At 45.9% G+C, this 71,943-nt stretch overlaps 1 protein-coding gene across 5 annotated transcripts; it reads right to left on the bottom strand.

The window, feature by feature from the left end:
* Positions 1-2,132: 2,132 nt before the first annotated feature.
* On the bottom strand, positions 2,133-33,818 carry CES5A (carboxylesterase 5A). 5 transcript variants are annotated; one of them, XM_032325441.1, is made up of 14 exons: positions 33,577-33,818; positions 32,270-32,474; positions 30,285-30,423; positions 28,551-28,684; positions 26,003-26,156; positions 24,432-24,536; positions 22,603-22,707; positions 21,142-21,282; positions 18,297-18,365; positions 15,655-15,802; positions 7,938-8,087; positions 5,701-5,773; positions 5,494-5,569; positions 2,134-3,749 (listed from the first exon to the last, which is right to left on the bottom strand). In XM_032325441.1, exons 1-14 carry the CDS (start codon positions 33,647-33,649, stop codon positions 3,534-3,536), a joined length of 1,788 nt encoding a protein of 595 aa, XP_032181332.1. In that variant the 5' UTR covers positions 33,650-33,818; the 3' UTR covers positions 2,134-3,533. The 5 variants fall into 5 exon arrangements, with proteins under 5 accessions (XP_032181336.1, XP_032181332.1, XP_032181334.1 ...); XM_032325443.1 differs by lacking the exon at positions 33,577-33,818 and adding an exon at positions 33,464-33,568; XM_032325444.1 differs by lacking the exon at positions 2,134-3,749 and adding an exon at positions 5,123-5,269 and having other exon boundaries at positions 33,577-33,816.
* Positions 33,819-71,943: the final 38,125 nt, after the last annotated feature.

Consider the following 71,943-nt stretch of genomic DNA (forward strand, 5'->3'; position numbering starts at 1 on the left):
CTATGGAAAGCTATGTTGCTGTCAAACATGGAGAAACACATATATTTTTCATTTGTTCACCTAAAAAGCATGTTTGCCACTTCCTATGACAGAGGGACCAGAAACTGCATTTCTTTCCACCCTCTCCCCACAAAAGCCCATAAAATAAGCTCTTGGAAGGCACAAGCATGTGTACATACAGAACGGAAGAGGAGATGATAATGACATCAGTATTTTAGAAGTGAGAAGGTGGACAGAGGAGTGACAACTGCCTTTAGAGCAGAGAAAGGGAAAAATCTATGCATGAGGAGGGACCCCCCCCCCCCCCCACACACACACTCAGACTAACACATTCACAGTGGAGGCAGCAGAAAACCCTCTGGATTTAGAGCTACTGGGTACCTGTGAAATTGGGGTGCATCTACCCCCCCTTATGCACATGAGAGTGCAGCTCTCCCTTCTGAGATCTATCCCCCAAACCAAAGTTCCCACATGTGCTCTGCCTCTGCTAGTCCCAGAACTGGTTGAATCTGGGGAATCCAATCACTTGATTACAATAGAGCCTCCAAAGAGCCTTGCTAATATCAGCATAGTGTGGTTTTTGTCCAGAGATCTGAGTGTCAAAAGGAAAATGTTCCCTGAAGTTCAAGGAAATGGTGCAGTCACGGTGACCCTTGATGAAGCCAATGCCAGTCACCTAACCCTGCCCTTCTATTACTAACTGACCATCAGTGGTCCACAGGAATACAACTTTTGGAAATCAATTGTTACTTTATAGAAAATAAAGCAAGGAATTGCTATAAAGCAATGAAACATAAAGAATAAGGATAAAAGTGAAAAGAATCCTTTAGAAAAATACCAAGTGTCAACAACAACACGGAAGAACTAGAAATTTCTTACTCTGCTGGTACGACAAGTCTGCATGACCACTTCAGAAAACTCGTGGAGTGCCTACCAAAGTTGACATGTGCTGGTGACCCAGCAAAGCCACTCCCAGGTAAATATCCAAGAGCAATGCATGCACATAGTCATTAAAAGACACGATCTAAAGTATTCGAGGCAACTCTTTTCATAATAACCTGAAACAAGAAATTCTCCAAATGCCCAGCACCAGTAGAATGGATAGATTTTTGGCATATTCACACAAATAATGACTACGCAGCAGCGATAGAAACCTGTCACCACCTGCTTTGTGGATACACGATGCAGATACACCCCCTCTCCCACCTCTGCCCACCTGGGACCTGCAGCCAGGGCCAAAGGGCAGGGAGCTGGGCTTTGTGGTTGGCCAGAAAGGTCAGAGTGTCAAGGGCCCTCGAGGGGAGGGGAGCAGTAACAGGGAGTCACCAGGGAAGGGACCCTTTCCTGCCCATCTCAGGCGGGCTCCTCGGGCCCCAGTTGGGAAGTACAAAAATTAGGAAAGAAAAAAGCCTGTGGGTCCCAACCTCTGCTCTGCCTGCGAGTGTAGTCATCGGAGTCAGACTTTGCAGGTAATGGGCCAGAATTGGCCCTTTTCCAAGTGTTACAGAGAAAAGCAACGATGATAAGTAGTATTGGTTTATAATTTAACCATTTTGTTGTTGTTGTTTTTGTTTTTAACCTTCGAAGTTGTACAGTATCACCCGCATCTCAGGAGCCTCAGAGGGGAGGAGAGCGGTTTTTCCCCTTTTATAATGCTGCCCTCTGCTGCACAGTAGGGAATTCACAGACAAAGATTTGGTTTGTCTCCAGAGTTTTGTTGGATTTGATTTGATTTAGGGATTCAGGTCCAAGATTGTAAGGGGGGTGGGGGGTGGGAAGGAAGCATAGAAAAAAGGAAGTTGTTTAATTTACAATAAGAAAGTATATAAGTATTTTCTGTTTTTACAGTGGTGAGATAACATGTGAGTGGGAAATGCATGCATCTGTGTTGTTGATGAGAAGAAAGTGAAGGGACCCTTTGGGGAAGTGAATTTGTAGAACATAAGAAGAGCAATTTAGGGGCCCCTGGGTGGCTCCGTCAGTTAAGCGTCTGCCTTCGGCTCAGGTCATGATTGGGAAGTCCTGGGATCAAGCCCTGTGTTGGGCTTTCTACTCAGTACGGAGCCTGCTTCTCCCTCTCCCTCTGTGTGTGCGTGCATGCGCTCTCTCTCTCTCTCTCTCTCTCTCTCGCACGCGCGCGCATGCAGATAAATAAATAAATAAAGTTTGGGGTTTTTTTTAAGGGCAATTTAAAAAGGGCATGGTCTGTGACTGGGTCCATCTTCTGCAGATCCAGATGGCAGGAATAATTTTACAAAGTAAAAGTACTCATTCCCAAAGCTGCTCATCAAATTCTATCCATAAATGTCCCAGGAGCAGGCTACTGGCTGGAGATGGGGATACATCTACATCAGACAGATATGAAAAGCTGATTCTCTGAAGATCCTCCAGCAACTTGGAATGCATATATCATGCTGTGACTACTCAGCACTTCTTAATCGGGGGGGGGAGCATCTAATGCCTAAAAAGGGAAAACATATGTTTCTAGGTCCCACCCAAAAAGTTTCTGGTTTGGTTGGACTGGGGAGCGGCTTGAGCAGTGGAATTTTGGAAAAGCCCTCTGGGGTGATTCCTCTACTTACACCTCTGATAAGAAACCCTGAATTAAATGGAAAAAAAAAAAAGCAGGATGCCAAATAGCATTTATATTTCAGCTTTAACCCAATACAACATCTGATGGCACGTGGACAGGAATAAGGCAAGAGGGCCCTGTATCTAGATGCGTTGGAAATATGCTCCCTCTTGCAAGACACCTACCAAAATTAGAACTGTATTTGAGGATGCCGGGACTGCGTGCAGTATATAAATAAGTGTAATGTCATTTAATATGATAGTATTTTAAAAAATGAGTTGAGTGGTGTTTTCTAGCTGTTAGTTTAGCCAAATATCAGTGTAGAAATTAGCCTTCTGCAGCTGCAGAGGCAACTGAATTTCCAGCTTGCTTGTGTGTGGCTTGGTTCCTCTTCCTAGAGCCAGAAAATGCCCCAAGTACTATTGATCAGCGCCCTTCCGCAACCACCAAAGCCAGAGACACTCCAACAGATTTGGACCCTACGCTGAGGGAGACAGGGAGCATGGCAGAAAGAGTCCTGATCTGGAAAGACAGAGATTCGAGGTCTGGTTTTGACTTGCTACTAATTCACTGAGTGATTTTCAGTGAATTCTTTCACATCTCCATAGGTTTCCATAAAATGAGAGGCCAGGGGTCCAAACCTTAACATCTTTGGGAGTCAGGTAATATCAATGAGTGAAATGGACCCAGGCACAAGACAAATTAAATAACTTCACTTTTAAAGAAAATCTTCCCCCCGCCCTTACAATCTTAGACCTGAATCACTAAATCAAATCAAATCCAACAAAACTCTGGAGACAAACCAAATCTTTCCCACAAAGGGGAATAGTGAGACTGTGAAAAAAGGTAAAGGGGTGGCCACTACTCAGTTCCTACAGGTTGTTCCATCAGGGTCACTGAGAACAATTGTGCAGGTTGTGTACTGCACAAGAGCACTACTCCAGAGGAGGTACTGTTCACATCACAGATGTAGATCTCTATCAATGATGAGATGACGATTTCCTGGAAGATGCCTGTAGAAGGTTTTGAAGAAAGGATACTTTCTAATTTGTACGAAGGTGATGTATGGGCTATCAGAAGCCCTGGTTACCAGGCCGGAACGCAGCTCCAGTGTTGCCAGAATTCTTCCCCCTTCTCCTCCTCCTCTTCCCCTTTGCGTTCTTTTTCTCTGGAGGGGCTAGAAACATGGCTTCTAAAGTGAAATTCCCCTGATTTCATATTAATTGGAAACTAAATCCAAAACATTTTTGACACCTGTGGGCTAAACAAAACATTTCTGGGGGCCACATTGAGGCTAGGAGTTGGAGATCTCTGACCCAGAAAAACACAACATTACTGACATTTCAGAAACTCTCCTACTCCATGCACTTCACATGTAATCCTGAAGCAATCACAAAGAAAAACTAATTACCCTGGTAAATTACATGGATAGAATAGGGATTATGTAGTTATCATATGAATTAAATTAAATATCAGATTATATTAAATATATTACCATTTTAAATAAATATTATAAGTGAATAGATAATTCTATAAACATTAACTTAAATATTAAATTTTAATATGATATAAAAAGTAAAAGTACGGGATGCCTGGGTGGCTCAGTCCATTAAGTGTCTGCCTTCGACTCTGGGATTAAGCCCAGAATTGGGCTCCTTGTTCAGTGGGGAACCTGCTTGTCCCTCTCCCTCTGCCTGCTTCTCTGCCTACTTGAGCTCTCTCTCTCTCTCTATTAAATAAACAAATATATATATATATAAATATATGTACATAAATCTATCTATCTACCTATCTATCTATATAAATTCTTTTAAAAAAAGTAAAAGTGCCTCCTTCAAATGATGTATTACAATACTCTCCCTACCTATCATCTGGTTAACTTCTCCAGAGAGAATCTCCTAAGATACGCATCTCAGTTAGGTTCCCCTGTTGTACTTACATGAAACACCTGACTCTCCCTAAGTGAGATTTTCAGATTTGTCACCAACTACACACTTGTGTGGATGTTGGCTTATGGTGTGTCTGCTTACCACTGGTGGAGGGCGTGTCTCGCTCAACACTCTAGCCCCAGTGGGGATATGCCTGGCACATATCAGGCACCCAGTGTAGGTTTATGGAGGGTTGGATCAGTCTATGTCCCATCAGGCAAACATCTTTTCTCCTTGGTGTCCTCCCTGACCTGACTTTGTCATCAGGTGTCTGACTCCTTGGCTCCTGACCTTGGAGGACCTCTGGTTTTAATTGCTGAGAAGGAGGCTCTCTGGCCACCCCACCCCTCCTCCGCCTCATATCTCCTGAGCTGGAGAAAAGACCCAGTTTAAGCCATCGAGGTTGAGGACATCCATGCTTGGCTTGTGGCAGAAACCTGCCTGGATAGGAGTTGGAGCACTCAGATTTCAGGTAACATACACCTCTGATAGGAAGTGCACTTCACCTTGGATGCCGGGGGTCGGGGGAGAGTTTTGAGTACAGAATTAAATTCCGCTCCCCATACATACTTCATGTTCTGATTTTGTTTCCTCTTAGTAACAAGATCATTATGATGCCAACTAATAGGCCGGCCCTCCTACAGATTTATTGAAGAGATCTGGTAGTGTTCCAAGACAAGCAGCTTTGTTTGATATCGAAAAGAAGTCCCCTAGGGATCATCCCCACGTCCATAAAACATCAGTAAAAGCAGCTGATTTCACAAAGTAGCTAAACACAAAAATGGAGCTAATGATCGTGGGGGAAACTGCAGAAGGAAAATCAAAATCACACACAATTCCTCAGGGAGCAGAGAAGAAGAAAGGTAGGAGCAGAGAAAGGGAGAGTAATGGGGGAGGAGGACCCGGGAGGGCTGTGGAAGGGGACATGATCAGAGGGAGGGTATCTGACCAAAACTCCACCTCCCGTTCCTTCAGTTTCTGTCCCACGCTCACATTCAAGTCCAGCTTCAGGTACTGCTCGCTCTGACTGTAGGCTGGCCACAGCGGCAGGCCTTCCCCGTTAGGGTCCCTGGAAGTGAAGGCAGAGACGAGGATGAGATTTCCATCCTCCAGCACCTGACTGTGGGGGAGCCTGAGCGGGGGTGTGTGGGGGTGTGGGGAGGGTGTACTAAGGGGAGGGGGGGGACAGGGCTCACTTACCCGGTCCGCGCAAAGTTGGCCCAGTACCTCATCATCTTCCTGCTCAGCAATTTCTCCTTCTCCGTGGCTCCTTCTGGAGGAGACAATCACAAAACCCGGCTCTCACACGGATTCACCAGAAGGCCAAGGTGAGTCAGGTGTGCTGAATGGCATTCCCATCTCCCTTCCCGCGGGATCCGCTCACCAGCCCACCAATCAATGCACTCCTTTTGCTGCCTCATGTACAGAGGCCCAGAGCAGCAGGGGCTCTCCCAAGGAATCATGGCTTCTGAATGCTCAAGGAGACCCAACACCCAGTTTCTCCTTCTGGCCAGTGCTCTTCCATACATTCCTGCAAGGCTGCAAGCTCCCTGGGGACAGAGACCAACCCCCCCCACCCCACCCCTCTGTCTCTTTCCACCACTCCCTGCCTCAGTTAATTATTGCATTTCTTTATTGGAGAAAGTAATATTGCTCAAAGTACAAAATGCAACATGCAGGAAGGGCATCTAATGACAATAAGGTTCCCTCCCGTCCCTTCCCTCCAGACCCCCAGTGCCCAGCCTCAGAGGTAACCATAGCTACCAGCTCCTCAAGCGCCCTCCACGGCAGGCTGGACACGTACAAGGGTTTAAGCGGACACCTTGCTACACATTCAGTATGACAGGAACACATATTCTGCGTCTTTTTCTTTTTACAAAATCGTATCCAGGAGATAGTTCCACACTGTCGCTTAAAAACCTTCCATTTATTGCCGTTTATTATTCTCTAAATGTATAATGCATGAATATGTATATATACAATCCTATGTGAATATATAATTCATGTACCCAGTTCTCTCTTGGTGGATCTTCACAGCGTTTTCAGTCTTTTGCTGGTAAAAGCAATGCAGCAGCACATGCCTATCGTTTTGCCTGTGCGCAAGGATAATTGCACAAAAAAAATTCTAGACATTGGATTGCTTGGGGAAAGACTATCTGCATTTTAAATTTGGAAGTTTTGCATTAATATATGAAATTGTCTGTCTCCCCACACCTGCTCAAATACATTATGTAAAATGCATTGCTCTTCCCAACCTTGATAGATGAAAAAGGCTTCCTTAGTCAAGGTTAGTGTGCAATCTTCTTGTTATGGGTGAGGTCATGCGGATTTTGATGCTTAGAAGTCACTCACGTTTCCTTTTCCATAAACTGTCTCTTTGTATCTGTTAGCCACTTTTCCACTGGGCTGTTCTTTTCCCACTGACTTTATAAGATCTTTAGATATTAAGGAATTGAAACTTTGATACACATGTCGTTCATTTTCTCCCATTTGGAGAGTCCTGTGCCCGTCTCACAGTATGAGCTCAGTGATGGCTGCTCGTAGTACAGTGACATTTATTAAGCACTCACTGTGTGCCTTGTGAAAACTGTCTCACTGGGTCTTTATCACAACCCAAGAGGCAGCTGTGTTATTATCTGTATTATTAGGATGGGCACGAATAAATGATGTAACGAATAAACCGCAGCGCACAAACGTACTTGTGCAGAGCACAAGAGGCCAGCATGACCTGGTCAAGGGCCTGGGTCGTGCAATTTCTTTAACGAAATATTTTAGTGATATCTGTTGTGTGTAGTTGCTATAAATTTTTTCGGTGGATAACCTCATCTGATTGGCTTCTTATTTTAGGCTCTGAATAGGTCATAAGTTCAGGAACGGATGAGTGAACCTTGCTAGTAGCAGTGCACAACATCTACGTTAGATCACCTGGGTCCAGAGGACTTCGGGAGTTATGAAAAACATGGGTTGTTGGGTTTTGTTGTTTTGTGGGTTTTGTTGTTTTGTTTTTGTTTTTGGGTTTTTTGTTTTTTGGGGTTTTGTTTTTTTTTTTGCCTTTTAAAGCCCTGGGTGGTAATTTCATTGATGGTTCTGGAAAGGGCAGGGAGGGTAAGATCGGTGGTCAGAGACAAGAAAGTGGTTCTAATTAAAAATAAAATTAGATCGCATGAGTGCCCCCAATGGTCCAGCCCTTTAGGCTTTAGCACAAAGAGAAACATTTATCAAGCAAATGCTGACAACTCCTTTTCATCTCGGTTTCTAAAAATAAGAGTGGGGGCATTTTCCAGGGAATGGCTGGATCTGTAAACCGTAGATTACATTCCAATGCACCAATACCAGGGGGCTCTTGCATCACGTCAGGCGGGCCAAGGGCTTCTCCCCAGCTTATCCCAAGCTCAAGGCCCCACAAGAGCAGAAGCTCCCCGCCCCCTGCTCCTTACCGAACATGACGACGTCGCCTTTGAGGAAGGCACCTCCAAAGACGAAGCGGATTTCATCAGAGTGATCGGCTTTGACGAAAGCCGGCCTTCTGTCCTTTAAGCACTGGGGCCCGTGTTGAAACTCGTAGAAGTAGACAGGTGCGCCAGCATCTGCACAGAGGAAGGAGGGGGCCTGTGGCCAGCGCCCAACGCGGTGGAGCAGAGGCTGGCCCTGTGTTCCCATTCAGAGCGCCCGCCACACCCGTGGATGGGATGGCTCAGAGACAATGCGGACTTGAACCCTGCTAACTTCCCTCTTCCTTATTAGAGGCTAGTGCTTGCTACCACAGCAGCCCCTTCCCCCATGGTGACATGAGCTCACTAGCCCTCAGGGCAGACCGATTGGGCAAAGAGGTCTTCACTTGGTCTTCACTTGGCTATAAGCCTTTGCTCAGGATGAGCAAAGAACTACCTCCCACCGATCCTGCCTCAACTGTCCCAAGACAAACCAAACAAAGTTATTCCCTGCTTCCAACATTCCTTCTCCTCACTTCTGCTAAAGGTCTTTGCTTTTAACTCCTCCCCACCCCACCTTTCCCTGCATCATCCATGTTTCTCTCCTGGACCACTGCCATCAGCAGAGTCTCTGTTTTTTTTTTTTTTAAAGATTTTATTTATTTATTTGACAGAAAGAGCACAGGTAGCAGAGAGGCAGGCAGAGAGGAAGGAAGCAGGCTCCCCGCTGAGCAGAGAGCCTGATGTGGGGCTCGATCCCAGGACCCCGGGATCATGACCGGAGCTGAAGGTAGACGCTTAACTGACTGAGCCACCCAGGTGCCCCAGCAGAGTCTCTGTTAACGAACACACACGTGCATGCACATGTGCGCACACACACAAAGACACCCACGAACACACATACTCTTGGTCTCAGCTTCCCCTCTAGCTACTGACTTATATTTCTAAATCCCTTCTAGCAAGACCCTCCAATACTCATTATCTCTGCTCCCTCCCCTCACTCTCTCTCTCTTAATTGAAGTGTCACTTACGGACAATAAAAAGTGCAGATTTTAATTACATGGTTTGATGAGTTTTTGCAAATGTATACACATTCCTGTAACCACCACGCAAGGGTATACAGAGCATTTCTATCACCCTGGAAAATTCCCTTGTGTGTTTTTGTAGTCACTCTACCAAGAGACAATCAACGCTTTTATGGCTCGTCACCACAGATTAATTTTGCCTGCCCTTGACCTCCACATAAATGGAGCGACAAAATATATATACTTCTGGGTGTCTGGCTTCTTCTCCTGGGTGTGGCGTTTTTGAGACTCTTCCATGTTATCTCATGTATCAGTCATTGATTCCTTTCAACCACCAAGGATATGCTATTACTTGAATATACCACAGTGCATTTACCCACTCGTCTGATGATAGACTTTTGGGTTCTTTCCAGTTTGGTGCTACTATGATTAAAGCTGCTATGGATGTCCATACACCAGCAAGGACATATGCTTTCATTTCTCTTCAGTGAATGCCTAGGAGTAGAATGGTTGAGTAATAGGGTAGGTATGCACTTAATTTTATAAGAAATGGACAGTTTTCCAGAATGGTTATACCATTTTATGTTCCTTCCAGAAATACATGATACTTCTGAATATTCCACACCCTTGAAAGTACTGGTGGGCGTGGTTTGTGTTTTCAGTACTAGCCATTCTAGTAGGTGTCCATGGTTTCCTCATTTGGGGTTTATTTTGCATTTTCCTGATGACTAATAATGTTGAGAACCTTTTCATGAGCCAAAAAAGGCTTTCCTGTATCTTGTTTTGTGAAGTGTCTTTTCAAGCCTTTTATCCATTTGTAATTGGATTATTTGTCCTTTCATTATTGACTTGTAAGAGTTCTCATATGCTAGATATGAATTTTTTGTCAGATAATTATGTTGTGAATATTTTCTTCCAGTCTGAGTCTTGCCTTCTCATTTTCAGAGCAGCACTGGGTTTTTGGTTGGTTGGTAGTTTTAGGTAAAATACACATAACAGGGGCGCCTGGGTGGCTCAGAGGGTTAAGCCTCTGCCTTCAGCTCAGGTCATGATCTCAGGGTCCTGGGATTGAGCCCCGCATCAGGCTCTCTGCTCAGCAGGGGGCCTGCTTCTCCCCACCCCCCCTCTCTCTGCCTGCCTCTCTGCCTACTTGTGTCTCTCTGTGTCTCATAAATAAATAAAATCTTTTTTAAAAATACACATAACATAAAATTCACCACTTGAACCATTTCTAAGTATGGTAAATCAGTAGTTTTTAGCACATTCAGAATGTTGTACAATCATCACCACTATTAAGGCCTAGATCATTTTCAGCTCCCCAAGCAGAAACCCCAGACCCATTAAGCAGTCACTCCCTATTTGCCCTTCCCTCCTGTCCTTTGGAAACTGCTTTCTGTCTCCATGGATTTGCCTATTCTGGACATTTCATATAAATGGAATCACACACGTGACCTTTTGTATCTGGCTGCTTTCACTGAGCATAATGTTCTCCTGATTCAGCCATATTGTAGCAGGTGGTGTTCTTATAGCCAAATGATAACCCATCATATGTGTATACTATGTATATACTATGTGTATACCATTTTTCAGCTGATGGATCTTTGGGTTGTTACTTTTTGGCCTCTCCAAATAAGGCTGCTATGAACATTCATGTACAATTTTTGCTTGGCCATCTGGTATTCAATTATCTTAGGTCTATGCCTAGGAGTGGAGTTGCTGAGTGATATGGTGATTTTATGTTCAATTTTGTGAGGAACAGTCAAAACACTTTCCACATCACATGGACCATTTACCAGTTCCACCAGCAGCTCATGAGAGTTCCAGTTTCTCCACATTCTCAGTAACACTGTTATTTTCAGGTTTTTGTTTGTTGTTGTTTTTTGTTTTTTGTTTTTTGTTTTAAATTATAGCCACTTTAGTGGGTATGAAGAGGTGTGTCACTGTGGTTTTGACTTGCATTTCCCTGATGGCTAATAATGTTGCTCACTTTTTCATGTGCTTATTAGTCATTCATATATCTATTTTGGAGAGATGTCCACTCACTCCTTTGCCCATTTTTGAATCGACTTGTTTGGTTTTTTGCTGAGTTATAAGGGTCCTTTTATTTTTCAAATAATAAACACTTATCATGTAAATGATTTGCAAATATGTTCTCCCATTCTGTGGGTTGTCTTTTTACTTTCTTTATATTGCCCTTTGATGCAAATTTTTCATTTTAATAAGGTCCAATTTATCTGTTTTTTCTCTTTTTTGATGATACTTTTGTTGTTAGATCTAAGAGTCCACTGTAATTTTCAACCTCTTTGTGTCTTTGGTTCTAAAATGAGTCTCTTGTAGACAGCACACAGTTGGACTGTTTTTATAATCCACTCATTCTGCAATCTCTGCCTTTTGGGAGAATCCATTTACATTTAGTATAATTACCGACTATGAAGGACTTAATTCTGCCATTTGACTATTTGTCCCCCATATGTCTTATATTCTTCTTCAATTCTTTCATCACCATAATATTTTCCAGGGTACCACTTTGATCCCCTTGTTTCTTTTATCATACATACATATTTTTCATTATTTTCTAGGTGGTTGCCCTGGGGATTACAATTAACTTCCTAATTCATAATAATCTATTTCAAACTAATACCAATTTCATTTCAATAGTAAACAAAACTTTCCCCCTTTATAGCTCTGTGTCTTTATATTGTTATTGTCACAAATGGCATCTTGATGCATTGAATGTGAAAACATAGATTTATAATTATTATTTTCTACAGTTGTTTTTAAATGATGTAGGAAAACAAAGAGACATTAGAGAATCAAAAATAAAACAATACTGACTTCTGTAAGTAAACATAAGTAATGTGAGCACCATGAGAAGTGTTTTCTTTCTTCTTATGGATTTGAGATGCTGTCTAGTGTCCTCTTGTTTCAGCCTTAAGGACTCCCTTTAGCATCTGTCAGGCAGGTTTACTAGTGACAAACTCTCAATTTTTGTTTATCTGGAAATGTCTTGATTATCCCTTCATTTCTGAAGATAGCTTTGATAGACATGGAAATCCTGGTTGGCAGGCCTTTTTTTTTCCCCCTGCACTTTGAGTATGTTATTCTGTTGTCCCTGGCTTCTGTGGTTTCTGTGAAGAAATCAGCTGTTAATGTTATTGAAGCTACTTTGTACATGATTAGTCTATTCACTTTAACTGCTTTCAGGAATTTCTCTGTTTTTGGTGTCTGATTGATTATAATATGTCTCTACATGGATCTCTTTGAGTTTTTCCTACTTGCGATTCAATGAAATTCATGGACATGAATATTTACATATTTCATCAAATTTGAGACATTTTGATCATTATTTCTTTAAATATTATTTTTACCTATTTTCTCTTTCTTCTCTTCTGGAAGTCCTATCATGCATATGTTGGGATATTTTATGGTGTCCCACAGGTCTCCTGGGCTCTGTCCATTTTCCTTCATTCTTTTATCTTTCTGATCCTCACACTGAGTAATCTCTATGGATTTATGTTCAAGTTCTCTGTTTCTTTCTTCTCCATGCTCAAATCTGCCACTGAGTCCCTCTAGTGAATTCTCCATTCCAGTTGCTGTATTTTGCAATGCCAGAATGTCTATCTGGTCCTTTTTTATAATTTTATAAATTCTCTCTTTATTGCTCCTCTATGTGGTGAGACATTATTTTCATGGTTCCCTTTAATTTTTTATATGTGGTTTCCTTTATAGCAATTTGAGTATATTTAATAGTTGGTTTAAAGTAGTTAGAAAATCCATTGTCTGGGGTTCTTCGGGGACAGTTTCTATTCATTTCTTTTTTCCCTGTCTGTGGGCCATACTCTCCCATCTCTTTGCATGGCTGTTGAACAGTGGAGATTTTGAATATTATAATGTGGCAACTCTGAACATCAGATTCTACCCCTTTGCCATGGTTTACTGTTTCTGCTTTTTGTGGTTGCTGTTGTTTGTTTGTTGAGAAATGTTTCTGTACTAATTTTGGCTATTCTTCATTCTGTGCGGCCACCAAATTCTTTTTTCTCTTGCTATCTTCATGGTCAACTAATAATTTTATGGGTCAGCTGAGATTTTCATAAGTGCCTAAAACAGACAAAATCTCCCAATCTTTGAAGACGGGCATTATGTGTGAGTCAGAGCACACCCTCAACACTCAGCCAGACAGTCTACAACTCTTATTTAGCTTCCAGTTTCTGTATGAGAAGAGCCTTCAGGTCAGACAGATATAACAGCTTAGGGCCATCTCTGGTCTTTTCTAAGCATGTTCCCCACTCTAGACAAACACGAAGCATTCTAAATCCCCAGGGCTGTGAGGGAGCTTCTCAAGCCTTGATTCCCAGAACATTCTATTGCCCAGCTTTTCCTCCTAAGTATTGTCTATTATTTATTCCAACTGTTATCCCTTGTGTTTGGGGGCAGCAGCAAATACATTTATTTATTTTCTTTTTTCAGAGAGAGCATGCACACATGTGCACATGTGAGTGTGGGTGGGGAGAGACAGAGGGAGAGGGAGAGAGAATCTTAAGCAGGCTTCATGCCTAGTGCAGAACCTGACACAGGGCTTGATCTCACCCCCCAGAGATCATAACCTGAGCTGCAATCAAGAGTTGGACGCTTAACCAACTGAGCCACCCAGGTGCCCCAGCAAATGCATTTACCTTTAAATGTTGGTGGGAAATGCCCTCCAGGTAGGTGCCTAATGCCTGAGAGAGTTCTGGATTAGGTGAAATGAAAGCAAACCCTTTGAGCTTAGTTGTTTAGGGAGCCACCAGATAGATCAAAGAAAAAAAAAAAAAAACCAAAACACAATTCTTTGAGTGTGAGATCCTTTTTTCTCCTTCCAGTACTAGAAACCTATTCTATAAATGTGGGCTGCTGTCTTTAAGGCCACTGCCTAGCTGGTATCAAGAAATGGGGCAGAGTAAGTTGAAATGCCATACTCTCTCACTGAGGCCCTATCTTAATTAAATGTTCACTTGCTTGCGATAAACCCTTGATATGTTTCCAGGTTCTGATCAAATTGATTCTGACAGTACTTACCAGTTTATTCACTGCTTTTGGGGTGGAACAGATTTTTGGAATTCCCTCCTCCACCATTTTTGCTAACATTGTTAACAGTGTTTTTTGATGAGCAAAAAAATATGTATTAATTTTGCTTCAGTGCAATTTTAGATTTTACATTTGGATCTACAACTCAATTCACACTGATTTTTGTATATAGTGTGAGGTAACGGGTTGAGGTTCACTTTTTCTACATAAATATCCAGTTATTCCAGCTCTGTTTGTTGAATGGAATTTTCTTTTTCCACTAAATTATCTCAGCACCTCTGTCAAAAATGGGCTAATTATATTCTGGACTCTCTACTCTATCCTTCAGTCAATACCAGACTTTTTAAATTCCTGCGTCTTGAAAATTATACTTGAAATCAGATGACTTGTAAGCCCTCTAACTTTGTCATTCTTTTTCAACATTGTTTCAGCCATCCTTGCATTTCCATGTAAAGTTTTAAAATCAGTTCATTCCTTTTTTTCAAAACCACTTGCTGAGATTTTGAGATTGTGATTATTTCCTGAAGATCAGCTTGCTTTTTTCTCATGAATCCCATTTTAACCAGACTTTTACATACATCATCTCATCACAATAGTTCCCATCAAGGTCACCAGTGATTCCTGTGTTCCCAAATTCAAGAGTCAATTCTTGGTCCTCATTCTCTTGTCTCCTCCGTAGACTTTATGATACAGAATCCCAGAGCTCTCTGCAACTGCTATCCCCTGCCCGGTTTATCTTACTTATATTACCACCTAACACATATACATTCTATCTTTACTTCTTTGTTATCAGTCTCCCCAGCTAGAATCTGAGTTTCATGTAGGCAGGGTCTTTGTTTGGTTCACTACTGTATCTCTAGGGCCGATGATACTCTTAGGCACATGGTAGGTTCTGGATTAAAAACAAAACAAAGCAAAACAAAAAACTGGATGGGGCACCTGGGTGGCTCAGTGGGTTAAAGCCTCCGCCTTCGGCTCAGGTCATGATCTCACAGTCCTAGGATGGAGCTCCACATAGGGCTCTCTGCTCAGCAGGGAGTCTGCTTCCCCACTCCACCCCCCTCTGCCTGCCTCTCTGTCTACTTGTGATCTCTGTCTGTCAAATAAATAAATTTTTTAAAAAAAGAAAAAAAAACTTGGAAAAAAAACTGTAGAAAGAGGAGGAAAAGGGGAATGAAGAAAAAGAGAGAGAGGGAGAAAGGAGGAGAGAGAGAAGGAATTAGGGCGGGGAGGGAGGGAGACGAGGTTTGTAGCCCCACAAATAATACTCTTTCTGATTGCTCCACTACTCCTTAGAGCTAAAATGCTTGGGAAGACACTTCTAAATAGAAAGGAGTCTGGGAAATGAGTCCTCTCAAGTCATGGGGAGATGGGAATTTTCTGCACAGTCCTGAAGGAGAAGGAGAAGAAACAATAGAACTGGCCAACATCCCTGAACACTGAAAGGCACGGGAATTGCAAAAGTCAGAGTGCAAAGTTATATCCCACGCATTCTTGGGAACTCCCTCTCACTGAGGGAACAAAAGGGTAGAGCAGGTAGCCAGTTATCAGGCCACAAGACTCTTGGCAGTCACTGGCCTTACTGGACTGTGACCCTGCTGTACGGTGGGGGGTGTGGGTACTCAGAGACTCACCTCTGTGATATCGAGCTGTGACCAGCCCAGGGACCACAAAGAACACATCTCCAAGCAAGTCCAGAAAACTATCTCGTATCTCAGCTGGGGAGTGCTTGTTGGAGAAGTATTGATCAGCCACAAGGTATAAATACTGGTTGGGGATGCGCTGTAAAAAAAAAATCATGGTCACAGGAGACTCAGGTCAACAATAGCAAACACGGTGAGCATTTGCTTGGGTGGAGATGATTCTGGGGTCTTTATGTGTAATGCCTCATCTAATCCACACAGTGACCCTATGGTGCAAATATCAAAATTAGCCCCATTCACAGATGAGGGAACTGAGGCTTTGAGAGAGTAAGTGGTTGTCCAAACTGGTGCAACCATTATTCTTCTACAAGTCTATATATGCAGCCGGAATGCATGCTCCTAATTAGAGTACATCCCTGAGATGTTTCAGAAACACCCATCCCTGGCAACCAAGGGTTAGGGTATGCCTTCGTGGCTACTATTGGGACCCTGCTTCTGGAAACAGTGCTGCCTCCAGTCCATTGCTCTTAGATTTGAACTAGTCTTTGGTTGGAGTTCCCTCATCCATAAAAAATGGGTTGTTTGGAGGATTACATGAGATCTGAAGAAAGAAAGGTGCTGGCTGGCACAGAGCCTATCTTCAGTTCCATCAGTGTCCCCTGAGACCCACTGCTAAATCCCTGAACAGGACCTTCTGTGCTTTCCTGACTCAGCACGGGCTGCCTCCCAGGCTTCCATCTCTCAACTCGCCCCGAGCAAAAATGTCAGCTGTTGCAAAGTAAACTTCATAAAGATGCAGGGTCTGCCACACTGGTGAGGTTCTTGGGGACCTGGGGGTCTGAGAAACGCTGGCACAAGTCATGGCACCTCGACCATCACCCTCTCACCCGCCACATGACAACAGGCATAGCCAGGCAGAAGTTTCTTTGGAATTTGGGGACAGTATAGAGCACACCGGGGAGCACTGCTTAGACCACTCAGCGGGTCCTCTGAAGGCTGCGTGTTTTTAATCAGGCCCAAAGCAACTCCAGGCTCTGGTGCAAGTGAGTGCCCCTGATTTGGACCATATGACCAGCAGACCCCTATGAGCTCGAGGTGTCCAAGGTGGGTACAGTGCTCTGTGGAGCCTTCGGCGAGCCCTAGTGGGACAGTCACCATGCAGACCACTGGGATTCTAGAACAAGGCTCTGTCTTCTGCATCCGAGAATAACTTAAACCTTTGAAAAGTATTTCTTGCTCTGCCACCTAGGAGACACTGCATGCCCCTCCCGTCCTTCCTGGGACCTGCCTCAAGATCCCTCCTCCTCTTGAAGTAGCCCCTGCTTGAATTTTCCCCTTTTCTAAGGCCAAGATCAATGAGGCCATCCTCCATGAAGTCATCTCCAATCCAGCCTGAAAGGTCCCGCTGTCTGACTTGGATTTTAAGTATCTCTCAAACCTTAGTCCCGATTCTCATCACTGGACAGCCCAAACTCATCAAACATCCCCTCTGAGCCTTGAGGCCTGAGATATCCCCTGCCTCCAATCTGGCTCACTCTGTGTCCAGAAGGCTCTTTCCAAAATGGGAATCAATCACGTCACTCTTCTGTTCCCAGCCCCCGGGATGAGCTTCACATTCCTTTCAGAGCATATAGAAGCTGGAAGCTTCCTTCTCGAGTGGCAGCCAACCCCAGTAGCTGACCTCACCACACTCCTCTGCTCCTAATTGCACATGCTGGGCCCTCCGGCTCCCCAGCCCATTGCTCCAGGAGCCGGACAAACCTAACTCATTCTTCAAGGACCTTCTCCCCAAGAGAGCTACCTGCTCCCTTCTGCAGGTACCAGAGGGCCTTGGACATTCCTCTGCTCTGGTTTGTTAAGACACTGTACCGAAGTGCCTCCTCCTTCCGGCCACCCGTGGTCTGCAGATCCTGTGAGCAGAAATGGAGAGCCTGCTTCTCACTGCTCTCAGGGCATGGGGAAGCTCTGGGGCATGTGGGCGCTCAACAAACACCCATTCCATGAATAGATGACGGAAAGGAACCTGGCACAGAGTTCACGCTGAAGAAATGTTTAAGGCAAGAAGGAGGGAAGAAGAGAAAGGAATCCATCCCTACCTCTAGCGGTTGGCTAAGACCTAATACTGGTATATCTGTGCAGGGAGTCCATGAGTAGATGATTGAGTAATGGTCCTTGGTCTGGCTGGAACCTAATACGGTGCCCGGCTGGTGTCTAGTGAATACGGGTCCCTAGTCCCGGGTGTGTTTCAGAATTTAGAACTTTTCGGACTGTATCTAGATAATTCAGTACCAAGGCTGCATATGATGTCACATGCTCTGGAGGGGGGCATCCCCGCCCCTACAGTACCATCTCCGCAGAGAAGCACGTGAATAGGGGGACAAATGACGTGAATGGGAACGATAAGGACCAGCGGCCACCTCCCGGCTGAGGCGGCTGTGGCTGCCCTGTGGGCTGGTTTTCAGAGCTCCTTGGATTTGGAGACTGAATAAGGGACTGTGGAACTCTGCTTAGCAAAGATTCACTGAATGAGTGAATGGGGAACGTCTATAGCCCCAACCCTTTGTCCCAAGTGTGGTCCAAGGAGGCTTGTTAAACAGATGACTCTGAAAACTCAGTTGTCCAAGCTCACTTACCAGGACTGTGTGCAGCAAGTGCAGGGCGAGAGACTTGTTGGAGCCCCCGAGGATCTCGGGAAATTCCTTCTGTGGAGAGAAGTAGGGCGTCCTCCATGAGCACCTCAGGTCACCTGAAGGGAAAGCGTTCTCTCTGAGAGCCAAAGTGTCTGCCTTCTAGAAGAGAGGCTGGGGAGAGCAGGAATCTGTTCAGCCCCCAGGGGTCAACATGTAGGAGAACCTCCATAGGCTGGTGAAGCAATGATGTTTCTTCCCACATTTGCTAAAATGCAGCCATTCCCTGCCACACCTGTGGTCTTATGGAGCCTGAGTGGCTGCTCTGTGGAAAGACAAGGTTATGAGCTGACATGTCCCCTACCACCAAACTCCCATGTTGAAGCCCTAACCCCCACTACCTCAGAATGTGACCGTGTGGAGATAGGGTTTGTCGGGAAGTGATTAAATGAGAGGGAGGACATTAGCAGGGCCCTCATCCAATCTGACTGGTGGCCTTACGCGAAGAGCAAATTCTGACACACAAGAGAGACACCGGGGATGTGAGCACATAGAGGGAAGATCATTCTGGGACACAGGCAGAAGGCCGCCATGGACAAGCCAGGGAGGGACTCCCCAGAAGAAACTGGACCTGCCAACACCTTGATCTTGGATTTCCAGCCTCCAGAACTGTGAGAAACTAGGTTTCTGTTGTTTAAACCGTCCGGTCTGTGGTATTTTGTTCTGGCGGCCCTGGCAAACTGGTACAGGCTATAGCTTGGTTCTGGCATCAAGTCTGAAGAGAGGCCAGAAAATCTCGAAGCTAGTGACTTACTGTTCTCTTTCTCGAGACCTTTGCAGTCAGGGCCTCTGAGAAGCCAGCATTTCGCTGACAGCCAGCAAGGCTGCAAGGGTGGGGGTTAAGAACCCAGGCTCTGCATGGGGCCTAGTACAAGCTGTGGGTAATTATTTGCTAACTGACGCCTCCCTGGCCAGTACTACAGCTTAAACACATGAGAGGGTACAAGTACTCTCCACGCGTCAAATGAATTTCCCTTTGACATTTTCTGCTGAAAATCTTAGGATAATAAATCGCCAGGGTAAATATTTAAACGTCTCTGTCTCCTGGCATCTGTGGGAACCCCCAGAGGCATTCAATTTATCCGCAAGTATATTTCAACTACTAAGAACCTCTCTGTATGTTCAGAAGCTGAGATTTGTTTTTGGAGGACTACCCATGGTCACCAACGGCCATATAACTGGAAGGTCACCTGAAAAAACAGCCCTGACCCAGGCTCCTGAGCTACGCAGACCTGAGCACCACATCCCATAGTGCCACTTGAACAATTCCAATATCTAACATTTATTGAGCACTTGCTATATGCCAGGCTATTTGACGGGTGCATGTGAAACAGGTAGTAAGATCAGCCCTATTTCACAGGTTAAAGGAATAAAGGTTCAGAGAGGTTGGGCAGTTCACTTGAGGTCACAGAGCAGGTTAACAGAGAACCCAACATTTAATGGCAGAGCCTAAGTGCATGAAAAAAATTATACACCACTGTCTCCTCCCCAGCTGGGAGACTGGAAAGGAACTTCGCCCTTTCTGAGGCTAAGTTTCTTTAACTGAAAAACAGGACTAATAGAGCTTCACATTGATTCACAAGCTGTTGCGCCAATGGCATAAACCTAGCACATGGAAGGCACTCGAAACTGGTCACAGTGGTTCCAGTGGTGGTGGCTGTCATCAGGAGCACCTGCCTTCTTTCTGGCGCAGACCCAGAAGCACTGAAGAGCCCTCCTTAAGCCACAGTCTGTGACTCAGTTGCCTCATTCACAACATGAGGAGAAAGATCCCCACTGCCACTTATCCGAAATCATTGTTCTATAGGTCAAATTAATCATGGCAGAACATGCCTTTGACAGCCCAGGAAACTCAGGGTTCTGGTTCTAAACAGCACCAACTAGCCTTGAACCTTGGCAAACCTCTATTTCATTATCTCCTCTCCCTCAGCTTAAAAGGAGGGGGTTGGTCTCTATAATTGAGTTATGGTGATATTATGAATTTGAGCATTCCTCCCCTTCTGAGGACAGAGGAAAAGTTTATTTCAAATCAGGAAGGGCTTCTTACATGTCAGGGTCAAGGAAGCACAGCTCCTTCTCAGCATTCAGCCTGAGCACAAACGATCCCTCCCAGAGAAGCCTTTCCTCTCTACCCCTTCTCCTCCCTAAAGATCTTCTCCTACCAGCTTATGTCCTTTGTAGCACCTGTCCCTTCCTGAAACCAGCTATTCAACCTTGCATTCCACCTTCTCTCCCCAGTCAGATGGCAGCTTGCAGAAAGCTGGAGCAGGGGGACTTGTTTACTACCGAATGCTTGGTTTTTGCAAGAGTGCAGAACAGGTAGCAAACGTTCCGTGCATACTTGTTGAATGACTAGAGGGATTCCATAATTTTGCAACGTGGACAAGCCTCGAGAGCCCTCTTGGAAGTTAAAATGCCAGAACCAAGGCTGGACGTGAAAATGGAAAGGCCTGAGATTTTCCAAACCTGCGTGAATTTCATCTTCAAAGCAGTAACCATGCTAATTGGAAACAATCATTTATAATGTTTTGAAGAAAGCCTCCTCCCTTACTTCTTTATAGAGTTGTTTCTTTCTCCCTAAGCCTTCTATGAGGAGCAGAGCAGACACCAGCTATGGCTGCTCCTAGTCCTCAGTTACCCTCTGCCAGCGTGGGGAAGGGGCATCTCTGTGTCCTTGGCCGCTGGGCTCTCCTTCACAGTGCTTGGCATCATGGACAGGAGCACTCAGCGTGGAAGCACGCAGCGGCCTCACTGCTGAGGGAGCAATAGGGAGCACAGTTGGGATTGTTACCTTGGGCAGCAGGAAGCCACACTCGTGGTTATTGACTCCAATGACAGAAGGAATTGGATTAAATGTTTTTTCGGTCAGTAGGTCTAGAGGCTCATCAGGAAAGAAAAAACCATCAACCACTCGAGTGAAAGACTTGGTTTTCTGGAATAAGGAAGAAGAGAAAAATCAGCATCTGTTTCTGTTCATAAAACCCGCTATCCCCAAATCCCTAGTTCAACAGAGCCAACCCACTCCAGAAGTGGTCAAATTGCATTTTGGAAGGAAATGAAAGGAAAACTAAGCCACCTTTGGCCCATCCCAAGGCCCGAGTGCTGCCTGGCCAGCCCTGCCACTTACTTGGGCAAAGGGGCTCAGCTTCCCACCTTGGATTCCTCATCTGCTAAATAAGGATAATAAACAGTATCTACCTAAGGAACACAAGAGCCTACAACAGTTGATCTCAAAGTGTGGGTCCTGCACAGCAGCAGCAGAAGCATATCACCTGGGAACTTATTAGAAACAAATTCTCAGGCCCCAGCCCAGGCCTATTGCATATGAAACTCTGGGGATGTATTCCAGCCAACTTGTTTTGACAAGCCTCCAGGTGATTTTGATGCATGCTCAAGTTTGCAAATCACTGGCCAAATGCCATGGACAGAGTGGTTGACTGGGGGTGGGCAAAGGGTGCGGGTGGAGGTGGCCAGAGTAGTGGTGGGGGTCGGTGTGTCTTTGCCTTTCATCTGGCTGAATATTTCTTGGGTCTCAGGAAGTAACACCTGGCTCTGTCCATGGTGTTTTGGGGTCTCTGTTTGGGAGTAGGGGTGGAAGCGAGTACACAAAAGACTTTTTACACAGTATCAGGTCAAGGTCAAATAGCTCCCACATTCCAGCACAGCTCACAGCAGACCCTTCATCTCTCCTAAATAACTACCCAACAAATGTTGGAATCTGAAAAGTTAATGACCTTGCTCTTCCAAGGGCCATCAGAAGCTCTCAAGTTTGGAAGGGACATAAAAGTTCATTTGGTCTGATGAATCACCCAGTGACTGAAATTTGTCAGCTGTCATCTAGCTTCTGCTTGCATCCCTACAGAGGTAGGTGTCTCACTACCTTTTCTAGGGCCTGGCCTTGCGCAGACCACTGAGTTTTTAGAAAATTCATGGTTCTATCAAGCCAAAATGGCTTCCTAACAGAACTCCTGCTCTTGGCATTGAGTTAACTTCTGGCAGCACGTGGAACAGGTGTGGTCCCTCTTCTCAGAGACTTAGAGACAACCTTCATATTTTCCTGGCTTTTCTCCAGGCTCAACAGCATCCCTGGCCCACAGGTTCCTTCATTACCAATCAGGGTTCTGGATATTCCACCTTGTGTTTCTACACCATGACTACGAATCCCAGCCTCCGTCTTCCCAAAGTCCCAAATCAAAGTAAGTAAGAGAGTGGTGGGATTTGTGTGCCCCTAGAGCCTCCTGTCCCTCCTCACCTTGTTGATGTCCAGCAGCTCCGTGGGGGATTTTGCCCTCAGGCACTGCAGCAAGGCCTCTGAGTCCATCGCGTTGGAGCCACAGATGCGTGCGACCACCTGCAACTATTTCCAGAGAAGGACTGGGTCAGAGCACAGCCCTGGAAGCCACCAAGAAAATGACAATTGAAAAGAGTCCTTGATCCAACCCCCGGCAGGTCCTTCATATATGAAGCCTGCCCACCCCTCACTCCACCCCCATGAACATGTAACAGAATGGGCACACTAAGGTCAGGCTGGCCCTGGACCTCTTTATGCTCCTGTCTGACCCTCTTGGCCATCTTTAGTGACTGCTGGAGCTGGGGAGGGGGTGTGGCACTCCGTAGCTATGAGGGACAGAGTCAAGCTTCCTGGTCACAGGGACACCAGTGCTATGATGTCGGCTCCACTGGCACGAGGCACCCCCCCGAGCCCAGAAGCCCAACTCAGGAGCCCCAAGAGTGAGGAGCAGCTTTGCAAGCATGACTTATCTGCCCTGAGACATGACTCCCGCTCAGTCTCAGCCCATCAGCTCTGCTCAGCCTCACCCCTAGCGCAGCCTGGAAAACCCCCCAACATCTTTTTCTGTCTCTCACCAATTCCACTCATCCCCACTTCCTCTGGGATGTCCTTTCATGAACTCCTTCCTCTGCTAATTTCCCATCACTTCCAGGATTCCCACCTTTTCTTCCTAGCCTTTTCCTAAACACTGTCTTGCCCGGTCATTGGGCGCTTATCCCTTGAAAGTGGTGGTCCCTCAGTGTCTGGGAGTCACAAAGGCTTTGAGAAGCCAAAGAAAGCTACAAACCCTCTCCCTAGGAAAATGCACAAACCTACAAAACCTGTCTACAACTGTAGGAGCTCAAGGACCACCATCCAGACTTTTCCTTGTCATAAAAAGATGATGGTCTTCTCAAGTCAGTGTGGCGTGTCTCCATTTATAAACCCACAGGTCCTACCATAGAGCTGGGGAGACAAGGGACACTCAGTAGACGCGCACCGAATGAAAAAGGATGTGTACAAACCGAAAGCGGATGTATCGTGTTCCCCAAATCAGTATGTCCTGTGTTTGGGGAGCACATTCACAATACTCTATCTCTAGGCCTCTGCTCCTGGCGTATACTGTTCTTTTCTCTAAGGTGTTTAAGCAGATGTACCACTAAAACGCACAGTCCCCAGGAGATGGCTCCACAACCCCGTGCTAATGTTCATCGACGGAATCAGCTCAGTAGTTAACTCATTCATTCGGCAAACACCGATAGTCACCTACCAGACTGGGACATGAAAGATACAACCCTAGCCTCCAGGTCCTCACTGCCTGGTAGAGCACTAAAGCAAGAGGACAGATGACAGAAGCCTTGGGCATATGACTCACTGTCCCCTCACAATGCCAGGCAACAAGCTTCATTCACAGTGTTCTTTTCCACTGAACTGGAAACAGCCTCAGGCTCTTTCTTAACATGGTCCTCTAGGTGGAATGGAGCAGTTATGGGAGATGAGGTGCATACAACACAGGGGACTGAGTAATATATCCCAGACAAAGAACAACGAATAAGATGTAAGAACTCTTACCTACACACTCACGTACACGCACGCATGCACACACACCCATTTGTGCACACCAGCCGTGTTGTACTGGAGATCTACTTCCTGAACCAGGTCTTCCACGGAGCAGTAACATTCACTTTGACCAGCCCTGGAGTCTTTGACCATGGTCAGTAAGACGGCCAAGCACACGGTCTATCAACACCTGCCCAAGTTCTCCCGTGACCAAGCAGAGGAAGCTAAAGAGGTGTTAACAAGGTACCTACATCTTCATTCCTCTCATCGTCAGGGGCCCTCAGGAAAGGGATGATGGCCACCCCACTCTCCATGATGGCTCTGTGGAATAAGCCATTGGCCATGGGGGACAGAATCTGGAAAGAGAGCACAGGAGATCAGGACAAGTTATGCAGGGGACCCCCCATCCATCATATATACCACCCATCCTTCTTTAAACAAACCTTCCCAGGAAGTCCTTTAAAAGCTCTACATATACAGGGTGGGGGGTGGGGGGGTGGAGCCCTGGTTTGGGAATTCAAGGATGAGTCACAAAGGTTCCGGCAAGTCATTTAACGTCTCTGAGCCCCAGACTCCTCAGGAGCTTTGAGGTCAAACATTCAGGTGTGAGTCCTAACTCCCTCACTTCCCGGCTGGAGAACCTCAGGCAAGTTGCTTTCTGTATTTCTGAGTATCAGTATACTCCCTATAAAACTGGGAGGAAAAATGGAGCCCATCTCACAGAATTGTGCAGAGCAGAAGTACCGAATATAGAAGGCTTTGCACAATCCCTGGTCAAATACTACACACTCAGGAAATGGAGGCTATTAGCATATATGTAAAAGTTGGTTTACTCTAATTCACCTTATCGAGTTATCTTGAAGATAGAAAAATAACTTGTATATTGTCAAGTTCTATACAGCAGAAGCTCTCTTAACCCACTCCCATGTTAACTGCCTTCTGTGATTAACCTGTTAGCTGAGGCCCAGGAGATGCCGACCACTCGGAGCCAGTGGGCTGTTTTCTAGCACCACACACGTTTCTATTCCCACCAGTTTCTGGCCAAGGGTCAAGTGTGTTTGCTCCCAGATTTGCTTTTGTAAGTTACACTTGCTACTGTAATGAACTAATCGATGAGATATCGTGGGAACCAATGAAGTACACATATAGAAAGAAAACAAAATTACGTTTGGGGAAAGAAACTTTGATGAAAGCAAGTAGCTGAAAAATAGTGCCGTCAGATTAATTTGTTATGAACAAAGTAAGAGTGAAAGCTATGTGGGGAGTCAGTGGGAGATTCCATGAGCACGCCACACTCAGACTACAATGCAGGCATCTCAAGTTCATGATCGCTGTAAAGAAACTAAAGCAGCTGTAGAGGACATGAATCTGGGGGCAGGGGGTTATGCCCAGAGACCAACCCTGAAAAGATACAACACTGTATCAAATCATTGGCAGAGAAATGCACACTTTATGTTGGAAGTTGAAATAAAACGTTATATGCATCCTTTGTTGCTTTAGTTTTAGCTACATTTTTCTATTAAATGAGTAATTATCTGTCCTGGTAATTAGATACCAGGGCTTCGACCCTATACATATAAGTACGGAATTTTTCTTCAGATTGTGACTCACTAGGTGATCTTGGGAGCTCCTTTAAACTCTTCCTGATGACAGCTCTCGTCCACAAAAGCAGACTGAGCTCCTAACTCACGATGGGCGGCTTGAGGGAGACAAGTGTCTATTCAGCACGAAAGCACCAATCAGCTACGAGTGATTCATGGTCCTAATTTCTGTGACCTCCCGCACCGAGGTTTGTTCAAGCCCCGCAGAGAGAAGAACTCACAAGGCTGGAAACACTTATGGCTCCTGCTGACTCGCCAAAGAGGGTCACAGAGCGTGGGTCCCCACCGAAGAACTCGATGTTCTCCTGGACCCAGGTTAAGGCGGCCATCTGGTCCAGGAAGGCCCAGTTCCCTGGAGCATGCTGGTCCCCTGTGCTGGGGCAAGAGGCAAGGTGAGAAAACTGAGTGGACCTCGGTCTGTTTCCCGAAGCCCAGGGAATTCAAGGTGGAGCTCTGGGAGGATGTCAGGGCATTGCCACTCTGGCTGGTGCAGAAGGGTAGGAGGCTGCAGGCGCAGGGCAGCAAGAAAAGCCATGCTTGGCTCTCATTCTGCTGGGATTTGTTTTCATTTTTGGCTTATTTGACAATCCGATGAAAGTTATATACCCCAGAAAAATGCACAATCTCGTAAGTGCAATATGAGGGTATTCATAGGCTCCCCTGAATTCATGGATTCCAGAAAGTTCCCATTCCCAAGAGCTGGTCAGCACCAGGGACCTAGATGTCCTGGGCACAGAGGTTCCAGGGAATGACTACATGAATAATAATGGCAATAAGAGCAAAACACCTATCAGAAAATATCCATGTGGTCCACACCATATATGAGTAGCCCTGGGATCACATTCTACTCCCCTCCATTCTCCAGCCCCCTCATGGCTCCTCCTGCTGGTTCCCTGCGCCGGTCCATGAGCCCTGCCTTCTCTCTCCTGCAGCCCCCCATCTGCTCAGGAGCCAAGCCCTGCCGATTTCACCTCCAACCCACTGTGGTTTTCGCGTGGGTTCCCATTCTTCCATTTCCATTTATCCAGATTCACAATCTGATCACTTAAGATCTGGGTGCCCTTGGGCAAGTCACTTAACCTGCTTCCTGTCAATGTTCTCAGGCCTAAAACAGGGCTAGTTGTGATGCCTGTGTCACATGTGGTTATGAAGACTGGCCGTGCAGGCCCACGGTAAGCGCTGTGTATGTGCCTATAATCACTTTGTCCCGACAGCCGGCCCCAACGCTGTGCAGTAGCCTCCCAACCAGACTCCTGCCCAGCCCCCTTTTGCTCTGGAGTGACCGTCCTGATAGGCTGCTTTGAGAATGGCATGACTGGATCGCTCAGCCCCCATGCTGGCCTGGCCTTCGAGGCCTTTCCACACCCATCTCCTGCCACATCCTTATCTACCTGCCTACCAGGACCCAGATCTTAGGAACAACTTTCGGAACACATTCTGCCAGAGGAATCCCCATGTACAGAGTAGGTGACAGTGTAATCGCTCTGGGTCCTCTTAGCCCTTCCTGTCCCCACGGCAGCCCCAGAGCCCCAGCCCAGGGCCACGGGCCCCTAGCACAGCTTGCAAATATCATTCCCGGCCACTGTGCAAGTCCACTTCCTTCCAACTTCCCAGCTTTTGCTCGGGCGGCTCCTTTGCCAAGGACACTCTTCCCCAGCCTCTCCTCTCAAATCCAACCTCGTCTTGGAGGTGCGGTTCCAATGCCGCCTCTCTCGTGAATGCCACCCTGATTACTCACAGCTCCCTCCCGTGTGAACCGCCCTCCCACCTGGCATTCTCGGGGCCTTAATCACATCCTGCCTGGTGGCATGGATATTTGTGTGCCTGTGGTATCTCCCCCACAACACTGAGAGTCCCCAAAGGGTAGAATCACACTCGGCTCCCTGCCACCTTCCCTGAAGTGCTGGCTGGTGTTCTCTCACCGCCCCCTGGCCAGGGCTTAGGGTCTGCTGTGTTCTAAGCAGGATAGCAGAAGTGGTCATGCTCTGCTCTGTGAGCCCTGGGAAGTTGCTTCCCCTCTCTGTGCCTCCACTTTTCAACTGCCCGATGGGAATGACGACAATACTTCTCCCATAGGATTACTCTGGGGGCAAGCTGAAGCAATGTATGGCTGGTACACAGCACTGTGCCTGGCTCACAGTGAGTGTCTGATGCAGGGTGGCCATTACTGTGGAGAGGGAAGGAGTGCTCCTCCCAGGGGAGTATCTGAGGAGGCCGACGTGAGGCCCTATAACCGCTCACCCACCATGCCTCCTCAAATTCCAGGGCACGCGTTAGGTCCACACTCCTCCACCTCCCAGGGCGGTTGGGTGAGGCCATGCGCTGAGCTCTGCCAATGATATATGAACAAGAGTGACAAGCGCCAACTCCAGGCTGACCCAGAAAGAACTCCCTTGCACGATAGCTGTTTGTCTATCTGCCGGTCAAATGCAGAGGGTCTGCGCCATAAAGGAGAGCAGAGCCATGAGACGGAAGGACCCCAGTCCCTGATGGACCACATATAAAGACCATTTTCAGTCAGGATCACTCAGCTGGACCTTACTTGAATGAGAAAGAGATTTTGGTTTGGTTTGGTTTGGTTTTAAGTCACCAAGACTTGGGGGTTTATCTGTTACAGCAGTTTATCTGTTACCTAACTCCTTTGGCTCGCATTTGTTCAACATTACTGAAAGCTCATTCCTCCTTAGGTGGCTGGGCACTGAATTCCCTGTGGCTGTCAAACAGCTGTGCCTTGGGGACCCAGGGTGTTGGTCACATGGGGACACTCACTTGAAGAAACCCAATATTCCTAGCCGGTACTGGGTCGTTACAATTAGCACGTCCTCGTAGGCAGCCAGGGCAGACCCGTCAAAGATGGAGGCTGAGCCAGTCTCGAAGGCGCCCCCAGGGAGCCACACCATGACCTGCGGAAGGGACAAGACCTCTGCAGTCAACCTGCCAGGCATTCACATCCCCTCCCCATGCATTTTGGGACTTTCTTTATTTAGGGAAATATAATAGAAAGCTTTCCTTTCTAAGTAGCATCAGAGGCTTTGTCTTTTGAAGAAGGCCCAGGGGCAAGCTTGTGGGTTCTGGCACCAAAGTACCTGGGCTGGATTCCCAGCTCTGCCACCGACGAGCTATGTAATGTTGGGAAGATTACTTAACCTCCCTGAGGCTCATTTTTGCCACAGGTAAGCTCTGAAGAATGAAAGTATCTCACTGATGGGTTATCACGATATTTAAACAAGATCCTGCATCTAAAGTTCTTAGAACAATTTCAAGTGCCCAGAAAGCATTAACTAAATATCACTGAACTTGTGACCCACAGGAAGATGGAAATCATTGTAAGTCATGAAGGAGAGCCAAACCACTTAAGCTATTTTAACTTAACTCCTTCCCCTACCTACAGAAAGGAGAGAAGCAAGGAGAGATGACAGGGAGGAGAAGTATGAAAACTTTCCTCTATTGATTAGAAAAATTCGGACCAAGGAACATAAAACATTCACATGGTACTATTGGGATTGATATACTTCTTTTAAAAAAAAAAAAGATTTTATTTATTTATTTGACAGACAGAGATCACAAGTAGGCAGAGAGGTAGGCAGAGAGCGAGGGGGAAGCAGGCTCCCTGCGGAGCAGAGAGCCCGATGTGGGGCTTGATCCCAGCACCCTGGGATCATGACCTGAGCCGAAGGCAGAGGCTTTAACCCACTGAGCCACCCCGGGGCCCCGGGATTGATATACTTCTTAATAAATCCTTTCCATTCTCTCTTTTTTAAAAAGATTTATTTATTTATTTATTTATTTATTTATTTATTTGAGAGAGAGAGAGAGTGTGTGTGTGCAGGTTGGCGGGGAGGGGAGCAGATGGAGAGAGTCTTAAGCAGACTCCACACTGAGCACAGGGCCCGATCTCATGACCCTGTGATCACGACCTGAGCAGAAACCAAAAGTCCAACGCTTCACCGACTATGCCACCCAGGTGCCCTGCCCTTTATTTCCCAGGAATGCCTGAGTGGCTCAGTCATTAAGCGTCTGCCTTCGGCTCCTGTCATGATCCCAGGGTCCTGGGATGGAGCCCCGTGTAGGGATCCCTGCACAGCAAGAAGCCTGCTTCTCCCTCTCCCTCTCCCCCTGTTTGTGTTCCCTTTTCTTGCTGTCTCTCTGTCAAATAAAGAAATAAAATCTTAAAAAAATAAAAAAGGATTTCCCAAACAAGCAAACAGAAAATCAGGGTCCTTTTAAGCAGTTGTCTTTCTAAAAGTTTACAGACCATTAAATACTCAACAGAGGGGAAAAAACAAAACAAACTAAAAATCAAAGTTCAAGTCAAGCCACTGCCAACAAAGAAGCAATCAGAAAGGAAGATAAAGTGAATCTGTCATTAAATGACTTTTTAAGAGTTACTGATGCATTAAGTGATTACATTTCCCTTTTACCCAACAGGGGGTAGGTTTGATTCTAGACGCCCAGCCCCTCTGCATGGGACCCTGGAGCCCTGGGCATGGTGGGCAGCCTTACAGGGAGCTTGGAGCCCTTGTTCGCATGGGCTGGCGCATAGATGTTAAGGTACAAGCAGTCTTCAGACACTTCCAATTTGGGGTAATGCACCTTGAGAAAGTGTTGATCTGAGAGCAGCCACTCTGAGTTCTGGAGGCACCTTGGAGGAAGGAAGGAGACATCTCAGAGTTGCTATCAGGGAACATGCCTGGGAGGGGCCAGGTCTTGTGACAGCAGAGAGGCCTGATGGCCTCCCAAGTCTGAGCGGAAGAAGCCTATGGGAGCTATTGGTACAAAATCTAATCATCTCCCCTGCCCCCACCATGGTGGCACAAACAGAGAAACATGCTATAATTCTTTTAGATCTGGTTTTTGGGTAGGAAAGCAGTTTGTGCAGAATAATTGTATCATTAACTTCCAGCACCCACGCATGCATATAGCCACTACCACAATTCAGACACATACACATCAAGATTCAGCATGGCTCAACAATTCCCCAAACTGGAGGGCAAGACACTGGGTTACATATCAAGGGCTTTGCTCTAGCAGCTCCCTTTTCTGCCCCCAGAGGGACAAAAGGACATCTCTAGGCCTTTTCTCCAGGACACAATGGAGGTAGATGAGTAGGGAGATTCCTATATCCAAGCCTTTGCTCAGGCTGGTCCCTATGCCCAGAGTGCTCTCTACTCATATCTGTTTGCTCATGTTCTTCCCTTTCTTTCAGATTCAGTAAAAGTGCCACCTCCTCCAAGAAGCCTTCTGAGATCCTCCTAGTTAGACCACAGCTCTTTAGAAACACCTATATACATTATGTTCTTTCCTTAAAGTTCTCTTAGGTTTGCACATGAGTGTTGCCATCTTCCCCCACTCAAATGTGACCAGCCAAAAGCTGTTTTGGTCACCTTGGTACCTCATAGTCCCTAGCACTGAGGCTATAACAGAGTAAGATTGAATTAGACCAATATATGACTTCTAGGCTGGATGGGTGGTTCCTTCTCAGCATCCTTCTCTGATCCCCTAAAAGTCTGCCTTCGTCACTTTATATTTTAATCATTGTTATGATTAGCACCCCCTAGCACCCCTAGCACTGTAGCACCCCCATCAGCCCACAAGGTCATTCAGGGCAACTGTGACCAGCCCACCATATGTCCCCTAGGACATTATAGAGAGGCAATGACTGAGTTGGTTCTCAATGAATCTTAGCTGAATGAATACATGAAGGAAGGAACAGATGAGTTTCAGCTTCGTGTCTTGAGTCCCTGGGCCCCATGGGGTCTTCTTCTGCGACTTATGGAGCTTCCTGGCACCAGGGTACTCCTTATTCCTGGGACCCCAAGGCCAAGAACCAAGAACCAACTTGAGGACTGGACAGAATCTGAGCATCAGAAGATTCTCGGGGATCGCTTCTCGGCCTTTGGCTAAGATCAAGTGCAGAAGATTCTTGGGGATTTTCAAGTCTCACCTTCCAACCTATGCTCATCATGATTCACCCACCCCAGCTTGAACATCAGCAATGACGGGGGCTCCTGACCCAGAATACATGCATCTACTCCACAGGTGTTTGTGGATTTCCCTGCATCAGGCAGAGAGCACTAGAGCTGAGATCCCTCTGTCGTGGTTCTTCACCTCAAAGCCCTCGGCCAGTTTGGACCTTGGGTGGGGATTGACATGGAAACACCTGGACCAAGACTCAGTAAGTCTGCCACAGCCGTTCCCAAATCTGATCGGGCCTCAGATCCCTAGACACCTTTCAGTGCAACCAGCTTCCTGGGCCCGGCTCTGGAGATTCTGATTCAGGAAGTCCAAGAGGGGAGCCCAAGGAACCCGCGTGCTCTGAACACCACTGCCAGTGGTCCCGCTGATCAGCCAGCTGGGGGGCCATGGTCAACCCTCCTCCTCCTTGGTGCCACCACCTTTCCCAGGGAGCTGCACAACCTTTACTCCCCTGCAGTGCTCCGCCCCCACGCCCAGGCCACTTTCCACCACGGGACTGAGACTGCTCTTACAATTTAGGGTAGGACGTGGCATCTCGGAAGTCATTCCAGGGCAAGGCAGGCTTTGGTTTCTTAAATCGCAGGGGTCCTACAGGGGGCACAGCATAGGGGATCCCGAGGAACACGTTCACAGGCATGGTGCTTCCCAGCACAGTGGCTTGCTTCCCCCGGACCCACCCCAGCGTGGTGCTCCTCACTGGTGCGTCCGTGGCTGGCCCTGAGGGAACACACAGGGCAGAATCAGGAGTGGCTGGGTGGAGAACTGGAACGAGCCCAGCTAGGACGCCCCTCAATGGGGGCGCTCTCTCTTGGCCCAGAGGCCATGCAGCAGGAAGTACCTAGACTCCCCATCAATAAACCACTGTCCCTGGCTTCTTTTAAGATTGCCTTAGAAGCCACCTGCATCAGAGCACTGACTTCGTTTCTCCTAGGAGCACAGCACCAAGTCACAAAATTTGCCCCAGTCCTCTTGGGGAACAAGGAAACTCTCCCTTCAACAGCGCGGATTTCCCTTACTCTCCAACTGATAGATGCCGGGCTCTGCAGATCCTAGGCTCCCACAAAGTCATCTGGCCCAGGGTCATTTTCATACCTATCAGCACACCTGCTGGCATGTCTGTGCCTTCCCTACCTGACTATGAGCTTTTTAATTTTCTTAAAATTAAATTTAAAAAAACTTTTAAAAATCCTTCCTAGGGCAATCCTAAGCAGTAACAGCTATGGAATTGTGCTCTTTGATGAGTTAAGTCTATGTTTTTGAATATACATGAAAATAAATATACATCAATAAAAACAAAAAGTTCTCATGGGGATGCCATCTGACATCAGCGCCCCCCGCCCCCAGGGACAGGAGGATGATATTTTTGGAAACCCGAGAGTGCAAGCTTCTCGGTTTTCACATAGAATACAGAGTGTTGAGAAGCCCACTGCCCAGCTGTTTACTTATTAGGACTCGGGCGTCTTGGTGGTACCTGTTTTAATGTCATTTTAATAGAGAAAGTCCTGTCCAGGCAGGCACTAGTACAAAGCATGGGCTCCATTCTATGACCCTCCCCAGTGCCTGGGACAGAGAGCTCTCCAAACTCCGACAAGGTGTGAGCAACCCAAGGGCAGGACGGAGCTCTACCCGCTCCCAAAAAGGAGACTCTGTGGAGGATGGTTTTCAGTAACACCAGGACGCTGCTCAGGGGCCCTGAGGTTACTTACATAGCCTTTTACGAGCCTTCAGACCTCCGAGAAATAGGTTTGTTTGCACTAGTGGTAAGGAAATTCCCCTACCCCATCTTCTGAGGCCCCTCCTCTCCCACGGGGTGTCTCACCTTTGGTGGCAGCTGTAAGGACCCAAACAACCCAAATCAGGGTCTGGCCCCGGTGCCCCCACTCCCCACTCATCCGGCTGGCCTGCCTGAATGCCCTGCACCTTCACGGCCACAGCTGGCCTCAGAGAACTTCGGTCGGGGGCAAGAAAGGGCTTCCTGTTGGCAGACAAATGTTGAGCGGGCAAACACAGGACACCGGCTGGTGAAGAGGGGCAGCAGACCAAGATTTTCGGAGGAATTGGCCAAGCAAGACTTTCCTGTTCTGATTTACATAAGGAGAAGCTGATGATTAACTTGTAAGCTGGGGAAGGATAGTGCGGCAGGCTCTGGGCATGCGGGATGGAACAAATACAAGGGACACTGGGCATCAGGGAAGGCAAAGACCTTAACTGAAGTGTCTGCAGGGGCCAGGAAAGCAGCAAACAAACAGTGAATGAAGCTGGCCAAGAGAGCTTGATAGGATGTGGTGGGGACTGTGGGACAGAGCGCATGCCCTCTCTTAAAGAGGCAAGACTTCTCAACTCCAACAAACGTTTGGCTTACGACAATGTAGGTACACCAAACCAGAAGTCAGTGATCTCTCTCTATTTTTGTAAGTGGTTTCAAATTTGAAGAAATCATGTTATGAGCCCAGTGCAGTATTTCTACTGGCTTGAGCTGTGTCTGTAGTTCTGATCTAGACCCAGCTCCCCTGCATAAATATGAGGAGACAAGTCCAAAGAGGTGAAGTTCCTATACGTGGTTCTGTTGGAGCCTGTCCTTACATTCAGGTGGGTCATTGATGATCTGGCTCAGGACCTAGGAACATCACCATCTGGCTCCTGCCACGGTCCACACCGCCCTTGGGGTAAAGGTGTAGCCCCAAGATGGGGCTTCCCAAGTGCTTGGAGTAGGTGGGTGCAATCGGGGTATGTGTCGAAATTCTGTCCTTCTGCTTAGCCCCCCTGGAGATCTAGGGGCAGGACTTGAACAACGTGAATGGTGGGTTTGGAAGCATCAATCTAACGCACAGGTCTCGCAGAGGAGTCACCTTCTGAGAGAGGCAGGGTTGTTACGAGCAGATATTATGTGCCTGCTGGATACAGAACTCTACACAAGCAGGCAGGGAAAGCCTTCCTCAAGGTCAGTGCAAGGGGCTGTCGGGTGTATTTTGCTAAAGGCCTGTGCTCTGTAAATCTCTACAGATTAGTAGAAGTCCTCCAGTAAATATCTTTCTCCCCAGCTTTAAGTCCCTTTCTGACAAGCCACTGACCGCACCAGGAATTATGGAAATAGGACTTGGGTGGAGTCCTTTCTGAAGATTTGATTCTTAATTCAGCAAAAGTCACTTATGGTTCAAATGGAACCTTGACATTGTCCCCTGAAATCTAGCGAACAGCGGTAGACAGCAGTCCCTAGGTATGATGACGAGGAGTGAGGAAGACAGGGGCTGCCCGTATCAGACGTCTAGATGTTCAGACTGCCCACCTTTGAGGTGACCACAAATCCCAGCAGATGAATGGGAGATGGGGTGGGAATTTCTAAAATGTTCCCGGCATGCCCTGCAGACTTTGTTGGTGTGGGTTAAACATTGAGCATACCCAAATCCCAGCGCGTGTGTATACACAGGTTAGTTGCTGCTAGATTCAAGTACTTAGGGCTTTTCAGACATCAAAGACCTTAGCTTGGGTCTGGGCCATAGAGTGGGTGGTCAGTGGTGTTTGCTAGATTGCAACCTGACCCTAGCTTGTTGAGACGCACCCACACATGATTCTTTAAAATGCCTTCAGAACAAAGGCAAGTTGTTTTCTTGCCTTTCCCAGCAGGCCCTTCCTGGCATGGCTGACCTAAGCAGCTGCAAGCTCTTGCCCATGGCCTTGAGACCATTTACAGAGACCTGGGTTCTCTCTTGATTCTTCCTCAGAATCAAGGGTGTCCTTGAACAAATCCTCTCTTTCTTCTGGGCCTCAGTGTTTCCATCTTCTGTTGACATCTGTGCACGCATTTTAGGATTATAAATTCCGGAGACCCAAGCATGAATGAGTTTCCAGAAATGCCTAGGGGGGCAGAAGAACCCAGAGAAGGGTGGAGAAGTAGACAAGTTTCTGAGCAGAGGAAGAAGGCTGCTGCAGAGCCAGGCCAAGTGACTCTGAAAGCACTAATTTGCCAGCTCAAAATGGCATCTTCATGGGCCCTGTCAAATGAAGGTCTACAATACCCATTCTGTCTACAGCCTTGAGACTCAGACTGTCTCCCTGCTCTGGCCCTCCTTAGTTGCCGCCAGAAAGGTCCTCCCTGCCCTATAACTCTATCAGAAATACCTGGTGTTTCCCCAAACTCAGCCATGGACCTAGAGCTTCACAGTTTGTACCATTCCCACTCCTAACCTGATTATCAGTTTACTGGAAATTGTTCTTTAAATCAATCTTTTTAAAAAAAAAAAAACTGTTGATTATCAAGAAATTTTTATATACCTAATGCAGTAGAGATAGTGTTTTGAAAAGAGTAAACCGGTGTGTTTTGCATTTCTATATGGTGAAATCATCCCCCACCTCTAGCAACTAATAAAGCTGTAGGGTATGGTGCAGAAGACCCCAAAACAGGAAGTGTGGAGGATCTGGCCCTCCTGCTCCACAGATTGTGGGAAGAAGAAGGGAACAGTGGTGGGGAAAACAGGGAGTGATACCAGGTCACCTGAATCTCCCTCTTAGACTGAAACCCCAAGTGGGAGATGTGTTAGGGAAGCTGACGGCAGCTTTGGTTCTCCATAAGAAGACTTCCATGGGGTGCTCCAAATCCCTAAATCAGCCTGTGGCAGCCACAACCAAGTAGAAGAGGTTGGGCAAAGACAGATCTCAAGTGATGCTCTTGCTTATCACGGATCAGCTGTTCTTGGAAGGGCCTGAAATATGGCCTTGAAGGGAACTCAGAAGTAATTGAGACTATGGTTGGGAGCTAGATAGAGAGAGGTCAGGGGACCCACAGAGGTGCTTCCTGGGCTTGAGGATAAAGTGGAGGCCTGACCTGGGTAGAGCACAGTGATGAGAGCTGGTAGAGCTGGTCAGAGCCAAGGTGAGGGCACTGAGTCTCTAAGGAGGGATCCATGGGCTTTGACCAAGACAAAAGGACAGACCGTGAGCTCACCATGTTAGAATTCACCATCCTCCCAGGAACTCGGTGCACAGGGAAGTTCCTGTAGACAGCCCAACAACACCAGGACCTCTGTAAGTGGGTTTAAGCTACCTCTACCCTTCTAAGGGTGTGGTCGTATTAGCTTCTCCCAGTTCATGCATCCAGATGCCATCTTGGAGAGGATGGGAAGTAAATCTGAGCAGAGGCTATGCATTTATTTGAAAAAGCTATAAAGAGATTATTCAAGTTATTAAATAGGACTGAGTTTACCTGATGGTGTTCCATGTAAGTATCTACTATGAACTACAGGGTTGGGGTGGGGTGAAGGAATTGTTCTCTTCTGGTTAAAAAGAAAAGTTAATAAGTATTATAGATAGATAGATAGATAGATATAAGAAACACGCTATGGCCAAACTGGGTCTCTTACCTACAACAAACCCAGCCTGAAAGAGAACCGTGGAGAGTGTGACTTCCTAACTGCTTATCTCGCATTTTCTTTTCTGTCAAGGTGCCACCTCTGCTTATCTCACTGTTCCCTAATGGACAGAGCGGACCCTCAGGGAAACTGACATGGCAGGAAATAATGATACTAGCTTTCATTTACCGAATGCCTTGTAGGTATCACAGCCTGGGCTAAATGTTTTACAGCCATGACCCTGTGTAATGCCATTATTCCCATTTTGCAGAGCAGCAAACCCTGCAAGGTAGGATGAATCGTCAGATATCACAGGACTGAATCGTCAGATATCACAGGACTGAGGAGCCAGCACAGCTGGGACTTGAGCCCAGACTTCTGCCTCCAAGCTGCATGCAGCCTTTGCCATTTAGGGAAAAGGAGCGGGAATGAGGAGCAATAGGAAGGTCGGGGAGCATGGGCTGACTTCTGCAGTTCTTGGGCCATTAAAGATCATTTAATCTTGTAGGAAGCAGAGGATCCACCTGACATCACCTCCTTGGACCTTGCTGTTCCCAGCAAGCCAGTGGCCTCGAGGGCCCCCAAGACAAGAGCTCTTCTGATGAGCTCTCTCTGTTCTCCCAGGCTGCTCAGCTGAAACCCTGAGGGAGAAACCAGAATGGGAGAGGACCTCAGTCCCAGGCCTGGCTTCAGCTTAGAACATATGCTAATCTGCCCTGCTGCCAGTGGCCTCAGGGTGGAGGCCAGCCTGCAGGGGGACAGAACACAGGGAGGATGCTCTGGGGCTGGACTCGTGTTACCGGGCACTGCACCTCTCACTCTAGGGGCCTGGGGCTGGGCACCCTAGAGCTTCCTTCTTTCTTCAGACCCACCTCACACTGCTATTTAATTCAAACACTTCAGCAGGTTGTTCAGATCTTTTCCCATTTGGCTCTGTCCTGTCCAGATGGATGCTTCACTGTACCCCATCAGTGCGCCTGCATCACTGCACCTCCTCACTATGCTCCCATCACCAAGCCCCTATCCGTCTAGCCCCATCGCTGTACCCCATCGCTCTAAGCACATCACTGCATGCACGTAACTGTTCTCCCATCACTGCACCCCCCTCATTATATTCCCACCACTGTACCCCATCCCTATAGCCCCATCACTGTACTCCCATCCCTGCACCCCATTCCTACAACCTCATCATCACACCACCATCATTTATACCCATCAGTATGGGTCCCATCCCTGCACCCCTATAACTAGACCTATCACTGCACCCCACCTGCATCGGATCTTTTAGTTAATCACATTTTCCTTTCCTGGAATGTTTTGCCTTGACTTCTTCACCTGGTAAAATCCTTCTGGTTTTTCAAGATCCCACAGAAATACCATCTCCTCCAGGCAGACCTCCTTATTCTCAAGTGCTAAAATCATTTTCTCGTTTCATCCTGAGCGCTTTGTTGATGTTTCTATTATACCATTTCCAATGTTCCATCCCAGTTCAATGGCTGGTTTCGCCACAGATGATGATGATGGCGATGACCATGTTGACATCGCTATCTCCTGGTCACATAACGTGAGCCCACTTCTGCTTTAAGTCATACCTGTAGTGGACAGTCCTGTGAAGACCAGCCTCACCTGTCAGGTGACAGCACGCCCCCTGAAGCATGGGTGGGCCATGTGACTCTCTATTTTCTGCCCCAGGGCCTTCACCCCATCACAAATATCCTCTCTCACTTTGCTTAAGCAAGATTGGAATTAGAGTAACCCAGGAGTAATCCTCAAGAAAGGGAGCATGAGGCCTGGGAGTAACACTCCAGTCTCTGGAGGCATTCTGTGTGCTGCTCAAGAGGCAGAGGGTTCTAGAAAAACCGGGCTCTCTTTCCTCACAGAAGCAGTCTCAGTAATACACTTTATCTTGTCTTTTCTCTCTGTCCTCCCCGCCCCAAGCTCCACTCTTATGGAACCAAAGTAAGTCAGTGGACACCAGGAGGAGACCTCGAAAGTGGACCATCAGTGGGATCCTATGACTGGATCACTCACCATTCAGACAGCATCACGTGGCAAAGACTCTCAGGGGTGGGCTGGGATGTGGTCCAGCTGGAGGGGCACCAGTCAGGAATGTCTTCACCCCAGCCTCTTGAAGGTATAAAGGTAATGGTAATTACAAGGATTGTGGTGTTGGCTGGATTTCATGAACTGCCTTGAAGCCTTGAAAAAAAAAAAAAATGACAGGTTCTGGTCAATGAGCTATTAACACAGCATGAAAATTAGAGGCCTTCTTGGCAGCTTTTAAAGATCTCCTTGAACCACAGTGAGACCATGCTAAAGATGAGACCCAGGATTTGACCATACGAGTGAAGGAGCTGCAAAGGAGGTTGTTTGTGTAGCCGTGGAAGAGCTCCTATGCTTAAGTCAACCCCTAGGTAAGAGGGTTGGGACCCAGAGTCGTGTGGATGGAGACATTTGAGAACAATGAACACTCGATTCTCCTAAACTTTCCAAACTAACAGGAGGTGCCTTCTCCCTCTTACTAGAAGGGAGCAGACCTGGTTTGTGTTGTGTGCTCCCTATGAAAATGTTTTTCCTCATCAAGATCACCCTATTTCATGCATTCCCCCTGGTCAATCATGGGAGCCAGGCTTCAGCCTAGCCAGAGCAAGGGAAGATACTTCCCTCTCCAGGAAGAAATGGCTTTCTCACTGAATTAACTGCATATCATGCCAATATGTCCTGGTAGCAACTGAGAAAAACATGTGTGGGAGTGAATCCTGAGGGCGGTGGACCTGAGGGGTGGGGCAGAAGATAAGATTGGGTAGGAGAGAATTTATAAACACAAGAGCACATTCCCACGACTCGGGATTTATTGTCCTGAAAGAATGCCTCGAGCTGGTCTAAGAGGCCACAGGAATGGCTCTTTGAAGCATGCACATGAAGACGGCCTGCCATGGATGAGATGGAGCTGCTAGAATTGCCATGGCCAAGTACTAAGAAAGAAATCAGAAAGTGCAGGACATGGGTCTATTAGAATGAATTTATTTCCTAGAAGGAGGGAATTCATGACCTGGCGATGTTTACTAGGAGTGCCCACGAGCTCTCTTCTCTAGGGTGGTGAGGAACATACCAGTGTAGAGAGCACCTGCCTCTTTGAGAAGCCCAGTGCTGACAATTCTCGGTAAGTCAGTGTTGATAGGCGATGCCACCGTGAAAATGTGCTTTGTTCAGATTCAGTCAATGTGAATGAATCTGGAATAGCAGAAGCCAGGCAGTGCTATTTAACCACCAGAGTAATGTAGAAATAACTGCCCCAATGGGTGGCAAAGACAGAGTGGCAACAAGGGTGCCTTGTCCACTGAGATCTATGACAGTGACTAACAAACCACGGTATTCCTAGAAGTAAGGTAAGTAAGCAGCCACCTTGAACATTGCTTCACTTGTAAAACCAGAAAAAGTCAAGAACTGGTGAGCAGAAGTTTCATGTCAGCCATAACAATGAAAAATCACAAGGCCTTACCAGATGTTTCCAGATGTAAACCATTTCTCAAGCATACTATTAGGAGATGCTGGGTCCTCTTAAAGAAGAATTATGCAATGCCACTATAAATAAATAAACTATATACATTTTCTCAATCCTTCCCTAAAGGAATTTATAGACAGAACCCATCTCATCATGGGAAATTCCATATGCATGCTCATCTGGTGCCCATGATCCAGCATTTCTTCTCAACCAGAACCCAATAACACTTCAGGAGATCTTCTCAAAGGGCTTGTAATTCTCTGCTGTAGTTAGCAAGGTCTTACTCCAGAATTCCAGAGACCTAGATCATGATTCTCCCACTGGAGTTTGCCATACACTCCACACTGCATCTTTTCCCATCCCTGACACCTCCAGTATCATAGGGCCTGCCAGATCCTATCACTCAGATAGCAGGGATGATAGATCCACGGGTGCCATCTCATCTCCAGACCCTACTCAAAGCTGGAATCCTTCCATGTCCCCCGGCATTTAGGCCAGCTGAATACCATGTACAAATACCCTTATCAATTATACAGTGATTGAGGGGGGCCAAATTTCAAAGGTCACGATGTATAAGACTGGGCAAAAATGTAAGACATTGAATGGAAATTTCATCGCCCCTATAACCTGCAGACAGCAGGGTTGATAGAAAGAATGGAATATTAAATCAGTAAATTATATTACTAACAGGTTAATCACATTGGTCAGGTGGACTAATGTGGCTTTAATACACTTAAATGATCAACCAGTAGGGCCTGTTGCCCCAGATGCCAGATTGCAGACTCTCATCCAGACACCCAACACTGTAAAGGTATGGGAATGATGGGGGACAGCCATTGCCCTGACTCTCACCAAGACTCAGTGTGCTATGCTGCTAAGAACACCAAGTCCCATCATGCCTGAGAAGTGTCATCTATTAGAACTTTCAATGGGACATCCCACTGGGATGGGCAAGTTACTTCACACCCATGGGGTGAGGGGGAACTACTCAATCTCCCCTGGGATCCTATTGTCCTGATGTAAGCCAGACCTGCTGAAAAGCACTAGACTGCAGTAGGACACACACTATTGAAAAGAGAAAGGGTGGCAGTTGTGATCTGGCATATCCTGCCCCCAGTCCATTCCCTCATGCCTGACATGCCCTCTCCCCCAGCCAATAGGTATGGTACATACAGCCTGGTGAAGTGAGCAAGTTGTTTTCCACTGGTATGATCACTTGGCCACCATCTTTGTTTTCTCCCATTGGGCTGGAAGAACGCACATTAAAAGTCCCCTACTAAATTCACCCAACAAGCCTTAAACAATAGACAACAAAGCATTTCCTTATCCTGAACCCTGAAATGTCTCTCATAAGAAAAGGTGTCTTGGGGTGCCTGGGTGACTGAGTCAGTTGAGTGTCTGACCCTTGATTTCAGCTCAGGTTGTGATCTCAGGGTCCTGAGATTAAGCTCTGTCTCAGGCTCTGTGTTCAGTGGGGAGTCTGCTTGAGTTTCTCTCTCCCTCTCACTGTACCCTCCCCCAATTCGCATGTGTGCACACTCTCTTTTTTAAATAAATAAATAAATCTTTAAAAAAAAAAAAAAAAAAAAAAAAGAAAAGCTGTCTTCTAAGATAGGATGACCTTGGACATTACTGCCTCCCAAGGAGGGACCTGTGCTATCATCCAAATAGAATGTTGTGTGTTCACACCTGATGAGTCTGTTAATGTGTCGTCTTCATGAAATCACATGAGGACACGTGTGAATGCTCTGTGTGATCAACCCTCTAGTCTAGGGAACTTAATAAATCAGGGGTTTGGATGGATCATGGGCTCTTGGAGAAAAAAAAAATGGTACTTATTATTTTGGGAATTATCTTGATCTGTGTTTTTCTGGCATGTGCTTCTGTTGTTGTGATGGTATCTGCCTCCAGTGCAGCCAGACAGTCACCAAATCAACAGCCTCCATGCTGGTGAAACTCCTTGGTGACTGCTCACAGCACGTTCAAGGAAGAGGGGTGTGCATAAGAGTGTAAGAGCCTGTCACGAGGGCTGGAATGTTGGCGGGGGGTGGGGGGCTTCATTGAGACAATGTGACCACCAGTTGACCCAGAAACTGGATCTGGACAACTGGGAGACTCCTCCCTCCCTTGTCCTTCAAATGCATATTCATCCCACCGTTCCCACAGTGAAAGCCATTTAAAGGACAGAGCCTTGAGAGAGTCAGGTGTTGTGGAGACCATCAGGATGGTATACATGGCTGAATCCAGTTAAGGCCTAGGTGTAAACCTGTAAGATTCTGGTGAGGGGTTGTTGAGACCTTCTCATTTTGCTGATGCCTAACAAAAGCCTTCTAAGTAAGCTCCCTTGTTTATCAAACCTGCCACCCACCAATCTGGAGTGGTTTACCTCTTTCTTTGGTCTTCCCTCGCCTTCTGTGTACAAGAGCCAGCTTGCAAACCAACACCAACTAGACCTAACAGACATGCACAGCATGCTATACCCAACAACAACAGAATACATATTCTTCTCCAGGGCACATGGAACATTCTCCAAGGCATACCATATGTTAGACCGCAAAACAAGTCACAATAGATTTTTAAAAGTTTGAAATCATATGTGGTCTCTTCTCCTACCACAATGGAATGAAAGCAGAAATCAATGACAACAGGAAATGCAGAAAATTCACAAATATATGAAATTTAAATAAGACGTTCAGACAACCAACAGGTCAAAGAAGAAATCACAAGGGAATTCAAAATATTTTGAGATGTTCTTTGGAAGTACATACTCGTGGCTTAAAAAAAATACTTTGAGGGGAATGAAATCAAGGTACAACATAGCAGAACTAATGAGATGCTGGGAGAGCGGTGCTGTAAATGCCTACATTAAAAAAAAAGAGAGAGATCTTAAATAAATAATCGAAACTTCCCCTTTAAGGACTTGATAAAGAAGGGCAGAATCATTCCAAGGCAAGTGGAAGTGAGGAAGCAACAAATTTGGGAGTATAAGTAAAACAGAGAATAAAAAAACAAAAGAATCAATGAACCCCAAAGCTGGTTCTTTGAAAAGATTAACAAAATTGAAAACAAAACTTTTTTCTAGATTGACTAAAACAAAAAGAGAAAAGATTCAAATACTAAGGTCAGTAATGAAAGTGGGAATGTTACTGCCAGCTTTAAGGAATGTTTTTCAGGCTGAAAAAAAAAATGATAAATCAAATATAATGCAAATGCATCATGGGGCTCTAAGACACACAGAAGTAAAATCTATGACATGGGAGGAGGGGGTAAAGGGGATTGTATCATATTAAGTTCCTTATATTATGTAGCCAAAATATTCAATAGCAGAGATAAAAAACAGAGAAACATGGAAGGGCTCAATTAATCTAAAAGAAAATAGAAAAGAAGGGACAAGAAAGTGTACAAAAGAGGGGCACCTATGTGGCTCAGTGGGTTAAGTGTCCGACTCCTGATTTCAGCTCATGACCTGACATGAGATCTCATGATCTCATGTCATGAGATCGAGATTCACGTCCAGCCCCACACTGGACTCTGTGCTGGCATGAAGCCTGCTTCAGATTATTTCTTTGCCTCTTGCTCTCTCCCTCTCTAAAAGCAAAACAAAACAATACACTAAAAACTACAAAAGAACTGATGGAAAGAAATAGAAAAGTCACAGCCAGATGATAAACTTTATCCTACCCATATTAGTAAACACATTTAATAAAAAATGGATTAAATGCTACAAGTTAATACAGATTTTCAGTGAGTTCAGTATAGTAGATATCAAGGTAAAAAATATTACTAGAGACAAACAAGAGCATTTTTAAGGGACAAAAAGAAAATACAGTGTTCAGAAAGATAAAACAATCCTAATTGTGTTGCACCTAACAACGAGCCTCAGGATACATCAAGAAAAAAATCAAACTATAAGAAGAAATGGAAAATGGTTACAATCATGGTTAGAAATTTTAATATAGTTCTCTCCATATAACTAATAGAATAAGGAGAAAAAAATGAGTAAAGATAGAGACTTGAACAACATATTAATAATCAATTTGACCTGACTTATGCTAGACTAACAACTATAGATTACACATTCTTTTCAGATCCACATTGACATTTACTAACAGAGACCATATGCTGGGCCCTAAAGCAAGTTTTAATAGATTGCAAAGTATTAAAATAATGAAAATAAGTATTTTCTCTGTATAGGCACAATGCAGAAGTTGATATGTAGAAAAATTCCAGACACTTGGAAATCAAGTGACATGCTTCCATGTAACAAGGTAAATTTGACACTGGAGTTCACAAATTGGTGAATTTTTAGATATCATAAGTAAATTGACATCATCTGTGGAAGCAGTCTCATTCAGGTAAGACTGCTATTGACCAGTTGCCCCTCAGAAGTGTGTTTATTGAAGTGAGTTTGTCCCTGATGGCTAATTTTCAAAAGTGAGCAGATAATGATGATTTGTGATTTGCTTTTTAAAAGCATGTTCACTGAAGCAAGTTGTCATTGATCAATTGACCAAGTTTAAAATCAGTTCTGGTGGCTACTTGTTACCATGGCTACAGAAGAATCAGTCTGTAAGTAAGTTTTTGAGAAGACGTTTATTTTCAAAATGAAAAATCAATCTTTTCTACTATCAGAAAGTTAGAAAATGAAATTATAATAGTATAAAATAGCACATACTAAGTGATTTATTTAATAAAAGATTTGAAAGACCTCTAACTTAAAACTACAGAGCAATGATAAGAGGAATACATAAAAAAAATGGGGAGATAAACCATGTTCATGGATTCGAGGACTCAGTATTATTAAGATGTCATTTCAACACAAATTGATCTACAGAGTGAATCCAACCTAAACAAAAACTCCAGTAGGCCTTTTTTGGGGAGGAGGGGGTAGGGGGTAGAATAAATTGAAAAGCTGATTCTGAACTGTAAAACCTTGACAAATTTTGGAGGACTTACACTACCAGACGTTGAGACTTACTATAAAAGTAACTTGACTCCTACCTCACCATACACAGAAATTAATTTAGGACACATCAAAACCTAAATGTGAAAACACTGGAGAACATTTTTATAATATTAGAATAGGCAAAGTTTTCTGAGAGAGGTACTAATTGGGAGAAGAAAAAAAAAACTGATAAATTGGACTTCATTAAAATCTAAAACTCCTGCTTGTCAAGAGATACCCTTAAGAGCACAAAAAGACGAGACACAGACTGAATGAAAACATTCATTACACATTACCTGACAAAGGAGTCATACCCAGAAAAAATAAGAATTCCCATACCTCTACAATAAAAGACAAAGAAGCTAATTAAAAATGGGCAAAAAATGAGTTGGGGGTGGACAAAATGGATGAAGAAGGTCAAAAGGTACAAACTTTCAGTTATAAAATAAGTAAGTCCTAGGGATGTAATGTACAGCATGGTGACTGTAGTTAACCATATGTATTATATATCTGCAAGATGCTAACAGGGCAAATCTTAAAAGCTCTCATCACAAGAAAAAAAATGTTGTAACCATGGATAGTGATGGATGATTTCTCAGCTTAACATTACTGTCATTTCACAGTGTACAGAAATTGAATCATTATGTTGTACACCTGAAGCTAGGATAATGTTCTATGATAATCATACTTTAGTTTTTAAAAAACAGGCAAAAAGCTTGAGCAGCCATTTTACAAAAGAAACTATCCAAGTAGTTAATAAGCACATGGAAAGTGTGTTATGTATCATTAGCCATCAGGGTAATGTGATTAAAACATAGTGAGTATGATGATACACCCACCAAAAGAGCTAAAGATAAAAAATTTAAAAATAACTAACTATATCACGTATTAGCAAGGATACAGAGTGTCCATTGCTGGGAGAAGTTACAATGATAAAACCACTTTGATTGCATAGCAGTTTCTAACATGTTAATTATTCACCAACCCTGTGACTGGGCAGTTCTATTCCTAAGAGAAACAAATGTATATGTCCATGAAAAGACTTGTGCAAGAATGCTTACAGTGGCTTTATTCATAGCAGCCCCAAACTAGAGACCAATGTTCATCGATAAGAGAATGAATAAATTGTGATATGTTCATACAGTTGAATACCACTAAGCCATAACATAAACAAAGCTACTAAAATGCACAACAATGTGAATAAATCTCAGAAACATTCTCTTGATTGCAAGAAGCCAGGCACCAACAGGCAAAACTAATCTTTGGTGACAGAAGTCAGAAGAGTGGTTACATGAGAGAGGAGAATGAAGCAGAAAGGGGCCCAGGAATTTGGGGGGGGGGTTATGCCAATATCTGTGTCTTAGTCTGAGATCACATGGATGTCAACGTATATAAAAATGTATGAAGCTGGACAGTTATGCATTGTGTCACTCTAGGTAAATGATCTTTCAACAGCTTGCTGGGAGATAAAACAATGAAGTCCCAATTTCTAAGGGTTTTTCTGGGTGTTGGAAGTAAAGGCCATTATTGGATTCCCTCACTGCCGAGCCTGGGTCACTGTTTCTTTTGTTTTTGTTTGTTTGTTTGTTTGTTCTTGTTTTTAAAGATTTATTTATTTATTTTAGAGATAAAGAGTATGTGTGGGCACAAGCAGGAGGGGCAGAGGGGGAGGGAGAGAATCTCAAGCAGACTCCCCACTGAGCACGGAGCCAGACACAGGGCTCGATCTCATGACCCTGAGATCATGATCTGAGCTGAAACTAAAAGTCAGATGCTCAACCAACTGAGCTACCCAAGCAGCCCTGGGTCACTAAATTATAGCTCATACACAGGTACCTGGGCTGGACAGGATACAGTGCTGACTTCCACAACTGCCCCCTACCCCAGATGTGCTCTAAAAGCCAACCACTGGATTTCGTCTGCTTTTTGTCCTTATATCCTGTAGCCAAACTCTCAGCTCAGGCCACAGCTCTGGAAACACGCTGGGCATTTCCTGCAATGGTGCAGTTCTCTGCCAACAGTATAAGCCCATTCACCAGTCCAGGTGAGGTCTCTCTGGTTCCACCAGAAGGACTCAGTAAGCATCCAGGTGTTCTTTACTGTCTGCTCGCAGGGATTGTGTGTGAGTCCCGGTGCACAAACTTAGGAGCGTAATACGCGGACTCTGATCTTCTCTAACTCAACTGAATTTTTACTTTGAGTGCCCATCATCACCCTGAAGAGTGGAATATCCTGCCACTACTGCCGTGTTCAGATCCAAGACCACAGCTCCATCCCTGCTCACTGTTCTGTGTCTCTGCTCCTTTTCTGGTCTGGAGTTTGAGCAGAGCTTCACCGAGGTCCCCTTTGTGTGTTGTCTATCACTGCAGCGGCTTTGGACCAAAGAAGGGTGTTAAGGCACAAATAAGCTCCTACCATATGCTGACCGAGAAATTGCAAACTTAATGATGTTCATGAGCATGCATCTTGTCCATTCTCCTGAATGGACTTTTGAACCTCAGAAGTCCAGAGCTGATTCCCATTTGGGCTGCTTTATGCTATGTTATCCTTTCTTGAGGCCATGAATGGCCTTACTACTGATTGGAGAAAGGGCCAAATAGGTACAAGGAATGAGAGGGTAATACTCAAAATATTTTCCCTCCACACATCCTTGGAGAGTGTTGGGACCTCCTGTGAAGTTTGCTGGGAAACTAATTTGTGCAAGACTCTGTGGACGGGAGGGTAGGTGAAAAATAAGGCCTACATTTCACCTTTGCAAGCCCAGATCCAGGTGAGGGAATTACTGTGTAAATGCAGGTAACTCCAATAGCAGATAGAACATGGTCACTGCCCCAACTGAGATTTGGACCAGGATAGTGTACAGAGAAGGAAGCTGATTCATGGAAAACAACCCGGCAGATAGCCACTTAGCTTTTACCCTTGCACTCATGGCTGTTGAGCAATGGCTTCAGGTCTCTTCATCAGGGAGCTCCCTGCTGCTAGCCTGGTCCTTCCACAGCCTTGAGGGTAGCTCTCACCCTACCATCCCTCTTTGAGCTTATAACTGGGACATCTAATCCCAGATTTCAGGACTGTGTCAAGAAAGAAAGAGTGTTTCAACCCCTTTCAGAAGGAGGAGGTAAGGAGCCAAAAGGAATTCTGGAAGATTGTTGCAGGAAAGGCTCAAATTTGTCCGCACCTACCTGTATGTACATCCTTGGCATTAACCCTTCTTCTACATTGATGCTGAGCTTGGTCATTGGACTTGCTTTAGGCCATGAAACAACACAAATACACACAAACCAAGAATTGAAAAGTGCTTGGATAATGGGTTTGGCTTGTCTTGCTGCCCTTTGGAACCCTGCAATCATCATGTGTGAACCAGTCTGGGTAGCCTGCTGGCTGATGGGAGTCAGCGAGTCAAGCCCAGTGCTCCGTTCCTCCCATTTGGGCTGCTTTATGCTATGTTATCCTTTCTTGAGGCCATGAATGGCCTGAGCTACCACACAGGCAGGGTCTCCCAGCTGACTGGCAGCAGACCACAGATGCATGAGTCTAGTGAAAACCAACAGAACTGCCCAAGTAAGCCCAACCCAAAATGCTGACCCATAGAAACTTGACCTGAATAAATGGCTATTTTTTAAGCCACTATGTTCTGGGATGGTTTGTTGCACAGCAATATATAACCGAGACAGAAGTTGGTATGTAGATGTTAGATGCTGCCTAAAAAAAACCCCTCAAACTCTTAAGACAGAATGTTTTATCTTTAGTGTGCTCTTAGCTGCTTATGATGAGATAGAAAGCATGTAACAAGGCAGAAAAAGAATTGAAGCCTGGCAAACATTTCGGTCCCACACTGCTCTTCCCAGAAGGCCATGCTCCACAGGGGGCAGAGGCGCGTGGAGGAGCGCGGAGAGAAGAAACTCGTGAGTTCTTATCAGAGGAAATCTGCATCATGCTTTCTGGCTGGAAAGGGGGTGACTCCTGCACCCCAAGTTGGAATGGTAATGTGTACCTAGGCACAAGACCCTATAAGCCATCACACAAATGGCCAAGTTGCATTAACCAGATGTAACCCACAAAAGGCATGGAACTTCTGGGCCTGAAGGACCACTGGATGATAGATGTTGGACCCCATGTGGACTAATGATTGAGAAGGAGATGGCCCTGCAAGCCTCTTGCCCCTCACCCATGCCATGGCACTGAAATCTGGGAATTAGGGACCCAATCTCCAGAACTGGAGAGGGGGTTAGGGAACCCAGAAAAAGGTCAGGCTAAGCTTTCCCACCATTTATGTGGAGCAAGAGCTCTGCATCCTAACTTAGCATTATAAATGATCAAGAATATTATACTTTCCGGGGTGCCTGCGTGGCTCAGTGGGTTAAAGCCTCTGTCTTCGGCTCAGATCATGATCCCAGGGTCCTGGGATAGAGCCCCGCATCGGGCTCTCTGCTCAGCAGGGAGCCTGCTTCCCCCTCTCTCTCTGCCTGCCTCTCTGCCTACTTGTGATATCTGTCTGTCAAATAAATAAATAAATAAAATCTTTAATTAAAAACAAAAGAATATTATACTTTCGTACTAAGTTTGGGGTAGCAACATTGCAATACACTCCTTTGCTCTCTATGATTGCGATCAGAGTCAAGGTTTAAAAATTCAACTCCTTGTAACTGGAGGAAATACTTAAATTATTTATGAGTAATATTGATATGACACAATTATTATGTAATATTTACTGTTCCGTTATTATTACCATGACTTCTGCTGTGCTAAGTGCTTTATGTATGTTACTTTATTTATTCTTCCTATGACTGTATGAATCAGGTGTTATTACTACTCCATTTTATAGGTAAAAGAATTAAGGCTTACGGGAACTAAGTAGTTAGTTCCTCAACTTCTAAATCTGTTTCACGCACTCCCCAACACTGCAAATTTGTCTTTGGAGGCAGCAAACATGTCTCCTGACAGAATCACAAGTAGGAGGGGTCCAGAGATGACCAAAGCCAGCCTGTTCATCAGAGTGATGGGGACACTGAGGGTTAGAGGGGGTAGAGCTCACACCAGGACCATGGTTCCTGACTCCTGACCACTCTTCTGTACACAGATAATAAACGATTCTCACTTTCCCCCTGCATGGTGTTGATCTGACAAGGTGTAAGCAGTGTGGACCAAAAGGGTGACATGGATTGTCTCATTTCATCCTCATGACAACCCTGGGGGATAGGGTTTATCCTCATAATATGACAAAACTGTGGTTTTAAGAAGTTATTATCTGAATAGCAGAGTCAGCATTTGAAAGTGAAATTATTAAGGAAGTCTGTTTTTTTAACTCCTCATCTGCCTGCCTGGGGACCAGCGATCACCCCAGGGAATGAATTCACAAGGAGAGGTTTTCTGTTAGTTCAGGGCCTCGGGACCATTCCCACCTGCCTCCACTAGCCTCCACCTCTCCAGGCCCCACTTGCTCACTTGTGCACAAAGAGCTCTCATTCTGCTTTCCTCTAGCTTATGTCTCCAGGGGACTGCTGAGTGTTCTGCTTGCCTAGGCCCGTGCCAAGAGCATCTAACTGCCAGGGACCACTTTCTGCTGTCCTCAGTGGGAAACAAAGCACTTTGTCTGGGGGTGGGGGAAGGGAGAGCCAAGAAGAAGTGGAAAGGATGGGGGCAGGGGTTATTATCTACTCATTAGTCTGACCAAAAGCCCAAGACACCTTCAGGGCTGGGAGTGGGGGTAGGGGTTTTCAGGAAGGGGAAGAAATTGTCCTGGGACTCTTGTGAACCAGGGTGAGAAAGGGGCCAAGATGACGGTTTGCTTTGTTTTACTTAGGAGATGTGGGTCAATACCATATTGTCCACTCGGAAAAGGTCCTAAGTGAGCTGGCTGGGATGGTTAATTTTATGTGTCAACTTGAAGGGATGAAAAGATGCCCAGATAGCTAGTAAGACATTATTTCTGAGTGTGTCTGTGAGGGTGTTTCTGAAAGAGATTAGCATTTTAATTAGTAGACTGTGTAAAAAGATTGCCCTCACCAGTGTGGGTGGCCATCATCCAATCTGTTGAGGGCCTGAATAGAACAAAAAAGTGGAGGATGGGCAAATTCGCTTTTCGCTTTTAGCTAAGACATATACCTTCTCCTGTTCTCCTAGCCTTCAGACTCAGACTGGGACAAGCCACCGGCTGTCCCAGTTCTGAGGCCTGCGGACCTAGACTGAGTCATGCCATGGATTTTCCTAGTTCTCCAGCTTACAGACAGCAGATCATGGGTCTTTGAGGCCTCCATAACCAGGTGAGCCCCTTCCCAAAATCATCTTCCATATATATGGAAGATGATTATATATATATATATATATATATTATGTTATATATATATATATATATATATATCCTATTGGTTCTGTTCTTCTGGAGAACCCTCACTAAGTAGAGAAGAACCAAGCCTGTGTCTAGATTCATCAAATCCCCTCAAGTTCCTGGTGGAGGAACCTTGACAGAGCATCTCCTCAAAGCCTCTAAATATACAAGAGTGAAACCAAAATCCTGCACAGGGCAGATATTCCCAGGTTTCCTTTTTGCTTAAGGGGCACTTACAGATGACAAATTGTCTTCACCATCAGTGTTTAGAAAACTGATTTACCATGCAAAGCAGCATTGGTTGATAATAGTCAAAACCTGGGATCAACTCAAATGTCCAGCATTAATAGAGTAAATAAATGTATTAGCAGGATAAATAAATGTGATATATCCACATGTATTCCATAATAAATGTGGAATCCTACTGAAAAAGAATGATGCGCTACTATAGGCCATGAAATGAATGAACCTCCCAATGTCAAACTTAAAAAACCAAGACACAGGGCACCCTCGGTAGCTGAGTCAGTGAAGCATCTGACTCTTGATTTTTGGCTCAAGGTCATGATCTCAGGGTCATGGGATGGAGCCCCATGTTGGGCTCCATGCTCAAAGCAGAGTCTGCTTAAGGTTCTCTCTTTCTCCCTTCGCCCCTCTCCCCACTGTGCACACGTGCTCTCTAAATAAATAAACAGAATCTTTTTTCTTTTTAAAGCCAGACACAAAATGGGTATGTACTGCATAAGCCCCATAATGGAGAGTTCAAAAACAGGCTAATGTATGCTGACAGAAGTCAAAATAGTGGGGGGATAGGTAATGACCACAAGACCTCTGGGGTTCTGGGAAATGCTCTGTATTTTGATCTGTGTTGTGCATCTGCATGAGCAAAAATTTGTAAAGATTTGATTTGTACATTAAGGATTTGTGCACTTTTTCTATGTGCATGTTACTCATTGTACTTAAATAAGAAAAGCAAAGCCAGTAGCGAATATTCCTTGAGGGCAAGCATGTGAAATCATGTGTAGGGGCGTCCAAAGACTCTGAAAGGCAGGCCCCAAGATGTCAAGAGTGGGAAGATGTTTGAGGCAAAAATTAGTCATTTTTACTTTTCTCTTACTTTTCTGTATTGTTTGAAACCATATATTTTTTTAAAGATTTTATTTATTTACTTGACAGAAATCACAAGTAGGCAGAGAGGCAGGCAGAGTAAGAGGGAAGCAGGCTCCCTGCTGAGCAGAGAGCCCAATGCAGGTTCAATCCCAGGACCCTGAGATCATGAACTGAGTGGAAGGCAGAGGCTTTAACCCACTGAGCCAACCAGGTGCCCCTGAAGCCATACTTACTATGAGCATGTACTATTTTTGTAATTAGAAAAAAAAGATTATTTTTATTTGGGGAAAGACATAATTAAAGAAAAATAAAAGCAAATAACCATGAAGAATAAAGGAGGAAGCCCTAGATCAAGTATAATGCCACCTCATTAGCGCTCGGTAAACACCTACAGAAGGGATGTATGACTCCCTAAGGTTATTTCACTAAACCAGGACACTGAGATCCAGTGGGCAGAAGTCCTTTGAACACTCATCTCCAATTATGGAAGGAAGGGTTTGTCCTCACGAAGGGATGTGTCCTGGGGGGCCACCTAGAGCCCAGGAATCACTGCCCCAGTCTGGCCAGCTCTCTGTCACCATGACAGAAGCTGGGGGCTTCCTGGGATGACAGCCTGACCGGGGAGACTGGGCTGTGGTGCCAACACCAAGATCTTCACAGGAATCACACACTCATGATTGTTTTCCAGGAGACTGCTGTGTGCCCGGCACTGGGTAGGTATTTAAATAGGTGATCTAAATTTACTCTTCTCAGTCATCATGTAAAAGGACTCTTGATGGCTGCATTTTGCTGATGAGGAAGCAGGGGTTCATCCAAGGTCCCCCAGCTGGTGTGGCAGAATGAAGTGGAGGTTGAGACGAAGGTCCTGTTGTAAGGGCTTGAGAGGCAAGGCTTATGACTCAGCGTGGATCCAAATACACCATGGATTTTTTTTCCTGCCAAGCCCCAAGCCCAGGCAAGCACGTCAATGGCCTGGCCTGCCTTTCTGGACATTCTAAGGCTCAAGTGCCTGTCCTAGGTCCCAAGGCCAACATCTCAAAGAGCCTCTCTCCCTGAGCCTATAGAAGGGCAGCTCAGTTTGGTGGAACAGAATGGACAGGTAGCAGGAGTCAAGAGCATGTTCCTTCATTGTTGTTATGCTGGAAGGCTTTCTGGAGAAGGTGTCCAAATAAGGATGCCTAGGAAAAGCAGTTTGTAGCACTGAGGATGTTGCTGGCTATCCCTGAAGAGCTCCCTCCTCTGCCTTTCCAGTTAAAACTCTGACTTGGAAAGAGGATCCTAGATTCATCTGGGAGTCTGGAGCTGAGAGACAGGGCTTTAGCAGTTTTTTTAAAGTTTGTCTCCTAAAACACTGGTGTGTCAGTGACTCTAGAGCCACAGAGAATGCATCTGGGTAACACTCCTTCCCACCCCACCTTCAAAGGAGACTCTCACCTCTTAAATGTTCTATTAGATTAAAATAATGGGTCTCAAGCAGGAGCAATTCCCTGCCCCCAACCCCAGGAAACATTCGGAGATGTCTACTAAACTTGGGGAGTGCTACTGGTATCCAGTGAGTAGGGGGCAAAGAATGCTACTGACCACTCCACTAAGGACAGCCTTTCCTAATTATCCATACCCAAGGTCAATAGTGTCAAGGTTAAGAAACACTGGGATGGGGTGCCTGGGTGATTCAGTCAGTTAAGCATCCAATTCTTGCTTTTGGCTCAGACCATGATTTCAGGGTTATGAGATCAAGCCCTGTATCAGGCTCTATGCTGTGTGTGGAGCCTGCTTAAGATTCTTTCTTTCTCTCTCTCTCCCCTTCTGCCCTCCGCTCCCAAAAAGAAAGAAACCATGGGATATGATACACTTGACATTTTTGCCATAGAAAAGCAGTGATTTCACATGATTCCTATTGGACTTCTATAGCTTTCAATTCAAAAGATGTTTTCAGTGTAGTCTTAAACATTGTAAACCAATCAAATCCAAATTTCTCATTGCAAGAGAGTCAGAATGTGGCCCACAGAGGAAAAGAGGATTTCCCAAGGTCAAGCACAATAAATGAGCGTGGATCCAGACCTGAACATGGGTCCCCTTCACTCTCCTCTTGTTAACACAGGAATCTGACCACCATTGCAGGCCAGCCACAAGAAATGGCTTCTTCCCTGTTTGCTGCCCTAATGCTCTGCCCCGGAGAAGTTGTTTCTGAGAGGCCCACTTGCCACCAAAAACTTGGGATGACATTCATCCAGAACTCAAAAGAAAATCTGTTTGTCTAAGAAAAAAGAAATGGGGAACAAAAGAACCTTATCCCCAAACAGCCATGCAAAGTGAGGCCAGCTGCAGGGAATTAAATGAGATTAATACCCGCTCACGTTGGTGAAGAGAGAAAAGGCTTACGAGGAGCACATCGAGAATGACAAGGCTTTCCTCTCAAGGAATAATAAGCTTTGCTTCAGATGGACAGGGAGACTTTCACTGGGGAAGAATGAGCCTGGTGCCATCCCATTATAAAGCCTATGCTAGGGCCGGTAGGAGAGGGAGAGAACTCTTCGTCCAGGAAAAATGCGATTGTTTGTGCTGCCACAGCCACTTCCAGAGACTGAGGACACAGAATCTCAGATCTCTGCTCTTCGGAGCTGGGAAGAATCCTGGAGATGGTCTGAGGGAAGCAGATTTGGGGTGAGGAACAAGAGTCAAGCGGCCAAAAGCCGGGGAGCTGTATGGCAGCTTCTGTCAACTTGACTTTAACCTGCACGTGCTTGTTGTCATCCTAGGACACTTAAACCCCATCCACTCAGTGCCTTGCCCAAGTTGTTCACTTTTCTAAAAAGTGCAACCAGGAAGCACTCATCGCCTCTCGGGGCTTCGCGGTATGATGGGGAAACTGAGGCACAAAGAGGGGAGGGGTTTGTCCGAGTCAGGGGGAAGAGCAGCTCACTTCAGCCATACCCAAGCTGGGGTTCTTTCTCAGACAATAAGGGAAAATAAAACTAGCAAGCAAATGCCTGTGGGCATCGTATTCAAAGTTTTGGTTTACTGTAAGAAAAAAAAAAGGTAAAAAAAAAAAGTACAATATAAAGTTAAAATAAACTCCTACAAACATAAAATATCCTAAGTTACCCATCGGCAGTTTGGGAAGCAGATTCCCCACCCTCAGTGAGGAAGACGTCCCCTTACAAATGCACTGAGGCTCAGGTACAGCCTTTCTCGATTTCTTTTTTTTTTTTTAATTTTTTACTTTTATAAACTTATTTATCAAGGTCTCAAGCATCTCCCTGATGGGGCAACGAGGACTGAAAACACCTTCCAAGACCCGAATTCCCTCATCCTCCCTCTGAAGGTTTCCATGGTAAACGCTTCCACTTTCCATTTTATACACAGGATTTAGGCCAGCCCAGGGGCTCTTGAAAATGGTTTTTCTGACCTTACTAGTGTTGACCCTCTTTCCCTCTTATAAATCAGTGGATTTTATTTTAATTTTAAGGCTTACAATTAAACTGCAGCTGTTCCAGGACTGTCTGTCAGCACGTGGCTTCAGCAGCCAGCCGCAGCCCAAACTCCTCATCCTTGTTCCTTTCAACAGAGAATGATAGAAGCCTTGGCAAGGACTGTAATGAGGAACAGAAGAGTTCACTCTCAAATGAAGCCTTTTCCCTTTGATCTTGGCCTTTTTGATTGTGCCTTTGGTTGCTAAACACTGCTTTGATCCTTCGCCTGCCAGAAGCCACCAAAGATTTTCCACATCCTCTGCTCCCTTTAGAATGAAACAGAAACTATGCCACCTGGCAGGTCAGGGGAGCCAGTGGTAGGGAGTGAGAACATGAACATTCACCCTCTAACAGTGGCTAGACCTCTGAAGGGCTATCATCAATGAGGTATGGAATGGACAGCAGAAATTTTCTTACATGCTGCCTTCTGTCCAGTTTGGCCAAGCCCCCAAGGAAGGCTGTCTTCCACACTCAGGCAGAAAGAATTGGTACAACTTCTTCACTGACCATTAGGACAGACCTCCTAAGGATCTGACCACGGAAAACACAAAGCAAATGAAAGAAGAGATCACTATGGTCTCTTCTCTCAGTCCTGACCAACATCCTGTGAAATCACCATCTATTCAAACCTTCCCAAGAAGATATTCACAATGATACAGGGTTATCAAAGACACAATCCACAGCTATCAGAGTCCTTGGATCAGCTCAGTTTGAAGGGGACCCAGAGGATACAAAAGTGGGGTCCCTGCTGATACAACCTTATGCCCCTGCATTTATATAAAAACATGAAGAGTATGATCCAAATTTCCATCGCTACCTGTTACCTGAAGTGTCACTACTGGTGATTTTTTCTTTACAACACAAATACCTTGGAGGGGAGTGAGGGGTGGTGAAGTTCAAGGCCCTCTGATAAAGGAGATGAGTTCTCCATTATTGGACCAGAAGAGTCCAGGTCAATAAAGAAGTAGTGGAAGGGGACAGGAAATGAGAGGGGAAAGATGAAAGAAAGATGTAAGAAGGAGGATGCAACAAAGACTAACGCTGCTTCTTTCACAATTCTGACCAAAGGTCAGTCTGGGGGAGACCATTTTACTCCTTCTAGTCATCAGTCTTAATCAAGACCCCTTTAAATATAGATCCCTAAGAAAAACTTATTTTAAAGGTATGCAGAAAAAGAGAGAGAGAGAAAATAAAGTTATGCAGAGAAGTTGCAAGCCTGTTGTACTCCCAGACCTGAAATAGGCAGCAAGTTCAACTCCTGAAGACTAAGAGGGGCAAGGATCTCCTCATGCAAGATAGGAGGCCACATCCAGGCTCCAAGTCCTGTATCTGAGCTAGAGAAAGCTATTCTTTCTGCCTGGGGAACCCGTTGTAAGCTATTTGTCTGAAATGGGTCGGGACAGGCACAGAAACCCTAGCAACATGGATTTGTCTAAGTGATTTGCTGGCTCAGTCACTTAGTTTGTAATATTCATGTAGAATAAGACCACACACACACACACACACACACACACACACACACACACCCCAACGTAAGGCCTGAAGCTGAAGGCCAAGAAAGCTGAACGGTAGCAACACACACCTGCACACACACACCAGATTAGGGGTTAATAAGCACAGAGAGAAGAAGAAATCAAAAGCTCTCACCAAAAAATGTGAAATCACAAAACAATATCAATGTAGCTACGAACAATGTAGCTAAGAAACTAGAGAAGTTATACTAGCGGGGGAAGGAAAAAGGAGAAAACTACAACAAAAAATCATTAACAAACAAAAGGCAGTAAAAAAAAGGAAAAAGAAGAGCAGTTAAAGTAGGAAATAACAAGATTATAAAAATAAAACCAAATATAATGGTAATTACAATAGACATGAATGGTTTAAACCCACTTATTAAAAGTTGGAGGTCATTCAATCATATAAAAAAAAATGGGCAGAAGATATGAGCAGACACCTCTCCAATGAAGACATACAAATGGCTATCAGACACATGAAAAAATGTTCATCATCGCTAGCCATCAGGGAGATTCAAATTAAAAAACCACATTGAGATACCACCTTACACAAGTTAGAAGGGCCAAAATTAGCAAGACAGGAAACAACATGTGTTGGAGGGGATGTGGAGAAAGGGGAACCCTCTTACACTATTGGTGGGAATGCAAGTTGGTGCAGCCACTTTGAAGAACAGTGTGAGGATTCCTCAAGAAATTAAAAATAGAGCTTCCCTATGACCCTGCCATTGCACCATTGGGTATTTACCCCAAAGATACAGATGGAGTGAAAAGAAGGGCCATCTGTACCCCAATGTTTATAGCAGCAATGGCCACGATCGCCAAACTGTGGAAAGAACCAAGATGCCCTTCAATGGAGGAGTGGATAAGGAAGGTGTGGTTCATATACACTATGGAGTATTATGCCTCCATCAGAAAGGATGAATACCCAACTTTTGTAGCAACATGGACGGGACTGGAAGAGATGATGCTGAGTGAAATAAGTCAAGCAGAGACAGTCAATTATCATATGGTTTCACTTATTTGTGGAGCATAACAAATAGCATGGAGGACAAGGGGAGATGGAGAGGAGAAGGAAGTTGAGGGAAATTGGAAGGGGAGGTGAACCATGAGAGACTATGGACTCTGAAAAACAATCTGAGGGTTTTGAAGGGGCAGGGGGTGGGAGGTTGGGGGAACCAGGTGGTGGGCATTGGAGAGGGCACGTATTGCATGGAGCACTTGGTGTGGTGCAAAAACAATGAATACTGTTATGCTGAAAATAAATTTAAATTTTTTTTTTAAAAGTTGGAGGTCATTAAAAAATGTTAGTGACCTATATATTTGCATATACATTACAATGGGCTATTATTCAACCATAAGAGAGGAGGATATTTTGCCATTTGCAACAACATGGATGGACTTTGAGACATTATGCTAAGTGACTTAAGTCAGACAGAGAAAGACAAATGTTGTATAATACACTTATTTGTGGAATCTAAAAAAGTCAGACTTGTAAAAAACATTGAGCAAGGGATGCCTGGGTGGCTCAGTTGGTTAAGCATCTGCCTTCAGCTCAGGTCATGATCCCATGGTCCTGGAATCAAACCCCATGTTGGGCTCCCTGCTAAGTGGGGAATCTGTTTTTCCCTGTCCCTCTGCTCTTCCCCCAGCTCATTCTTTCTCTCTTTATCTCTCTCTCACTTGCTCTCTCTCAAATAAATAAATAAAAACTTAAAAAAAAAATAAAACAGAGAGCAAAATGGTGGTTGCCAGGGAATGGGGGTTGGAGGATACGACTGCTGTTGTTTAAGGGTACAATCTTGCAGTGAATAATAAATAAGCTTATAGAGATCTAATTTGTTGTATAAGGAATGGAGACAACGATATTGTACTACCATTAACAAACTTGCTAAGAGACTAAAACTTAATTATCCCAACCACTAAAAAGAAAAGATAATTATGTAACATGATAGAGGTGCAACATATTGCTACAATGACAATCATGTTACAATATATAAATGTATCAAATTGTAACACATTGTACACCTTAAATTTACCTATTACATGTCAAATATATGCAATTTAAAGAAGTTGGAGGTCACCAGATTGAACTTAAATCTACTATATGTAGTTTACAAAAAACACACCTGAAATAAAATATGAGGGTTGAAAATGAAAAGATAGAAGAATATATTTCACAATACTGAATCAGACAAAATGGAATTTAAGTTGAAAAACATGAATAAAGATAAGGATGGACACTCTATGACCAAAAAAAAAAAAAAAATCCACTAAGAATTTAATGCAATCAAGAACTTGTAGGCACCCACTAACAAGCTTCAAAATATATAAAGCATAAAGCATAACCTGACAGAAAAACAAGGGGGAAAAACAATGAGTGAACTGACAGAAAAATATAAGGAAGTTGAAAAAGTCCATACTCATAGTAAAATGATTTGAACAACATAGCACCTGCTACAGAAGGAACCCAGACTACACTTGGTCACCCCAGAGAGAAAACTATCATGGCAGGAACTGAGAGAAATAAAAAACTGAGAAATAGGAGGCGTCTGGACTTTAGTTTCTCTGTGAAGAAGGAAAACTTGATCCTGAGAGTCCAGTCCAACTCACTGTGGCTTCATTGGAATTTGGGGCCAAAGTCCAAGTGAACAATCAAATCTGTCTGCATTTGTGTTTGTTCTCAATGACTCTTCTTCTTACTATACCTGCCAGGTATGAGCACTAGGATGATGGAAAATCTGAACTGAATTGTGGTAGAGCCAGCCAGTTCTTGATGGCAGAGGGGGAAGAGAATTTATGAGCCTCATAGAAAATAACAGAAACCCAAGGGAAAACAGATCATAAACACCCTATACATTCATTTTGAGATTCTGGTCCTCCCCAGCTTCTCCGGATAAAATCATCACCACCATCACCACCAGCAGCTGTTAGGTGATTACACAGGCACTGTGTAAGTGTGTCATATGCATTGCCTCTATTAATCTTCACAAAAACCATTTCAAGTAGGAGTTTTTATCAATATTCTCATTATACAGAAAAGAAGAGGCTCAGAAAAATTCAGTGACTTGCCTATAGTAACAGAGCTAATAAATGACAGACTTGGGATTGAACCCAGGTTTGTGTGACTGCTCTTAAGCACTATATGACCTGGTTTTTTGGCTGATGAACTGAAAACACGTGGCACATAATAATGGCAACAGGTCACACATCCTTCAAATCTGAGGTCAGGTGTCACTTGCCCCCAGGCAGAAATCAGTACTCAAGCTTCTAGTTCATATCTTCCCACAGACCACTCTAGAAGGCAAGCTGTCTTTCCTGGATCTCCAAATCTTACCACTAAATCTGACCCAAAGAGAGTATCAGAATATTTTATTAAATTGAATTGAATAGATTAGCAAAAAGAAGCTAAATTCTGACACCCAAGCACCACCATTTAAACAGTTACTTGGCCAATTGAATGTTAAATTTTAGAAACTCTTTTTTTTTTTTTTCCAAAACAGGTCACTAGGTGAGCCAGTGACCCAGGACAAGTTCCTCCTGCAGCATGGCGCCCCCAGGCCCACCTTCCAGGCCTCTATCACATAGGTGACTTCCTCTGCAGACAAATCATGAATGGTTCTGAAGGTGGTATTGTCACGTGAGGAGAGTTTTGTGGTTGGGTCTTCTAATGCCCTGGGTTTTCTTTCCTCCAGAATACCCTGGTACCCCACAGAAGATCTATACATTTTATTTTAAACAGGATTCTTCCTCCCATTTCCCGGTCAAGTCCCTATTTCTCGAGGAAAGTTTCTCTACACTGGTTACTCTGCGTTCTGTGAGGTTGGGAACGCAGATAAGGTTGGTACTTAATATTTAGTTGGTGATGCAAAGTCCTTGTGCTTACAGAACCATACTGCCAATAAAGAATGAAGAATGCAATGATTAATTAAGAAGTGGGAGGAAAGGAAAGTTTTTATTTATTAATCGCCTGGGAAATCTTCTGATGCTTTAACAGCCCTATCTCACTTGATAATTGTAACACATTCCCAGGATGTACTATTGACTCCATGTTACCTGTAAGAACACTGAAACATACAGTGACTGGCAGGATTTGAAATCAGATCCCTCTGCCTCCAGGGGCCTGGAATCTCAAAGAATACAGACAATATATTCTACAGACTCTGTTACAGGTGATCAGCATTGGTGACCCTCCGAGTATCATATACTCCCTGGGCACGAGAAAGATCCTTAAGCTTAAACAAGAAATCATCTTACTGAGATCCCCTGTTTCCTGGTGAGAGCATTTGAGGAGAGGGATGCTGATTGATGCGGGTTGTAATAATACTTATTTGTCTGCAATTACTCCTTGAATCCCAGCCAACATGGGCCACACTGAGCTGCAGCTGTACAAGATGTCTGGATTCTCCCACACAGCTTAGAGTTGGGAACAGGGTGGTCAGGAAAGGAGCTGAGTGGGGGCAGAAAGACATCTCCATTCAATGAATATTTATTGCAGCCCGGCTCGACACCAGACCTTGGCAGGGAAGGGAGAGGGAAGGCATGAACTTAAGCAAAATTGCAGTTCCTTTATATGTCAATGAAATGTTTACTTACAAAATGCAAAAATACAAAGTGTGGTTTCTTCCTCTGAGGGAAATAACAAGCCCAGGAACAAAACCCAGCAGCATGATGTGATCGACACTATAATCAGGGTGCGCTGGGAGAGCTTAGAGAAAGTTGTGCCCCAGAGGGCTGGGGAAGACTGCAGAAGAGCCGACTTTTCAACTAGGTCTTGCAGGCTAGGTTTTGTGTGGCTGTCCATCAGGTGGATGAGACGTGGGACGGCAGTCCAGGAGTCGGGGAGGGTGGGGACAACCAGAAAGGCTGGGGGCATGAGTGTGCATGACACACAAGAAGCTCTGGGGTCTGATATAGCCAATGCCCTGCCACAGGCTGGCTTAGAGACCTTGGGCCAGTTCCTTTCTCTGTGACTTTGCTGTCTCTTTTGCCATTTGTGAGATGGAGACACTAGTTCCTACCCACTGGGTTGTCATAAAGATGAAATGTAACACTATGTTTAATGCTTTAAAAAGTTCCCAGCATATGTAGATACCCAATAAAAGCTAGTTAGTTTTAATTTTGTTATTAACATGATGATGTTTATATTAATGTGATGATGGTGATGGTGATGGTGATGATGGTGGTCGTGGTGATGAGGATGAGGATGAGGATGATGATGTTGGGACAGTAAAATGAGGCCAGAGCCAAGGTATTGAGAGCTTCAAATGCTATGGGAAGGAATGGAGAATTTCATTCTCCTGTTCCAGAATGAAAGTGCAGCAGACAGAAGAGTTTTCGACTCAGCATAAAGTGATTCCACACCTGTTACTCTCAGGGCTCCCCTGAAGATACTCCTCCTGGATATGGCAAGGCCAACTCCCTCATCTCACGGGTTCTTGGGGCAGGGTGGAGAGAAATGAGCTCATCTTGGCAGGACAAGGCCCCCTTGCCACCCTATGCCCTGTCACTGCCCCTCATGTACATGCTGCGCGGGACTTGTGAGGACATCTCCAGGCCTGCTAGGATTTGAGACACATCATAATCCAAAAGGAACTGTCCATCTTCCTTCCTGCTGCCCTACCCACTGGGTTCCTCCATCCCACTCACCCCAGAAAGCTCCTGGGGCATGGACATGGATATTCCCAGCCCATGAAGATGTTCCAGGCCATCGAACAGATCTGGTCCTGACCAAACGGTCTCCTGTCTGGGCTTGGAATTGGATAACTGGCCTCTCCCTCCCTTGCCCTGCCTGGTTCTTTGCTAATTTGCTCCTTCCCTCAGCAGGCTCCCATGCACCCCTGCGATTAGCTTAACTCTCCTGTTCTGTTTCTACTTCTTCATAGCACAGGGCCTCTGCTTTCTTCCCTGTTCCCCCGAACACTCGAGCTTCTCATTCCTGTTTTTTTGGTTCATCCTACCTGAATCCTACAGATCAGCATCCTACGAACACTACTTGTTCATGGTGCCCTCTCTAGCTCCTATAGTCCCCACTAAGCTTTATTTTCTTGCTTCTAGGATATTCAGATGGGCCTCTACCCCTCCCCAGCCCCCTAGTTTAGTCCATCTTACGTCTTGTATTGGCATAAATACCTTGACCCATAGGTCTGATTCTCCAGAGATGGGGTGCCTCATGGAGGCCTCTCTACTTCTTCACTTGCACTGGGCACAGGGAATTAGCCCTAGCTACACATGGACCCCCCCTTCTCCCCTCTATGCTTAAGGCTGCAGCCACTCTTCTTTTCTCTCCATTCCATACGTATTTCCCAAAGAGAACAAAGAAAGCTGCTCATATATTCCCAAAGAGAACAAGACACAAAGAAAATGTAGAACAGAGGAGAAATGCTCCATATTTGTAGACACAATTTGTGGAGAGAGGTGGTGGGATTTGCAACAAGGTTGGCAAGGGTGATTTTTAGTTACCTGGGTTGGAGTCAAGGCTGTACAACCCACTGGCCTCTGAGAGACACTGCCCTCCACCCTTCTTCCCAGTTGGGGGTGACTGAGTCCCAGAGAACTTGGGTGGACAGCCACATTCTTCCCTATTTGTCCTCAGTCCATGAGGGTAGGTGTGGAGGGTTGGAGCTTTCCCTTGCCCTTTCCCTTAACAGCTGGAGCTTTTAAGCCCCCTTTCCCATAGAGAATGAGGGCGATGTTAATTTAATTATTTTAGCCAACTCCTCACAATCATCACCAAAACCAACCTATGCCTAGAAGTTAAAATAAAACCAAAAGTAAAGCAAGAATGACTGCAGTTGGACACCAGGAAGAACTGGCCAACCAGTGTGGTAGAGGTGGCAGAGAAGAACTTTGGGTATCTGAAGGACAGGGAAAGGCCACCTTAAGCCAGCAGGCATGGGCTGAGGATGCCCACATGCCTGGAGCCAGAGGAACCGATCTGATTATCTCTTGAGTTCTGTTCTAGTTCTGAGCTTCCATGAATCAATAAAAGGGGCCTAGAGGTGGAGCAAATGGCCTGAGGTGGCTGGTAGCAGATGTGAGGGTGGCAGCTCAGCTACTTTCCAAGTCAGCTGCACCAGCCTCCCAGGAAGTGAAGAAATCTCGATTCAGGTTCCTCTGCTGACCTTGGGGGTTCATTCCCTTCTCTGGGTTTAGTACGATTATCCTTAAAATGTGGAGGCTCATCCAGATGTGGGACCAGCTCTGCCTTCCTGAAACTGTTGGAGGCATTGCCAACCTGAGCACCAGCCCCGGCCGGTCATCCAGCCCCAGGGCACTCGAGGACACTCACCACTGCTTCCAGGTTGCTGAGCCTTGGGAAACCCTGACATATTACTTAGACATCAGTGGCTTCAAGGGTGCAATGAGGGGCCCCAGTGTCCCCACCTCAGAACACAGGGAACAAGGGCGATGTGCCCTGTGGCTGGACTCAGTCCACCGAGTCTCCCCCAGCTGAGAAGCATCCCGAAGCCCACTCCTTACATGCACAATGCAGCAAAACCCAGCATCCACGGACCTGAGACTACTAGGAGCCAGGTACCTGTCTGCCCCAAACCTTGCAGGGGAGCTGCCCGTGGCTCAGCAGGGACGTCCTCCACCCCATCCCTCCCAGTCCTGTCCGGCAGATAAAGCTCAGCTCTGGTCCATACTCACCTGCCCTTCTCTGAGGGCCTACGTCATTTATTCTCCAAGCCCCAGCAGGGCCATGTGACGCCTGCTCTCTTTGAGACGCTTCTGCTCCTTAGCATTAACCTTGCTTTCCCAACCATGACGTCACCTCCACGAATGTCATCTGGAGTCTAGGAGCTTGGAGGGATTACATAAAACTGAGACTTCCTAATATGCATAGCATTTGGAAATTGAATTGGTTAAGGTAAAAGTTGAGCTGCAAAAAAAAAAAGCCTCAGTGTAGGGCCTGACGAACACAGGAGTTCATTTCTTTGTGCAGAACCGTGGCTGCTGTGATCACCGTGCGCACATCCGCTCGGACGCCCTCACCATGTGCGTGCACACGGCCTGGCTTCCCATGGCCAGCACCTGCGCCTCTGGCGGAGGGCCACCCTCGGGCTGCTGGTGGCCACTCTGCCCACGAGCACAAGGAAGACTGGAATGTCTGGGAACTGGCGGTCCGCAGGGACCCATGGGTATGGTCCCTCAACCTAGGCTAGCTCTGAAGCTCATGCTCTGCTCTGTTCTTCTCCATGGAATTAAGCTCTTACCAGCTGCTGTGGTGGCTGGGCTTTACTGGCTGCCTTTCCTTCCTTTGGTCATCGCCCCACTACACTCACCTGCCAGCGCTCTTGCCCACCCACCCCCCCAGCAAGCCACACGTATGCAGTCCTCTTCTTAGAACAGGGACCCAGTGTCCCTTCATTTTATCGCCCTGCCTGGCTCCCCTACCCCAAGCAGCTCATCCTGCTCCTGTTCATGCCCTGGCCTCCAGAAAGGAAAGGAAGAAGGACATCTTCAAAGGGAGTGAGGCAGGAAGTGCAGCCATCCCTTGCTTTCATGTGTCCTTGTGGAGAACTTAGCTGCAAGGGAGGCTGGAAACATGCCCAGCGGGAAGTAGTAATACAGATGAAGGGACATTATGGTGATGGATGCTGCGGAAATGGAATCGCTCTCCCCATTTACCGGGCCCCAGAGTGAGGTGCCCTGCGACACACCTTCCAGGTCCTGCCTTGCTGGATGCCCACAACACAGGATGAGACCATTACTGCTGCGGTTTGCCGACTGAGACAGGACTGAGATGTTCAGCATCTTCCCTAAGTCATACATGAACCATAAGGGGCAGAGTCAGATTCCAAATGCATGTCTGGCCCATGGGTCTCCTCTGTGGTGGTTCTGCTATTTATCCCTAGATGTGACTTATAATCTGGTTCAATACCTGTGCTTTGAGAGTAACAAAACTGGGAGCCACAGAAGGGCAGGGACTCAACCCAACTCACCCAGAGAGCAAAAACCTGGGGCTACTTGTCCACTGGTTGGCGACTTGGTCCATGGCTCCTTCTCTAGGCTGACAGCCTCCAAACAGCTTTTGCTCTGACTCAGACTGGTGCCTATGGGGCTGCTGGGAAGAGAGATATACATCCTCTGGACTCACAGCCCGAAATCACAATAGCACCTAAATTTCTAAACAGCAAATCTACTAGTCAAGGTGCCAGGGATGGCCCAGGGTCTATGTTACCTGTGTAGCGGCCCCTGTGTTCAGCCCACAGACCTTGAACCAGCTCCCTGGCTTCTCCCAGAAGGCAAGGAGAGCTTATTCCCTTGGGCCTGGCTGTTTGCAGGCAGGAATTAGTGGAGAGGGATGGTGCCACCAAGGCCCCCAGATCCTCCATGAAGTCATCCCCTTGCTGTCGTCAGTGTCAGTTGCCTAGCAACTGCCTTTGGCAGATGGTGGCACTGAGAGCATGCCAATCTCTCCCACAGCTAAAAATACATGCCAACGACAACGGGTCTATTTTAAAAGATACAATGCGCTCCCGATGTCTTCCTTGAATGTGAGGAGCTGTGCTGTGCCGGGTCTCTCTGGGCTTCTGATTTCATCTGATGGGGTGGAAGGGAGCATTCGAGGAAAGGAACCCAAGACCAGCACTGTGGGGGGCTTAGAAAAATAGTCGTGGAGGCGGAGGAAGGAGAGGAAGAAGAGGAGAGAGAAGAACTAATGAGCTGGGAATTAAATATAGTCGGCAGCACATCCTCTTATCTGGCCACATTTTTTTTTTTTTTTAATCTACACAGGAGGGTGGGGTTAGGAAGCCAAAATCATAGAATCACAGAAGCCTAGACCTGGAAGGGACCCAATCTCGTTTCCCCGTTGGGAAAGCAGAGGCCCTGAGAGCTGGAGATGAGAAGACTCAGCTCTTTGTCCTTGTTCAGGGTCAAAGGCTGGGGTTCTAGGTGTGGACATGAGGCCTTGGACCCTCTCTAACTCCTCTTTTGCACTTCTTTTGTTTGCTTTTTAAGATTTTATTTATTCATTTTAGAGACAGAGAGCAGGGAGAGGAGCAGAGGGAGAGGGACCAGCAGACTCCATGTTGAGCACTGAGCACAGCGTGGGGTTCGATCCCATTACCCTGAGATCATGACCCAAGCCCAAAAACCAAAACCAAGAGTCAGACGTTCAACCGACTGAGCCACCCAAGGGCCCTCCTGCACTTCTCGTAGCCAAGTTGACCACATGACACGTCACCACCTTAGCTTTCTGTCAATCACCCATATCTGCAATCACACTTCTGTTGGTACAAAGAGAGTAGAGATTCTATTCATGCATGCATTTACCCACTCATGTATACGGTAAATATTTATTAAGCACCTACCGCTACACCGTGCCATGCCCTATAGATACAGCAGGGAACAAATACATATGGTCCCCATGTCCTGTTGCTTGTGGTCCTACAGGTGAGGTGGGTACTACACAGGTAAGCACAGGGCACCATAGGCTAAAAGCAGACACACTAAAGCCAGACCCAAGTTGATGCCCATTAACCAGCTCTGTAACCAAAGGTTACAAATGCTAGCACTTAGTAGGGCTGCGAGATAAAATACAGGAGACCCAGTTACATCTGAATTTCAGATGAACTACAACTTTTAAAAATATAAGTAGAAACCCAGTATTACATTATCTGAGGTTCAAATGTAACTGGGTCTTCTGCATTTTTATATGCTACATCTGGCACCCTTACACTTCATATCATGGTTGCTTGATTTCCTCATCTATAAAATAGGAAAAATAATATCTACTTATAGGGGTTAGTTATGTTGTGGATTAAATGAGAAAAACTTGTATATCTGAGACTCTCCTCTCGTCTCCCTTGTGACTTGCCTGGGGTTTTGCCCTGGCTGGCATGTTAGCCCTCCTCCCCCCAGGGTCTGCATGGGGGTGGCCCTGCTCTGTCCTAGGGCTGAGTCGGGGGGTGAGGGAAATATGCAGGTTGACACCTGCATTGCCCAAGGAACCAGGAACCAACCCAACTTTACTTGGAGTGCTGGTCAGGGCCCGCAGCCCTCTGTTAGTCTGGGGTGCTTGCTCAAAAATATAGATGTCGGGGTTCTCTGCAAGCTTTAACAAACCATAAAGTCTAGGAGAAAACGTGCCTTTTATTTTTTAATGTTTTATGTTTCAAGATTTCATTTGTTTGAAAGAGAGAGAATAGAGAACTCTGGAGAGAGCAACACGAGTAGGGGGTGAAGGGCAGAGGGAGAGGGAGAAGCAAACTCTCTACTGAGCAGGGAGCCCCGTGTGGGGCTCGATCCCAAGACCCTGGGGCTGTGACCTGAGCCAAAGGCAGATGTTAACCAACCGAGCTGCCCAGGTGCCCCAGGAATGTGCCTGTTGAACAAAATCCCAGGTAACTCCCTGGACTCAGAGATTTGAGAACTACTGGCCTGGGACGTGGAGAGGGACTCCTGTCCCTGCTGAGAGACAATCCCCGAAGCCTGCATTGACCCGTGGGATCCTGCAGTGGATCCTCGAACGGAAAAAGGACATGAGAGGGAAACCGGGCGAAATCTGAAGAAACATCATAGTTCAGTTAATGGTATCGTACCCATGTTAATCATTGTACCACAGTTACATAAGACGGTAACATTAGGGAGAACGCAGCGAGGGATATATGGGAACTCTCTGTACTATCATCGCAACTCTTGTGTAAATCTCATATTATTTCCAAGTTAAAAAAAAAAAAGCTTATTTTGGCTCAAAGCCTGCCCTGCGCCTTTCCCCAGTGCGGTGGTGCATCAGAAGGCCCAACCCACAGGCTGCCTGGACTCAGCTCGCATTGGTTAAGCAAGTGCAGGTAGCTGAGCGCCTCCCCATCCCCCACCCCCAAACACAAGGATTCTGGGGAAGCACTGCTTCTCTTTCCTGCCACTCACACTGGGGCTTAAATGTCAACTTCAATGAATTACATTTTAATCTATGTTATCAACCTGGCCAAGGCCCTAATTGGATGCCAGGCACACCCGCTGAAGGGCATGCATAATTCATCAGCTGAGAGGCCACGAAAGCCTTTCATCATGGGCCAGGGAAGGAGGAGGGAGAGAAGGAGAGAGGGGGTGGGCAGGGGTATGAGCTGGAAAAAGAGGGCAAGCAGGTAGGTTGGACGGGAGGCAAGAGAAGGGACCTGGAATAATCTTCCCAGGCTTTAAGTATAAAGTCTTCAAGAGTAGTCTCTAAGCTTCCGCTTAGGGTCACCTCCTCCAGGAAGTCTTTATTCACTGTCCCCTTACCCCCACCATCCCCCCTGCATGCTCCAGGTCCTCCTTCCCCTACCCTCCTGTAGCACAGGACATATCTCCTGGGATAATGTCTAACCGAATGACAGGTCACTCCCTCCCGGCAGAGTCTGCACATGATATGGGTTTGTCAAGTGACTGGCTCTCCCTCGGATTTCTAGCTCAGACTATACAAAGAAATGCTCCAAACGAACGAGCGCTTGCACTTGAGCTCGCTGGCTCTGCCACCAAACTTGCTCCTGTTCCTCAGGGCCACCCTCCATTCTGCCCAACCTCTGCCATCTTCTTCTGCCCGCCAGCTCCTGAAGCCAAGAACCACACAGGGAAGCCAACACAGTTACAGTGGAATTGGAAAGGGAAGTCCGTATTTCTCTGGGCAGGACCCCTGCTGCCTGGCCAGGCCCGGAATGTACCCCCCAACACCTTTCTCAGGCCTCTCTACGTGGCCTCCCACTCCACTCAAATTGCCTTGTCCAGGTCACCATCCAAATCCATATGAGCTTTGACAGTTTCTTAACAGGTCTTCAACTTGACTGACCTGCAGCAGCACTGAGCGCCCCCTCCGCCTTGACACATGACCTTCTCTTGACTCTGGACACTGCACCCTTCTGCTTTTCCTCCTTCCACTTGAGCCACTTGGGTGTCCGCTGGCTTTGCTGAATATCTCACTTTTGTGGGACTGTGGAATGGTGGGAAGCCCCAAGGCTCATTCCTCAGAACTCAGCTCTTCTCCAGCTGTTTCTACCTAACATGATTCAGCTCCTTGGCTCTAAATGCCATCAAACACGAATGGTTCCTAAACAAACACATCCACCCTTGACCTCTCCCTTAAGCTTCCAGCATAAATATCCACTTTGGATGCCTACAGTTATCTTTGGCTGCATAACACCCCCAAATGCAGCAGTTTAAAACAATAAACATGTGTTCTCTTGCAGTTTCTGCGAGGGAGGGATCTGGATGCCATTTACCTGAGGGCCTCTGGCTGAGGTTCTCAAGCTGCCAGGTGGGGCTCTAGTCTCATCAGAAGGTGTGATGCAGGAGGGTCTGTTTCCAAACTCACTTCCATGGCTGTTCCATGGGAGTCTTTCCATAGACTCACAATAAGGCAGCGGCCTTGTTTCAGAGACAGTGAGCAAGGGCACAAGGAAGAGGACCCCAGGCAGAAGCAGTGGTCTTTTTGTAACTTGATCTCAGAAGTGACACTCCACCACCTTTGCCCTATTCTGTTGGCCAGAAGTGAGTCACTAAATCCAGCTCACCTCAAGATGAAAAGACCACACAGGGCGTGAACAGCAGGACACAGGGATCATTGAGGGCATCTTAAATAGGCATCTTCAACTAAACACGCCCAGGAAAGAACTCCTAAAATTTCCCGTCCCAAACTTGTTCCTCTCCACATTTTCTCTATCTTAGTAGCTAGTGTACCAGCAGCAGAATGGAGTGGCCTATCAACTTGGATAAGCTGGAACTACATCTCCCAGAATCTCCCTATTGCATGGTTCTGGGACAGAGTTGGCCAAAGTGGGAGCTGGCACAGGATCTGGGAGAAGGAAGTGAAGGATCAGTCATTATTCATGGAAGATCATGGCAGCCACATGCCCTGCTGGGCAGACATAGAGCTCCCTGGAGCCTTGCAGCTTGTCCTCACTCTTCTCTGCTCTGTGTCTAGCTTATCTTTCTAACTACTGATCCACAGTTGACCAAGAGCTACCCCAGACCCACCTCCAGATGGGTG

The sequence above is a fragment of the Mustela erminea genome, chromosome 19, assembly GCF_009829155.1.
Source record: "Mustela erminea isolate mMusErm1 chromosome 19, mMusErm1.Pri, whole genome shotgun sequence".
NCBI classification, from domain to species: domain Eukaryota; kingdom Metazoa; phylum Chordata; class Mammalia; order Carnivora; family Mustelidae; genus Mustela; species Mustela erminea.

Coding starts and splice junctions, on each gene's coding strand:
- CES5A (XM_032325441.1), bottom strand. CDS start 33,649: ATGAGTGGGGAGTGGGGGCACCGGGGCCAGACCCTGATTTGGGTTGTT. Junction 28,685..30,284: donor ACAAGGGCTCCAAGCTCCCT/GTAAGGCTGCCC, acceptor TCCCTTCCGCAG/GTCATGGTGTGGCTCCCTGG. Junction 22,708..24,431: donor ACGATGAGAGGAATGAAGAT/GTAGGTACCTTG, acceptor CTCTGGAAATAG/TTGCAGGTGGTCGCACGCAT.